The 59842-nt window shown below is 37.1% G+C and overlaps 2 protein-coding genes across 3 annotated transcripts; both read right to left on the reverse strand.

The window, feature by feature from the left end:
- Nucleotides 1-242: 242 nt before the first annotated feature.
- On the reverse strand, nt 243-2987 carry LOC117610585 (uncharacterized). Its single transcript, XM_034338161.2, has 5 exons — nt 2799-2987; nt 2619-2739; nt 2177-2328; nt 1976-2116; nt 243-1571 (listed from the first exon to the last, which is right to left on the reverse strand). Exons 1-5 carry the CDS (start codon nt 2970-2972, stop codon nt 372-374), a joined length of 1788 nt encoding a protein of 595 aa, XP_034194052.2. The 5' UTR covers nt 2973-2987; the 3' UTR covers nt 243-371.
- A 463-nt stretch (nt 2988-3450) lies between these two features.
- LOC117610572 (LON peptidase N-terminal domain and RING finger protein 3) lies at nt 3451-47667 on the reverse strand. Of its 2 annotated transcripts, none has more exons than XM_034338143.2 (9): nt 45604-47667; nt 19695-19813; nt 18580-18702; nt 12723-12941; nt 11480-11579; nt 11076-11275; nt 9109-9410; nt 8454-8661; nt 3451-8277 (listed from the first exon to the last, which is right to left on the reverse strand). In XM_034338143.2, the coding sequence occupies exons 1-9, from the start codon at nt 46169-46171 to the stop codon at nt 7915-7917; spliced, it is 2202 nt and encodes a 733-aa protein (XP_034194034.2). In that variant the 5' UTR covers nt 46172-47667; the 3' UTR covers nt 3451-7914. The 2 variants fall into 2 exon arrangements, with proteins under 2 accessions (XP_034194034.2, XP_034194038.2); XM_034338147.2 differs by having other exon boundaries at nt 3452-8277; nt 12723-12917; nt 45604-47665.
- Nucleotides 47668-59842: the final 12175 nt, after the last annotated feature.

Raw genomic sequence — 59842 nt, forward strand, 5'->3', positions numbered from 1 at the left:
ATATTTTCTGACGCTTTTATGCATTTGGAATATTATTAGTAAGAATATCCTTAATAACAATAACGTATATTTTAATAATAAAAATTATCATAATTTTTCTTTTAAGCACCAAATCAATTTGTACACCTATTTTTAGCTTAGAAGTTTTGTTATTAATTCATAATTTATTATGAAACTATAGAATTTAAGATATTAATATTTTCAGTATTATATAATAATCTCTGACAAAACACTTTGGATTACATATCAATTACACTCTCTAATAACAATCTAACGAATCAATAAAAATTTCAACGCCTTTATCGCAAAAATATCCTGCTAATTTATTTTATCAAACATATGCACATACTCTATAATCTCAAAACCGTATTTTACTTAAAAAAATTGCCTACTGCCTTTTTCAATTCATATCTATTCGCCTGAGGAACCGAGTCAACTCCAATCTTCTTAGGGTACGAATTCTTCGTACCCAAAGAACGTAACACGCTCATTTTATCCACAGTTTTCCGCAGAATAGAGCGTTTATTCTCTTCACTCTCTCGTGTATTATGTGGCACGACGTGTTTATTATAATATCTTTCAAAATAAGCATCGAATTCCATCGTACCATTGAATTCATTTTTATTCTTCGTTTTATATTTCGACGCGACAGATCTGGCTGATGCATCATTTTTAACAGAATCCACCGATTTAGCGGTGAGAGGTTCAGATTTTTCGGATAAACGATCTAGAGTCACATTTGCTCGACCATTTTTCAATAATCCCCTAGAATGTTCGGTTATTTTTTCAGCTGAATCTCCGGCACAGAATTTCGATTTGTCAAAATTGCAATCTAATATACTCCGTGGACTGCGCATATTCTTCAGACTAGCCTCTATTAAATCAGCTAAATCCAAGCAATCGTTTTTCACGGTCGATCGTAGTCCTGGATCATCCAGAAGAGCCGTGGCTGTGTTGAAAATGGTGGATTTACTTTGACCAATCTTCTTTCCCTTGCCCTTCGTTCTAGTTTTACTTTGATCCTCTTGAATCGTTCTAGACACAGCTCTTTCATTTTTAGTAGTCCTTGAATTGTTGCTTTTCGATTTTACCGAATTCCCTTCTCTTTCTTCCAACGTCTTCAGGCTGATATTACTGGCCTTTGCGTCAATTTTCCGAGCTTTGTTTTGTGTTTTATTTAATTTCGTTTCGCTCGGTTTATCTCGGAGAGAATCCTTCATTTCGTGCTTAGATTCGATCCTTGTAATAGTTGACTTTTGTTTCAGTGTCTTCGTGTTCTTTTGCGCTGACATTTGAAGAGATCGAATAGTGGAAGCTTTCTTTTCTGAGATTTCAAACTTCTCTCTTTCTTTATCCATTATGGATTCGTCGAGACGAATATCGGACGATTTTCTAGGAATTGGATTCTGAATGATCTTTTTTTGAACATTCTTTACTGGTTTCTTGGACGATTGATTTTCGAATGGAATGGGTTTTGATATGGTTCTTGAAGCGAAATTAGAAGTTTTTGTAAAGTCTTCTAGTTTTTGATTGGGTTTTGCTTGCTTCGTCACAGGACGAGCTCGAGGTACCTGGAAAAGAAATAATTCATAAGTGTAATTGGATGGGGTCCAATATGAACCTAATATACCGGGTAACCATCCTCACCACTAGCCCGGGCCCCCTTGTAAGTCTTTCATTTATTACATCAAAAAATATTGCATAAAATTTGTTTCGACTATTGCCCTTTTTCTTTACGATTAAATGTTATTTAATATTCTTTCAAATAAATTTTAATTCTTGAACCAAGGGGGCCCTCGGAGGTTTGATAGCCCCACGCCCCAGAAATTTTAATCCGATCCTGGACCTAACATCCATGCCAAAAATTATTAAAATAAATGGAAGCCTGTTTTGAAAAAATATTGAATTTAAGTAAAGTTATTTTAATTTAATTAAAACAACAGAATTTTAAATATTAAAACTTTCAGACAATTACCTTTATTAATCCCTGCATCTGTGCCTGCTGAAACAATCGCTTCCAGTCGTACGAAATGAAATCCAATCTTTCGTTCTGTCTTTTCGTCAGAGGCTTGTATTTCTTGTACAAGGTTTCCCACACGAAATTATCATCGAAGATCTAAATATATATGTTCATTAATAATTAACGATTATTGATTTTATTTTTATTTTCATTTACCTCTTTAGCGACGTGTGATAATGATGACAATTTCACGATGTCCTGCACCGCCAGGTATCTAATCAATCTTTTAATTAAGCACTTTGGCAATGCTAGTAACGTATTTCTTCGACCCGAAGCGATCTGTCTTATGTGTCTCAACAAATATTTACCTGACGCGTTGATAAAATTTCATGGTCATAATAAAGTATTTAACAATTTAATAAAAATATTTATCTTATTACTAATACATTCTCGCGATATGAAATTGATATCTTGAAATTCTATAATACTTGAGTTTCTTTTAATGCAATAAAATGAATTATATAAAAAAATGATTCACACGTTGAATGTTGTAGATGGCACCATAAATTCAATATTGAAGAAAATTTTAAGTAACGGTGATGTTCTATAAAGCTTCATTATTCAATGTGTTAAATAATTGCCATCAACATTTCACTACCAAAAATACGTCGAATTTCGTCCTGTAACGATTTGTCCTGTGTGAAATTGTCCAAACTGGTGGTTCGTACGATTGGCAGCTTATGGGGACCGTGGGAGATTCTCCAGAGATAAAGTATCACCTAGAAAATTGATGAAGTTACGAGGCAGAATCATTAGAACGCGATCTATTCGTGAGCACCTGGTCACCGAGTACTCTCAGCCCATAATAATCTCTGCTGGGCGAAGGTGCTATCGAATACTTTTCCAGATACTCGATCTTACCACTCATACTCGACGCATCCAACTCCGAAAAATCTTCACGTTCCGCCTGAAACTGCATCAAAACAGACACTTGAACCGCGTCCAACGTCATGTTTTTAATTGATACTTCAAATACAATTTGTTCAGGGGCGGACTCGCGATTGGGAATTCGGGAACTCCAAATCGTCGTAAAACTTCGTTTTGGGGGACCAAAAATTAGTGGTTCAAAAATATAAAATCTTGTAATTTTCAATTTGAAATATCCAGAAATACTCTAAGAAGAGGGCCCATTATGACAATAATCTTCCAATAAAAATTCAAGTCCTAATTAAAAGGTTCCCTGCAATAAATTCATTCCATGACAAGTTGATCAATTTCTAAATATCAGCACATAAAATTGAAGGGAGTTTAAGTCATCATTTTGCTGATTTCGAATTCGTTCAAAAAACACGAATCATTGATTCTTGCAACGTTTGCTTCTTTTCTGGGAAAAGTGTTCTACTTATGAATTTTTATCATAAAAACTATTCGTCAAATTGAGTTCGATTTCCTTTTAATTTAATGTAAACGTGACGCAGAATAATACAAAAGATCCATGGTGTTTTAGTTTCATCAATATTTTATTACAATAGTTCCATATGAAGAGATGAAGATAAATATAGAAATGTCGAAGTAAAAATGGAAAGTTGCGTGACTATACACACTATTTTGTAATGTTACGTTATAACAATATACAATAAGTAGGCTATACAAGTAATATCACAATGCATGATTCACAACTTCGTAAAAGTCTAGAGAAGAGAATATAAATCTAAAAGACGAAGGACAGATTCATTTCTGACCCGACGATTATCCGTATTGATTAGAAACTCGAGATGAAAAAAGAAAGAGAAGAAAAATTCTTTCTTTTATACTTTTCTTTCTCCGTTTACGCTACACACTCTTGAGAATCGGAAAGATATAATATTGTATACATATGTATGTGTATGTACGCTCGCGATCAAATCAAGCTTCTCTACGGAAAATGGCGATACAGGGGGAACTAGGAATACTAAAAATCTTAATTTTAGCTATAATTATATTAAAAGTAATTTAGAAAAAAAAATAACATACTTTTTAATTATTACATTTTTCACATAATTTAGTATATAATTAAAAAATTTGAATAATAACATCAATTTACATTCTCCTGCATAAACGCGATAGGGGGGTCACAGATCTATATACCTCGTCATTCTCTTTCGGACCGCAGAAGAGGCGAGAAGGGAGGCTGGGGAAGAAGAGATCTATAGGGAGGGCTAGAAACCCCGGAATTTCAGAAGCCAGAAACCCGAGGAAACCTATGAGGGAAGTCGAAAAGGCTACATGGGGAAAGAGGAAGGGCCGAGCTTAGGACATTACCATTTTCCCTACGGAAGCCTAATTTGACCACGAGTGTGTGTGTGTGTGTGTATGTCCGAATAATGTCAATTTTGCAGCAGTTTTCGTTATCCGTTTAATAATATAGAATATCGATGGTACTAAAAGCTAATAGTAGTGTAGACAGTACTGACTTCATAGTAAATAGTACTTTCCTTATTCGTAATAATAATAATAAAATAATAGTAATAGTAACAATAATAGAAGATTAATTTATCAATGACAACAGACGTAATATGAATTTGTTTTGTTTTCTTGTCGTGTATGTTTGATTGCATGGTTGATATGACGTTTCCTAGCTCTTCAAAACGATCGCTGTTTTATTTATACCTCGAACGACGTTAAAAAACCGCATGAAAATAAATTACTATACGCTACCGTATTCGAGAAGTCTTATGAGCGACGGAATAAACTTAGAGGCTCGTATTCATAACACTGTATTATCACTAAACGATACAACTTCGTTCTCGCCAATGCAGTTCTTGAATATCTTCGATATACAAAACGATTCCTCGTTCTGCTGGAACGTGAATTACGATTGGTCGATGCGAATATCATTACAAATGTAAAATCTCTAATAACGATTAGGCATCATTGGTAATTATGTGGAACAGGATACATCGCATTAACTTTAATTATCTTGATTTCATAATACATACATACAATTTTTTTTACTATCGAGTTGGGATTTTTAGACCCAGCACCTAATTCAGATTTTTGGGCCCCTGAACTATTAAACATTCGAGAATCCCCTTGGTTTAAAAATAGAAATTTATTCCAAATAAAATTAAATAATATTTAATCGTAAAGAAAAATGGCAACGGTAAACAAAATTTCATTTAATGTTATCTAATATAGTAATAATGGGATCCCCTACAAAGTGGGACACCGGGCTGTAGCCAACCTCTGACTTCCACTTAATTCGACGCTGTTTAAACACAATAATAACAAGAATTGTAGTAAAATATAGAAAATATGAATTGTACAAAGAAGCCTTTGTTATAGCTGAGTGGCAAATCTGTCGCGGCAAATTCGATGAGACTCATTGTACACGTTAAATTATTTAGATCAATTGTTTTTATAATACGTATATATGAAGATTATTGAATGAATAAAATGTAACCTATTCTACATAATTACCAAATTATTAATTTTATGATTGCTTGTATACCTGAATCAACCCAATTCAAATCGTTCAACTTTCCATTAGATTCTACTATGTGTCTGATTGCCAGTTCTGTTACTCAACATAGTGGAAGAAACAATACGAATTAACTTCGTGTTATTGTACGTAGCGAAGGAACGTAAAGAAGTATAGTTTGTTTTATTAGAGCGTTCTGAATACAGGCCAAACAGTATAAAAAATTGAGTTTCGTGCCCACGTCAAGAACGCTTTGCTACGTAAACTGATCGTTGTTGCATAATTCCTTTTTGACTATCATGGTCGATTATGAGAAAGCTGAGCGAAAATTCGAACATTCCTTCCTCTCTTAACATCTTCTAGATCTACTTCGATCGCTATATTCATCGATCTACATCGGTGATTCGTAATTTGAAACGCGTCAAGATATTATTTTATGGTTTTCAATTGTTATGGTCATAAAATTGTTATTAAATAATTCTGTAAAAGAAAAAAAACTATAAAGATTGTGAATTTAATTATTAATCTCATACTATTGGTATTAGACTAATAAACAAAGAGGACCCAATACTGAAATCACCTAAATAAAATAAAATAAAATAATAGGTATCGCACGACGTTTCAGTGCAAATGATTAATTCTTTTTCGAAATGAAAACGAATACTTATCACTGCGTATCAGAATTGCCAAATCACCGACCTCGAACGAGCTAAAACGTGTTCCCAGCACAATGGAGCTAACCATCTTCTATACATTTATATCCCATAAACCTTTTGTACTCGGCACACTCGTGACAAACGCATCGTTCCTCATGGTTGTACCATCGTTATGAGTATATTATATGTATGTATAACCGCGTGATCCGTCTCGACAGGTAAAAAGTATCGTCGGATACGATCAACATAAGCGTAACGACGACGACGACGACGACGACGACGACGTGCGTACCTCTGATTGCAACGCATAATATGCTCCTGTACGTGTATACATAAATGTGTGTGTATACATATAGATATATGTATATATAATATTATATCTGGAAGAACAGATTTGCGTATTGCAACAGCGCGAAGAAGGCCGTGACGCCTTACCGAGGCAAACGATACCTTCTTGTCTCGGATATGTGACTCTATCGCCTATTTTGGTCGTGTATAGATAATCTGTATTCTAGCCGACGACAGTCGAGATCATCAAATATGAAACGCGTGTATTTGAATACTGACAATAATCTCAATAAATCAGTAAATCAATATCAAGCCGTTCAAACCCTCAGACTGGGGGTCATTGAAATAAGCATAGTTCAAACTTAATTTTATATAAAATTAAGTTGCTTTGTCTTTATTTTTGGATAAAAATAAATAAAAAAGATAAATTTTAGATAGAATTAAGTTTGGATTAATTTAAGTTTATTCGAGAAAGTTATTTAACCCTCGAACAGAGGGGAACCAGGGCCAGTCGTGACCGAAATTACCAGGGGTATACAAGGATACTAACTTAATTTTTAAATGAAAAAGTTTCATATATTGGAAGAGTTTAGAAAATAAAAAATATGAATTCAGTTTTTCAAGATTTCACAACTGAATCAAAATTTCTTCATAATCTCATTCCTAAAACGCCGTCTCGACCTTTAGTAAATTAGAAACGTTGATTGCAAAGTTTATGAATCAGCCCACACTATCTCTCCGCTGCCACGGTATAGGAACACTGGTAGATGACCGCGAATTAGATATATACTAGTAAATGATTGCTTCTAGGATTTGATTTTGTTATATTCAGAAGAGAACAGACAGCGTGGGGCGTTATAAATTTGTAATATTACTAGAAATTATAAGAATCGTCCTGAAAGGTCAGTGGATTTTGAATAAAATGCATTATAGATGCCATGATTGTTAAAAAATCACTAAAAACAAAATAGAAAAAAAGAAGAAAAGAGGGAAGAATTACAAGCAAGGGATATAGGGAACCTTCGCGTTATGGTATACCCAAGAACAAATTAATTACATTATTACCGGTTGCTTTAGTTTTGCTGTGAAAATAAAAATTCTGAAATTTATAGATAGATGTGACTGTATGGTGAAATCAATTTTCAAATACACATCGTTCATACCGCCTAAAATTTTTCTACGAAAAAATCACATTTTTCTCTCTATCCGGTTATCCTTGCAAAGCATCATCGTTTCATCGATAAGGCGCTCGGCTGAGTAAGTTTAACGAGTACCAAATAAGAAAGAGAGAAATAGTACTCGAGTTAAAACGCAACTAACAGGATTAAGTATAAGAAAGAAATTAGGAAACCGATGCAGTTAAGAAAACCCAATCGATCGGTTTTCCTCCGCTGGTCTCCGGGTGTATATTAAATATCGAGTAAAAAGTAGTAATCTTCGATAAGCTACTCTGCAAGTACTTTGTACATCGAGTGAAAATCGAAATCCCTTTAGTTCAGCACGAGAAAAATGGTCTGAAAGGATCGTCCTCTTTTTTCGATCGTTTCCATTTAAGTCTGTTGAACCATGGAAACCGGGGTGTCGGTTATACCACCCTCGTCTCGACAAATGCTCGAGGAAGTGGTCGTTTCCTCCGAGGGTGCAGGAGCGACTGTCAGTTGCCTCTGCTCCATGTGATCGAGGGTCTTCTCGATCGCCCTCAACCTTTTCTCCAGGCTCGTTGTACCGAGAATTCCTACTTGCAACTGCGGACCCAAAGGAAGAATGGCCAGCAACCACCATGTCCACGATGGACCGTCTGGTAAACGAGGCCAATCTTCTTCTGTCTCTGGCATTCGACCGAATACCCGTTGTATTTCGGTTTGCTGCGACGATGGTACCGTGTCCCACCATTTTCTCCCTTTCGTTCTCACCTGTAAACATTCGTTTGTTTTTTCTGTAGAACATTTGGAATGTACCAAGTCCAATATAAAAAGATCGATGAAAAATGAACAATTCCAAGCATGATTAGTTTCGCTTCGAGGAGAAAGAAACAAAAGAGATATAATGAATTTATTACGATTAAGTTTGTAGATTCATAATTGTTTACCTTGTCATGCAGTTCTAAGAGGTTCAACAATTGGTCTTCGTGTACCATTGTGTCCCTGAGGAATTCAACTTGAGCCGTGTCGTAACCATCCCTCTCACCCCCAGAAAGAACTCTGAATCTTCTTCCCCCTACTGTGCTAAGGATACTGCAACCGTCTTTCAATAAGACTCTGTCCCGGATTTCAAGCATGGTGCCATACTCCGCGTATCTGAAAATAAACCAAACTTCATTTTTATTTCAAATAAATTAATTTTATTTTTATTATTATCCTAGGATTCATGAAAGGTAATAATTAATTTATAAGTCAGACCGTAAAATTCAATGTATTTGTGAAATATTTGGACAATGAATACTTCGCGTACCGCAGACTAAACAAGCTTTACGTAGCCACTAGACTTCTGTTTAACGTGTACATAATTATTTTCACGTCTGTTGAAAGTTATTTATATTTCACGCTAATTAAGAGCTACTCGATAAAAGTATTCCAACCACGTATAACAATAGTACTACATAAATCCATACATTTTCAAGATTTATTTACTGCTGAAATAGTTAAGGGTTGTTTTCACTTTCAAATAATAAATACTTTACAGAAGAAGGTCCAAGTTACGCCAATGTAATTGATTAACATTCTTCGTTAATGCAAATTAATTACCTTTTCGTCCCCGTTGCTTCTCTGTTCAGACAGGCCGCGATGCCGAATTGACGAACACCGCTTTCCACGCATCTCCTCACCATCAGCCTATATCTTGGTTCATAGACGAACAAGGGACAGGCGACACAGGGGAATGCTGTTGTGCAAACGAAAACCGCGATCTCCTCGCTTCCCAACAGCCCTAGTCCTTGGACCAATTCTAATCGGTGGCTGGTCGCCCTGGAGGCATATTCCGCGGGAGCCACGGTTTTCAAAGCCCTCTCCACGAAGTCTGTCACCGTCTTCTGGCTGCTGGCCAGATACTGCAAGCAAAGGACATTCTGTTAAATCGACTGGAAGCCGCCTCCTCCTTCTTAAGAGTTTTCGATCCCGCAGTTTGCGATTCATGAACAAATTCTCGCTTCATCTTTCATGAAAGCTTCTTCCGAAGTCAACTTTCCAGAGTGGTATATATCAATAATAAATCGGACGTTTCAGCAGCTTGTACCTGGTTACGTATTTTCATTCTTTTTGGTAACAAATTTAAAACTTCTGAGAAACTTTACACTTTTCAGATTTGTGATAATTAGAATTATAGTTAACCCTATCGCGATCTTCGTCTCTTCTTCAATTTAATTAAGGAACGTTCGCAATTATGAAAAAATTATAATGAAATTATTGTTAAAACGCCAAGTGAGAAACTTAATTGTTTATTATAAAAAATTGCAATTTTATTTCAATGTTTCATTTTATAAGTTAATATCATGCAAATATAATATAATGCGATCTAGGGAGAAGGGAGTTATTAACAATACAAGGAGCCGCAAAATTTAGTTAACGTTATTAACAACCACGTTCGTCGAGACAATTGATAATGATGCCACGAACACGGAAGCTTCTAACGGCGATCATGACGACCGCAAACAATCATTTCAATCTGCAGTATCGTTAACCGCTAGGAAGCATTATGTCTCATTTATGAGCAGGTGTTGTCTGTTCGCGTAGTTCATGTTTAATAGCTTGTGACAAACTAGACACGTTTCAAAGAATTCTTGGCCGAGAGAATAATGGGAAAATTTAATACCTGACACTTGAAGAAATTGGCACATAAAAAATGTGATATGTTAAGGTGAAACAGTTAGAATGTTAAAATTTTTATTATTTGTTTAAATTATGAGAATGCCTCATTTTTTTTGTCCTATGTCTACGTTAAATATTTTTGAAAATTTGTATCAATTTATTTTGAAAAAATTAGTAATTTGTAATTAATATAATGTAATATTGTATAAATGTACGTAAATAATCAAAGGAAGGAACTGGAAGCCCTTTTTTATTTTATTTTTACCACAAACATGATGGTGTGTATGTTTAACAAAATTACTTATTTTTTATACACAGGAACTGTATGTTTAAATAGGTGAATAGATTGAATTTCGAATCTAAAACATGCATTGCATATTTATCAGAGTTTGTGACAGAGAATACAGAAAATCAAATCAAGTTTCCTGACAGTCTTCTGTGTGCACCTGTTCTTACTGATTACACTAGAGATACTTATTTCCTTTTGAATGGTTGTTCACAGTAGATATTCAAATGCTTGTCGTTGTTATCACGAACAGAAGTCTGATAAAAGCTCGAAACATTCTTCTTCTTCGTCTTTTTCGTTTGCATTTACACGCGACAGCCAGTTCGAGCTTACATAAGCTCGCGATAAAAAGCAGAATGTAAATCGTAAATTTTACGATTGCAAACAGCTATATATCTGTTAAACAAATTCAGGAATCTATCTTGTGTAACTTGACAACTTACGACACCTTACGACAACTTTGCGAAAATCTGAGTTTGGTTTGTACATTACTTGGTAAAATTAATCACTCTGATGAAATAATCAAATTTCAAACGATTTTTTAAAAATTTTCTGTTTAATTTATATTATTATTTTTAATTGAAATTCTTTCATTTAAAAAAATCATTAAAGCATTACTTACGTCGGCGAGGGACGTGACGCATAAAGGACAAGCGGAGGAGTAATCCAAACAACGATCCAAGCACATCCAACAATACGTGTGACCACATGGTGTAGTTACGGGTTTCCATAATAGTCGACAGCATAGAATACAGTCCAATTCCCCAGCTGTGCCACCGGAAAGTGGAGGAAAAAGTATTTCTGCAGGCTTTGCTTCGAGTCCTGCAAGAATCAATGTTATAATTAATATAAAATTGAAATGCTTTTAAAATTCATATTGTTTATCCTTTATTATTTCATGTAAATGCTCGAATTAACTAAATTCTGACAACCTTATCCAAATTCCAACTACGACTCCTAGAGACTTTTTTTTTCAAAGGGAAATTCAGTGAAAATTTGTTTAAAATTATAATCAACGAATCTTACTTTTCAATTTTTCTATGTCTTGATACAGACGATCCAGACCATCCTGTAACTTCGTGTTGTTTTGTGGTACTGTGGTTGATAGAAGTCTCCTGCTAACAGTCTGCAATGAATCAACAAGCATAATTGGATTAAGCGCGAACTTTAATCTTAAATTATTAGGATTGACACGATTAGAGCTCCTTTTCTTTGAAATACAATTCATCTTTATTTACAGCAAGAACACTGAGTAATTGCGTAACGTTTAATGAATCAATTAATCAGCAACTCAGGAATCTGTTCGGAATCCAATTTCAAGATTTTTTCTTTTTCTTTTTTTTTATGTTTCTTATAGCTACTTACAATGTCATGAAATAATTATCGTATAAAAACATGTTTATATGTTTTCTTTACTTGTTGTGTCTTATTAAATATGAGAATAAATTAAATTTGCAAATTGATACTAATTTCTTAGTATAAAAATTTTTTAAATTTTAGTGAAATTTTAAAAGAAAAATTTGTATATTAAGGAACAATATAGATAGTATCATTTCCAACACAAAATACGATAAAAGAAAATGAAGAAAAATAGGATGAATCTTCGATAACAATAACAGTGAGAAAATTCAAAGCCTTGTTAATGAAGAGATTTGTAATTAAGCGGTTCGAATGATTACTTGTTATCGAACACCTGCAGCTTATCCCAACCACGAAATCAACAGTAATTGAAACATCAGGTTTATATAAGTTCTAGCTGCCCAAGCGCTTATTATCTCTACGATATCCATATTTCTTATCAATGTATAGTAATTGCAAATTAATTGTTGATTATGCGCTTTTCGCGGCAAGAACTGACGCGTCGCGTCGTTACGCTGCAACTGAAATCGAACAGCCACGCTGTTTTCATCCGAGCAAACAAAATAATTAATCGCGATACGTGAAGGATTAAAAGAGTAAAATAATTATTGAAGGTACACAGTAATCACTGCCATTGTGGTAATTACTATATGCCGAACAAAAGTATAAAATAGATTGAACATCAGTTCTTGCTTTCTTGTCTTTCAGTTATTAATTATACGATTAGAAATTATAGTCACAGAGAGTATAGTGATTTGAAGAGAAGAATCCTTCTACATTAATCCTTAAATACTATAGCAGGCGGGGCCGCATTTAGAGCTTCTATTTTAAATTAAGGCTTTTATTTATATTTTTCCTTTTTTTTTAATGATAAGTCACTCTTGAAACATTCAAAAAATTAGTTTCTTACCTGAGTGTACTCCTCTTCACCGCCGCTGCTATTGTCCTCGCAGTCTGAACCGTGCAAAGCCACTCGTCGATTCCTCTTCAGGCTCAACAACTGATGACGACTCCTCACGCGTGACACTCCTTCCGTTAAATTGTAAGGGGTGCGCGATGACAGACTGTAACAACGATGACCGGACGACAGCACTTTGTACAGCATCTGAAGATAATTAACAAAAGAATACTTTTCAAAACATATCAATACCAACCCTTTCGTTGTTATGAGCGATTATAGTCACTCGTTGTAAAACCATCATCGGCTGTGCCAGACGATTATACGTAATTAATAATTAGTAACTAAGGACGTGAGAGAAGGTTTTCGAAATTGTACTGTCCACCGATCACAAGAAGTTTCGTAAGAATAACACAATCTGATTGGTCGAAACGGTCACATTTACTAATTAAGCTGGTTTAATATCAGGGAGTCAATCGATGTTATCGTAGCACCCTTTCTTGACTCTGTGGCGCCCAGCGAGTTTTCTTGTGGTCGATGGTCAACAGATGTGCAGACCCGACCCGAGTATCCGGTACCCGAAATTTTCTCGCGAATCTACATTTTCGTATCTACATTTTGTTCCAGTGAAAATTTTCGTTTTTACCACTTACATCGTTTACCATTTTAGTTGTAATATAACCTGTCCCATTTCGTCACCAAAGATTTGCGTTAACATTGCATTAATCCAATAGAGGCACCTCTTTGTTAGCCGACGATGTTAGATGCAAATGCAGCCTGTAAATCCTTGTAAGTAGGATTTACGTTCGCCTCGGTTCGGCGAGGAAAAATCGTGACCACGGTACTCTTGTAATTACTACGTTGTTTACTGCTCGAGTGCAATAGCGCATTGTAAGGAGATTCATCGTAGGCTAGGTGGAGACATTTCGTGACATTTCGAACGTCTTGCGAGGCGACGTTTAAAGATCAACCAAGTAATCGAGCGTGATTTATTGTTATTTAGCTTGGTATTTGTGCAATACGTACTGCAATCTTGAGCTGTTTACACATCGGTAATTTGTATAGGATTATTACTGTACTGTTGATGTTGCTCGTTAATAATTCCACAGTAGTTTATTATCAACGTACTATATTTCTATGCAGGATGAGATACATAACGCTGTTAAGGTGATTCATAAATAGTTCAAAAGATTTTTTTTCTGAGCTACATTTATATTTTTATACAACATTTGAATATTTAGCTGATAAATTATGGGTTCTTGAGCTATCATAATTATTCGCTTGATATTAAGTTAAGAAATAAATTAATGCATTTTTTAAAATAAACATTGAAATAAACGATTTTAAATTAAAATCAATTTCATTTGTATTGCAATTACTTTCTTATAATAACAATGAATTATAAAAATGTATATAATTGAAAATTTATCATCTATGTTTGATTAAAATAAATAAGAAAAGAATTGCATAGATGCACACCTAAGAATCTTTTGATAAAAAAGTTCTATAAATCAATCGTCTTCCTCACGTCGCATCGACTTATCTGTCCGAAACGTGGTTTCCTAACAAAACAATCTTTCAAAACGTTCACCTTTGAATACCTCTATTTTGCGTTACAATATTCATTTATCAGACGCGGTGTATCTTCTCGCTCGACCGAGATTCTCACGTTTAAAGAAAACGGTGTTATGCGTAAAATGCTATTTCGAAACGATCCACGGTCGTTAACTTCCATTTTCCACGCCGAAAGAGAGAAACCCGAACGAAAGACCATAAACAAAAGAGAGAAAAACGGAGAAGATTCGCGAAATTTTGCGGAAACTTGTGCAACTTCCGGGGTTTCAGCTCGCATATCCGGCCACGATGAAACAATTTTCGTTGAAAGAAAGCGGAAGACGAACGCGCGAGGGCTTTTTATGTTGCGGTTCCCCTTTGGTAATGCAAAAAAGAATGATTGCTCGATCTTACATAAGTACCGGTGCAGCTTGCGTCAATGATTCCAGCAACGTCTCCGTTGCATAATCACCATTCGGAATTCGATTTGCCGTGCCTCTTCGATTCGTTATGCTTGTCGGATTCTGATCCTCGATCTTCCCTTTGCCGATTTATCGAATACTTCGATCATTAGTTTCTCTCATTTCTTTTGTAAGACGAAATTCTTATCGTATATCAGAATATAGAGTAGAAATAGTTTAACGATAATCACTGTGGATGTACAGCATCGAGCAAAGTAAGTTTCCCTAGGGAAATTAACGTTATAGAAAAAGCAGAAATTCTCAGAATCGTAGTTTTGACGATATTAAAATCGATGTTACATGGTCATATTCTCGAGGGCCACCTGCGAGGAGGAGGGCAAACCAGGACACATCGACATTTACACTAAAGAAGCCTACCATGCTCAGTACTGTACATACTTTTAAAGTAAATGATACTGCTTTCGGTGTTTAGTCCGTATATTTAAAAAATATAACAAATATTATTTGTAATATATGGTAAGAATGTAAATCAACAAGTTGACAATATATTTTAGTTATTTGTGGTCGTGTACTTGTTCTCAACCATCATATCATCATTTTGAATATTTATTAATTTAACTTGAATCAACGTTATAATAGGATTTTCCTTCTACGTGAAATAGGTAATTAGTTCTTTCATCATAAACTTTTATAATTACTCACGTTCAATGTGTATCGACGATCATTATATAATTTGCAACCGATTTTTAACAAACAAGATTTCATTTCTTGTATTTTAAGTACAATTTGATCATTTTTATTCAAAGACTTAGGAAAAAGGTATGCGAAGGTAGCAAGAAACATAATAATATTAATGAAACGATTTTACTTGCATGAGTGGACTTAGACGAGAGTTACATAAAAAACTTATATAAACGTCTGCCTAATCGAACGATCAAGGTAGTACAAAATAAAAGAAGATCCACTTCGTAGAAATGTGCCACCATTATAGTATACACCATATAATTTTGTCCAAATGAAACTGTATTATTTTTCTTTAAATTAAACATTTGTTATATTATTTAATGCATTTATGAAGATATTGAGATAAAGGTAATTGATCCTATTTCATATGTAATACTGTTTAATAGAATTACAATATTACGCTCTTATAGTAGTAAATTTCAAAGATGTTTCATAATTTTGTTCAGCAGTGTACATTTAAGAAATGGAGAAACGATAACTGCAATTTAAAGAGCCGAACGAGTGTCGAGCTGCGTGTAATTACTACTGGCCTTGCCTTCGATGCGGACTAGCCTTGGGTCACTCACCTGGAGCCTTATTCGAACGCACGATCGATTGATATCGTGTAGAGAGGTCAACAAGGAAATAAATTCATTTTTTCTCCACTTTTCCATTTTTCCGGGAGCTGTCTAACGCTCGCTCACCAGTTTATTATTAGGTTATTGCATACCAAATGGTATGGATTTCGAAACATTAAAAGTCCAACACAGTTTTATGACAGAAAAGTATTGTGAAACGAGACTTATTCTATATCAATTTGCAGCTTAAAGTTTGATGAAAATTATAACATAAATGTTTTATTAATATTCTTAATTCAAAATGACTGGTTATCGATAATAGCAAAAAGTAATCGATTTCAAAAGTTCCGAAAATTAATACTTATTCTATGTAAATTTGATTCATTAATGATTTTAATAGAAAATGGCTAGTATTACTGTTTATTAAATATTAATCGATAAGGGGATTATTTGATCACTAATCAATTTAAACTAAAAACACCAATAAATGGTGCACGTATGCAATAATTATCTGCAAATTGTAAGTTTTAAATTAATATGGTATAAGTAATATTTTACGATACTTTTATGTCGTGTAATTCCAGACCTGCAACGTTTTGAAGTCGCTTCATTGACGAATAAATGTAATATACGCGGTTTTCAACCATTCCACACTCTTAATTATTTTATAGTAATTGATAATATTCTTGGGAAAATAAAAAGAGACGATTTGTCTTGAAGTCTGCCTAAAGGGATAGTAAGCTCCGCGAGGTCTTCCGCTAATTCCACACTGTATAATCATTACGCTCGTCACGACTGTTTCTCGCAGAATCAGATTTAATCGGATTTAATTAACTCTCTGATTCCCAGTGGAACGTACGACTTTTTACAGGCAAAGGTGACTCGGTTACGAACAATCTAGTCCGTTATATTGTTAGATATAATATAGGTACTATTTGTAATTTCTTCCAGATACTAATCTCTTGCTTTTTTACCGAACTAGTAACTATTCATTTTATATAATGAATGAACAGTATCGAGCATGGTAGGCTTCCTACTGAAGCTTGCTTTGTTCGCTACTGTACATCATTAATGTTTTAAATAATTCTTAATTCAATTATTATGTAATTTAAATCAATGGTTTAGACTCATTTATCAAACAATTATATCGATGAACAAAGGAAATAGATTATCATTGTGTCCGATTAAAAACCATTTCACTAATTAAACGTTCCGCTCGGTTAAGTGAAATGATTGGAAGATATATTACAAATTGTTATACGAAGTTTCGACTTAACTCTTTCGTAACTAGTCAAACGTGTACGTACCACGCAACCTTTTTATTTGTTTTTACCCTTGAAATCCATATGGACTCCATATAGGCCATGAATTTTCTATTTCTTTGACTATTATAATTTCACTTTTAAAAAAAATGGAATAAAATAAAATAACTAGATGTATTATTTGAATACAAACACCTCCAATTATTATTGTTAATAAAATTATCGAATTAAATTCTGTGTGTTTTGAGCTTATAAATATCAAACTTTTTAAAAATAAAAGTAGTAATTTATCTGTAATTTTCAAAATACAAATATTAATCTGTAAAGGGTTTTTACCCTAACGATTTAAAAATATAGCAAAAGCAGAAAATTGTATCATACTGTTAAGATACTCTACAATTTTACAAGGTATAAACAAAAATAGGAATATTTGAGTGATCGAAGATCCTTTGGGAATATTTAGGTATCAAATTGTTTGAGTATCATCAGTATCTATCGTATCAATTCCATCACTACTGGTGAATGGTTATCATTGTCCAGGCGCGGGTCACTCACCTGACGACTATCATAGCGAGTCGTTAAGCTATACCACTAGCAGCCGTACCGGAAATGCCGTCGCGTACAGACATTCATTTCTTTTGTATATGTTCGTGACTCCGCTACGATATCTTGATCGCTCTTACGCTCGTTTGTACCGTTCGTTTACATGCACTCGACTGGTGCATCGCTCGAAACGACATTAAAATAGAAAATAAACGTTGACAGATCATTCTTCAACGATGATCCTATCCTATACCGGAAGGAAGTTACTTGCAAATGAAATAATCGATTTTATGCTTATTTTACTGCTATATTTGGAACTTTCAAATGATTTAAATTAATTATTATGACATAATTGCGATATTTTTTACGCCGAGGTTATATTATTAACCTCTCGCAATTGTTAAGTAAAATAATTATTAAAAAATGAAAAAAAATGGAAAACATCAGAAGTAATGATTTTATACTAACGTACAGTAAGAAACAAAGTAGGCTTCCCTATGAAAAATGGCTATATAAGGGCATCAAGAATTCCAAACATATTAATTTTGATGATATTAACATTAAAAGTGATTTCGAATCAAAATAATATAATTCGTAATTAATAAGTATTAAAAAATTTTGGGGGGAGGCCATAAAGATATACATATATGGTGCCCTTTCTCCTACATCATAATTCTGGAAGCCTGGCACATTGCTACTTTTCTCCCGGAGCTTCCATGTTCAATACTGTACACGTGTACGTTATACCGACTTGAGGGGTTACAATTAGATATAAAAATTAATTTACCTTGATTAAGTCGTGACGAACAGCTTGAGGATTCTTGTCAATGGCCACACTAATGCAAAGGGCAAATAACGCTTCTTCGTGTCTGCCCAACGCAGACAAAGCCATCCCTCGCCTGTAATGACCCTGTTGACGAAGAACGTGGCAATTAAAACATGAATGGTGATTAATTTCATGAAATGGTGTTAAAGGTAATAAATCGAAAGTTTAACAATTTAAAAATTAAAAAACATCGAAAAATCATGCACATTTGTAAAGATCAATATACAGAGAATTGATTGTTTAATGGAAACTATTCGTTTACATTATTCGACGTTTTAATTGTTGCGTGCAGTGTTATCATAAAATGATTCATAACGTTACCAAATCATACGTCATTAATATAAGCGACGTATCTGAACTTTTGTCAGTTAGTTTATATGTTGAGTTAAATGAAAGATGATCAAAAAAAGTAAATTCTTGCAGAATCAGAATCATATCAAAATAAAGATACTGATTCTTTTTTCTTTTATATTTATAGTTCTATAAAATTCTACTGTCAGGGAAACAGTCCCATTCGTCTCATCCTTCGACAAGGAAATCTCTTTTTGGAATAGAGATCTAATCCACCTTCCAGATCTAGGCTAGGGATAACACGTCACCGTGGTTTGGGTGGGTTTGGATCAAGATTGGGTTAAGGGTGGAGGAACAACACGTCGCCAAACATCTGATTGAACAACGTGCCAAGTAAGAGAAACATGTTATCTCATACGCCACAGTTTCCATGTAAAAAATTTTTTCTATGACGAGTTAATTCGTCATCCTCAGTTAAAAGGTTGAACATTCACTTCTACACAACATAATTTACTGTCCTCTCATTTTTACAATATTTGAGATAATGTTTACTAACAGTGATAAACCGAAAAATATCGAAGTTTAATTGAAAATTTTGTTTTTTATTACATTCTATTCAATGATTTAACTAACTGTTACTATTTCTAATAAGGAAATTTTTAAATATGCCACTTGCACACCTCAATTAAGAAGTACCATAACAATTAATATGTGACGAAATTTTTATTGATCGTGTGAAACGTTGGGTGGAAAGATATAAGTTAGAATAAAAATAAATTTCTTACCTTTCCATAATCTGGTCGTAGCCTAACAGCATGGTCAGCATCCGTAAGGGAAGCTTGAGGCCTATTCAACAGGAGCAAGACATGAGCCCTGTTGCTAAGATGGAGTGGGCTGTTTGGCGCTGAAACAGGAAAACACACGGCTGTAAAGCATCTGGGTAGAATATTGTCTTCGATGGGGAGTTTTCTTGGCAGGAACGGAGTCCCTAGGGTTTCAACGAAAACCTTCTTTCTCTCTGATTAAATTGAGGGAAAGATTTCATGTAACGGGCCAACGAATTCGAAAGTAGGACTGATACTTTGGGGATTGTCAGTTTTTCGGAAACAAATAGTACTCGATGCAGTTTCTGTGGTACAATCTACAATCGTATAACGTAAACGTGGAGGTTACATACATATTGTATGTTAGAATAACTATAATTATCCAATTGAAGGGGTCAGTGGCAAAAATTAGTATCGTAATAACATTAAATCTAATTTTCTTCATTTTTATTTATTCACGACATGTTTTGAAATTTTCAAAAATATTTCAAAGAAAGATTTTCAATTTCTTAACAGGGAGATTAATTGATTTTTCTGCCCCACTCCTCTTCCCCAGTAGTTGCACTTCTATTGTATACTGAATATGATAATTTTTTCTTTCATCAAGTACGACCTTCGATAAAATGTATACTGAATACCTCAGACATCCAGTGCAACAGAATGCACAACGATCTCAGCGAAGGAAAGCTTGCAATTAGCATGCTCGAATTAAACTGCACAAATTAATTGGCTTACATAAAAGGCCGGAGAGCAGAATTGAATGGTTCTCGTTCTCTGTGTTCAACTGACTGCACAGCATTTAGATGCTTGAGCGAATGACGGTGTTTCAATGTTGAGGATGAAAAAGGATTTGTTTTTCAAATAGAATATTAATTGATGGGTGATTTTAAAAGACACTTGTGATTCTTTAAACAGTTTCTAGTGGCTTTCAAATATCAAACTTCAGTTTATTGTATTATTTAATACTAAAGTAAATGTTAATTCAGATTTTATTTTCGGATTACTATTTTCCTTGAAAAAGTCTGACTTGATTACGAGTAAACAAAATGAATTATCATAGATTGTTGTAATATTGCTTAATAATTAACGCGAAACGTGGTGGAAAATTGACCAGGGATCGGTTTGTTAAACGTTGACAAACGGAGCGCGACGAATCGGTTCGAGTTGGCATTAGCGGTGGTGATAGCGCGTGCCGGAAATTCGTCCTCGACCAAGCAAGAGCCTCTAGCCACGGAGGCAATGACATTGCTCACAATGCCAGGATATAGTCTCGCCTGCATCGGCCGATGCAACTGTCCAAATCACGCTAGCTGCAACGCACCGTAACTTTTTTCTTTTACGATGATTCTTTGTAATAATGACCGCAGTCACGAACGTGGAAACCATGATTCAACGTACAGAGTGAATTACATGAAACGGAACACCTAAATATATCTCCACTATTCATGGAAATATTTTAAAAATTTATTTACAAAAATTATATTATTTTCAAGGGTAGTAATAATTTTTTTTATAATACTTTAATTCAATTTAATTTTAATAATTTCATTTTTTTTAAATTTATATTTAGTACTCAATTTTTCTCCTTAATGTTCATATTTATTTCTTTTAAATATCATCCAATCTTCATCAGTGATAAAAAAAAGTGTGCTAAGAAACCGTAATTCAGAAAATACCGGAAGAAATTAATGATGGAAGAGAAAAACAATGATCGATTTATCACGGGGCAATCGTGCAAGGAGAAACGTCTCTCGTAAAGCTAGAATCGAAGCGTGAAAACAGCTCCGATACTGAAAGAAACCAGTGACAGGAAGAAATAAGAAGAGCCCGGGGAATGCAGAGAATTAATGAGACGTTCGCGTATAATTGAAACGGGATGTCGAAAGAAATGCTGCTATTACAACCGGATGATTTCGTTTAAAATTGATCGAAGCATTCCGTGTCGACAAATTGACGTTCGATATCGACCTTCGATGAATGCTGCAAAAAAAAACGCAGCTTGTTGAAAAGAAGAATGCTGCTGAAAGTGCCGTTAACAGATGGTAATATTAAACTGTGAAACGAAATCAGAAGAAATTATATAACGTGAAGTAAATTACGTCCCTTTTGCAAAGCCCTGAAGAGTGGCTCTGAATAATTAAAATGGTCCTCGATCCACTCAGAACTCTTCTTCGTTTACCAAAAAATCAGTTGCCTGAAGGAAACGAAACTCATGATCGCAACGCATAGTCGTTGCAGTGTAAAGAGTGCAGTACACGAAGAGTCATCGATTCGATGCTTGAAGCGATCGCAGGAGGAGGAAATCGAAAGGAGAGAGACCGAGGAAGAACGAGGAGGAGGCGTGAGAAAGAGATAAAGGTCGAGTTCGAGAAGCGGAGTTAACGGACCGCTATACCTCAACCGGCGAGCAACAACAGCAGTAGCAGTAGCAACGACAGCACGACGATGAAGTGCGCGGCCGGGTGACCGACCTTTACGTAACGCTTGGCTGTTTGCGCCGGAACGGCTGACGTCCATTCGATCCAACGACGATGCGTCGCGTCGCGTCGCCCGAAGCAGCTGCACCACTGTGTCGAGAGACGAGTGCAAGACGTTCCTCTCATGATTCCCTATCCCTGTTCATCGTTTCATCCACTTTCTACGCAAGTACCTGCTGTATGCACGAAAAAACTAGAACTTATCCATGTTTCAATATTTTCCCGCGTTTCTGGGAATTTAAAAACTGGCGCGAAAATATAATTGGAGTTACAGTAAATTTTTAAAAATAAATTTTCAACAAAAGAAAAAGGAAAAGTACCTCTTTAATGTGAGTTCGGAGATATAGTGCGGTATAATTTGAACGTTCATTAAATATTTAATAATAAAATGATTTATGTATCATGAATATAAAATACAATAAACATCCTGCATGATCTGAGAAAAAGCCGAGACTTCAAATAGCAGGAGAGCGTGCAACGTATCAACAGCCTGCACCGTGCATACTTATATTCCCTGCTGTTCTGGCAACGATCAATAATGGTCCACGTGTCGACTGGTGGAACTAGCGCCGGGACGACAGCGTCCCTTGACGCGACGCCTGCCAAAGCGTTCTCGCGTATTTCTTCCCGTATGCGAACGTTTGCATCATCCTTGGAAATCAAGCGACGCGGTACACGCGTGTTCTGCATACGGGTAGCAATCGCACAGAGTCCGCTCGCCAAATCGTCAAGCAGTTAGGAGCGTAGAAGAGGAACGCGTCCACCGTGTCGCTTCCCAGACGCTTTTGCGGCAAACGCGGGCCAAAATAATTGCGACGCTTGTAACGGCGTCACCCCTTACGCAACGATGCTGCCGCAAACCTTGGGAAAGTTTCACCAACGATGGGCATTCGATTAAAACGCAAATTGTTGCAGATTTTTTATTCAGATATTAAATGTATCAGTAATCTTTTTCTTTGTTATGCAAATTTCAAGTAAAAGATAATAGATAATGATGCGATGGTTAAAATGTTTTACAAGTAGATTATAAAAAGTCGCCGAATAAGCAAAGAAGAATGCATTCAAATTGTGACTTTGATAATGATTCATAATCTTATTTTACAATAGCTGATGCTTACTCATTCAAATATTGATGTAACTAATATCTCGAGAACGATCTAGATTGCCAAGATTTTTAAGATTATCATCATTTGTTAGGCCTAAATGATATTTCGAATAAATGAGAATTTCCGAAATAATTAGAGCCAAAATGCACTGTTCCTAAAAAGAAGAGAAAGGTTAATTCAAATCACTAGTTAACTTTGAGGATCATAAATATCATTTTTGCTAATGAGCTGCTTCCTTATTCTTTATTGAAAGAATTTGTGGTTTTTAAATGGAATTAAAATTTTCTGGGAATTTCTAAACTTTTTTTAGATAAAATTGGAAAGTGTAGGATCATTTTATTCGAAATTATATTTTATGGCATACTCGCATGAGTACACAAGATAATTTCAGTGTATACAATTTACTACCTGCAACAGATTCTAATTCTTAACCAAATATAAACAGTTAATCTCTTTAATTTGCTTATTCGGTGTATTAAGAAGTTGCAGCACTTCAAAACTTATGACAAGAATTTGAAAAGCGCAGTAGCGTAACTAGGAAAAGGTTAATACAAAAAAAAAAATTTGTTGACCTCCTAATAAACGATTTTAGTTGCACTCCTGAAAAAACTTTTAAACTTTTTATTGCTTTCACTAATTTTGCTATTTCTGATTGCGTAAGTTAACTGCTGCAGACTACACGTCGACTTATGAAAGTATTATGAATTATAATTTTTATTTACTAAAACAATATTTAAAAATTATGTTTTATAAATAAAACCCATTAGAAAGCAAGAAAATGGATTCATTTTACGTCATTATTGACAGGTGGTTTCATGTTTTTGACCAATAGCACGTATACCATTGTTCTTTTAAAAAGAAACATTTAACTTTAAAACATAACTAAAATTTAATTTTGATGAATATTTAAATATAATTGACATAACGAAGACGCGTAGAAATGGACGATGAACGGAACGAAAAAGTAGCATGACCGTACGATTCCTCGAAGCGGAGCACGGAAATCATTGTTTATCGCCAGCTGACACGTTTCACCAGCGTGTCGGGCTCGTTGTAAACGGTAACATTATGTAACGACACTTTACAGGTATAATAAGCGATACGTTAGTCGGTTACGATTGGATGTCTTCTGATCGTTTTATAAATTGAATTCTACTTTGCGTCATTACGTTTGCCACTGAAATAACCCTGGCAGCTTGTGTAACCATAACACAATTTATTTCTACGTAAGACCGTAATATTTTCAAAAATTCATCGATAAACATCCTTCACTATTCATACTCTATTTTCCATTTCTTCATTAACGTTTTCTTCTTTTAATTAGCTTAGTCACAATAACTATGATCAAAATTGAAAATACTATAAATTATAATACATTTTTTAGTCTATCTCGCATAGAATATATTACAAAAATTGTTTTGTAATGAAGAAAATTAATTTTCTCTTCGATTGTCCTCGAATCGCCAAGGTAATTATTATTCTCACCCACATTAGGTGAAGAAACAGGGAAGGCTGCTTTCTCCGAGGTAAGAAAGCAACGCGCATGTAACCAATGGCCGGTCTCTTCGCCATTTCGCGGTGCACATACACGTACACACGAGAATTTTTCACGGTCAAGTACTGCCCCGCTGATGCTTTCGTTCGATCGAGTTTCCTGACTGTCTCTGACCTACTCTCCCGGCCTCCTTGACGGTGCCACTTCAGGTGCAGTGTTCTCCACTTCTTGGAAGCAATCGACGAGCACGATAGCCGACAGACAGGGAAATGTAAATGCAATAAGCCCGCCGTCTTCTCAAACGGGACGTGCTTTCGACCGACGACTTCAAAAATCGTCTTTCAACGCGAATATCATTGAAAGAAAAAATGAATAAAAGAGCTGATACGTTATTTTTGCAACATTGTAAATTCACCCAAAGGTCGTGTAATTTCTTTGTTGCCTGAATTACTTCCTATCGATGATGACTTCCTGAAGCGTGATCGAAGATTTGAAATCTAACATAATAGTGGGTGAGATTTTAACGAGGATATTCTTCTCCTTTGTTTTTAAAATTCATAGAAGTTGCGAGAGTCTGTGAGAGTTCTTTGTACTTTCGCGATCAAATTAGGTTATCATAAGAAATTTTTTCATATTTTTCAATTATATACTGATTCTTATGATATCTAATGAAGAACATTTGTCGCTCGAATCTCGAAACTTGCATGCGTGAAGGTGTTGACATGGTTCGAGGTATAAATCGGATGTACCAACGCGTTTCATTCGAGCTCAGTGCTTATAAAATGGAGTCTGTTCGTTCTTTCCGAATTCATTCTCTTGCGAGTCGCGCACGAGAACTCGTCAAATTTCCAACCCGTTGGAAACCGATTCGAACTCGCATGCGAGTAGCATTCGAGGGTCTCTCGTATCGTGTAGATTGGCTATAATTCGCGCGCACCCCGCGCCACGTATCCGCCGCTATAACAATAAGATCAAACTGATTAATTTCGTTTGAATGTTGCCGCGCTCAGTGACTACATTTTATGCGTAGCGGCTCGTCCTTACATAACGCTTTTTATTATGTAATTGACAGAAACGTCGACCCTGCGCGCCTGCGTATCACCGGGCGAAAGTGTCGCGCATGCAAACCGGAGCCGACGAAATCGCACACGTTTTCCAGCCGATCGATTTTTCCCGCCTTACATTCTTCCTTTGGAAAAATTCACGCGAGCCGTGTTGCCGATTCAAATATCCTACCATCGCGTCGTAACGTTCGCGATCGTAGCGACGGCAATTTTCTCGAAACGGAACAACGATGTACCGGGCGTACCTCCGAGTGCTGCTCCTCGTTAGATAATATAACTATGCCCGAGGCAGCTCGGCCGGGGCTCTAGTGTCAACGTAACCATTTATATAAATCTATCGTTACGTAATCGGCCGGCCGATCTCTACAACCAAATAGATTCGGCCCGTGCTGCTGCTGCTGCTGTTACGCGACGCACACAGCTCGGCCACGTGGTCAATGATGCTGCTGCTGTTACTGCTGTCGTTGCTGATTTTACTCACTTTTACTCTACCTTTAATCATTCTTCTTCGAGATAAGAAAAAAAACTGAAGAAACTAGAACTTCTTTTATTATAGTGACACGATGAAGTTAAGAATTTTTCATTAATGGAAAATTGGATTTTAGGAGTCACGTTGGATTAATACGTTGACACGCTATAGTTGTAATTACTTAGGATTCTATACTTTCATTTTCCAATTTAAATTTGCCCCAGGGCCGGCGTTAGCGTGTCTGTTACCATGAGCGAGATCTCAATTATTCAATAACAGCATTTGTGTATAAAAATTTTTCTGCTCAAAGAAGATGCATTTTTTATTACGCGTTGTTAAAAAGTAGATTTAAGCTACCTTAGGTGGTAGTTTAACAATTCGTCCTTCCCCAATAGCGGTACTAGTTTGCCCTTTTCTGTTTTTAAACATTTATTTAAATCTTTTTTTTACTTTTAGTTACTCGTGGTAGCCATCGCTGGTAATCGTGATTCAGTTTGTACTGCATCCACTGCATTTATCATAAAGGAGTGTTAGTGTTCTTATCGCAAGATAGGAATGTAATGATCCCGGAATTTCCAATCTTTACCCGTCATATAACTATTTGCTATCTCCTAAATCATACAGACGTGATTTCATGATTTTCGAAAAAGTACTCAAAAATATGTTTCATTTCAAAAATCCATTTAAGTTCCCATTGCGGTAGTAATTTATTTTTTGATGATTCATGAACAAATTACTATACAATTTTTATCTTTTTTTGCTTTCTTTATAATAATCTTTTTTTTAAATATTTGGAGTATGATATTTATATCTGTTATTAAACTTTCAGAAAGGATTTTGAAAGTTTGGTTAACCGCCATTTTACTAGATAAATCGATGTAGAACACTTTATGGTTATATAGCCATATGGATATGTAATATCATCTTACACTAAATATTACCTTCCACTCAATAATTTTTCTATAACGATCGGTTACAGGTGTTTACCTCAACAAATCGCAAACTTGGCAACAAGTAACGTGGAAGCTCGCTACATACGTGGAACGGTTTAATCTTGTCAACTCCGGATTTAACGTGCAAACGAATAGACTGTGATCGCGAACCAAGAAGCTTAAATTCCTTCGGAAACTTACGGATAACGTTCTTTTTCAATATCAACGCGAACATACTTATGCAACAGCTATGCCATAACTATCAATTTCTAGTAAACAGAATGTTACAGCTTGGATTTCTTCCCATAAAGGTATCTACGGAAAATACTCTTAAAACAACAAAAAATTTAAATAACATTATTACATCGACCTCGTTTCAGCAAAGTATAATCAACTTCTGCAAAAAAAAAATAAAAAATAAAAATATTGCGGCTAGTAAGCTCAGCGCAATGCGAATTTTAAATAATAGGGATATGCGGCTACTCGAAAATTCGAATCGGGAATTTCTTTTCGGGTTTGGGCGGAATCTCGAAAATTTGTCCAGCACATAAATATGTTCGGATAACCCTCGTTTCAGGACCCGAATATTAACTCGGGACACGACCTGATCATTACTCGGTCCGAAACTCGGGTAGCCGAATTTTCAAATACTCCCACAGCCCTATGAAAGAAACATTCTGTTTCGTAAAACACCCTTAAAAAAGCGAGACGATACCCGGTCTTTAGATAAAATATCAACAGCGATTAGGTTGAGAAACGAGAACATTGGATCTTTACCTATTCATCGTACGAATCCGAGCGTAAATTTTTCAAGCTGGCCAGCTTCCAGATTCTCTTCGACAGAATCTATGCGAACTTCTTTTTCTTTCGATCGTCGCCGTTCGTCATTCTAGCATGATCGCAATTATAGCGGTCGGAAAAAGGTGGAACTTCGATACCAGTTTGAATATGATGCATTCTGCTCAGAGATCGACGCTCAATGAATCTTCGAGCGCGTAAATCGTTGGTGAACGCAGCAACGCGATAAATAACGTTCGCAAATATATCCGACGGATTGCAAATTAATCCCGACGACCTCATAACGTGGAAATAGAATCCTCGCGTACGGAAATTTACGAGGGTAAGTGCTAACGAGCGGATCCGGGAGCGTTCAGTTGGCAAGATTCGCGGACAAGCCGAATTCGTACCGAAATGCCCCAAACCGCGGCTAAAACGTTCGTAATTACGCTTGAACGGAAGTTGAATTAACGAGATGATTTTACAACCATTGAACATGAGGTATCTCGTATTTGATATAACTTCGAATCTCCTTCGGTACTGATAATAAAAACCTCTTATCTATTCAAAATCGTTAAAAATGTATTATTCTACTTGGATTTTATCATTACATATTTACTATTTATGGACGAGATTTTAGTTTTGGGAAATATTAAAAATTATACATAAAATATTTTTAGTATGTTTATCATCAGCCGCGAGGTATTACAAAAGCGGGAAAGAGCTGTTTATCAGTTAACTAGAGGACGATCAGCAACGCGGTTCCGCTTTCGACGCTCGAGCTCGATGATATGTAAACGCTGTGACCGAGATATTCTTTTCCGCTTCGCGTAGTGATAATGAAGGAAAACTTTATCCACGTTTGATGCAGGAATATTTGTATACGTTTTCGAAAACATAACAAAAGATTTTTCCGTTTGCAATCATAGTTAGGTACCTTCTACAGAAATATCGATTTGTATTTGTTTAAATCAAAAAAAGATATTTATAAAAAATTTTCCTACTTCCGTTACAAATAGGGAACGTGTTAAATATTCGTACGAGTAATTACGACCTACGACAAGCATTAAATTTTCATTTCTTTGCTTGGAAGCTTCATTAGTTGCAGCATTTGTTAGCGTAAGTACTCGTTCACCGAGTTATTTGCGTCGCTTTATGTTACTGCAAGAATTTCACAATTGAGACTTCAGAGAAAATAATTAGAAAATGTGTGAAATTTAATAAAAGCAAGTAATTTGCGCTAAACTGATTTTTATAGAATTTTTAATAAGTAGAAGCTAATTGGTTTTAATTCTAAGTTTTAATTAGACAGCATCTAATCAAATTTTGATGATTCTAGCGGCAGGATAATAATAATCTATGTTGGAATATGATTTTTAGCAAATAAAGGGTTGTTATCGCGAGCTAACGAATATTTTCAGGTTCTCGCACACCTGTTAAAATTACCTTCGTCCCTTACGATTATTGCGCGACAACGAAAGAAGGAGTGAACGAAATTAAACAAGATGAAAGGAATGATATGATTAGAGGTATCGTGTCGGTAGGAAATGGTTTCCTTCATCCCGGATGCAACGGCAATAAGAGGAAAGGAGCAGTGGTATCCGGTGCGCGTGCAAGCGTTGCTGAAAATAAATCAGAGTGTTCGATCCCGCGGAACCACGGACGCCGATAAATGGCAAATCGCCAAGAAAGCGCGAAGTTTACATAACAGAAGAGTTTGACAGCACGACGAGCACGTGACCACGACCAGCCTCGTATCTTATCTCAGCAAATATGCCTCCTCTTATATATTATTCCCTTTTACGTAACTGGCCCGCGCGTATCGACCGGTCACCGTGCATCCCAGATGCTCTGGCCACGTTTCGCGTTTCCCGCCAACTATATCATCCTATGCAACTTATAGGCTTGTTTTTTATTCAAAGCGGAAGAGAAGAAATAGTTCACCACATGGCTTATTTGTTTATATTCTATGCATGGAAGTAGAAGAGATTGTAGATTAGGCTTTTCCTAGGCCAGCAGCTATTTAGCCTCGAAATTATTAAAATTAAGGCCCACATTTTACTAAATGGCCCGTCATGTCACTGATCTCTCAGTAAAAAAGTAAGTCTCAATTATCTCCCCTCCTAATCTCTCCCTAAATCGAAGGCAAGAACGAAGGTGGAAAGCTCCTCTGTATATCCTCCCTTAGAACTAATCCGAGTGTACTACCGTTCATCTTCCTGAAAACCATTCTGGTTTCCTGATTGAATCCAAGTGGACGAAACTAACAAGACGCATGACTATGAACTTGACTAAGTTCAAGAACTCGGTCGCGAAATTTTGGCAAATGTTTCGGGTCGCTATGAGGTGACTCGAAACTGTTGAGTGCTTTTTTTAATCTATTCAGGTATCTTATCATTAGGTTGTAAATTAGACATCATATCTGGAATATCCTGGATACAGTTAAAATATTTTGTTTGTTGTGTAAGAAGTAAAAATTTGGAAAACTGTGAAAGAATTTTATCAGTTGCTTTAGAAATTTCTTTCATACAAGAATCTTGGGATCGTGGTTAATATCGTTTCTATAAAGCTTTCGTGTTATTTTATTATTGTGAGTTTTGTTGTAATTTTCATTGTTACAGGCTTTTATCTCTCTGTTAGTTTTCTAAGTATTCGCTGATAATAGCAATTTCTTTGCTGAGGTTGCATTGAATAAATAGTTAAGGACGCGAACACTGAGTCATCAGTCTCGAATGTGTGTTAATTACATAAGTGCGATGACTGTGATCACTCTATTCAGAATCTGCACGTATTCGTAGTAGCGTTTATCGATAGAGGATGTAATAAAATGATCATGAGGAAGTTCAGATAAGGTGTGAAATGGATTGAAAGATTTCATGGAAGCTTTGGTAATTGTTAACAGAATTATTATTTAACCTTCCTAAAATAAGGAATCGAATCGAAATTTGTTTTATTTTCTTTTGAAAACTTGTCTCATCGATTCTGATACGAACACCGCAATATTTGATCAGGTAAAAATGTTTCATATGAATCATTTTTAATTGCTATCAATATACGTATTCCACAAAATTATATACTGATGAAATAATCACTAACTTTTTAAAATTTAATAAAAAAAAAATAAGGAGGGCACAAAGAAAATGACAATACCAATTTTTTTAAGAGCAGTTCTATACGTTAATGGCAAATAAAACATACAACACTTCTCATTATTTGTTACCGCATGTTTTTAGGAACACGTCAAAATCTCTGTCATCGTACAAGTTTTTCTGGATTTTAGGTAAACAACGAATAGTTCGAGAATAAGGAGCGAGGCGTTTACGTAATGCTCGTTTCGGCACTCTGGGCGTTTCCCGCCAAGTTTCATAATTGACTTCTCGTTCAGACTGTTTGAATTTTTTCGGAATTTTAAGCGATTGCATAAACAACGTTCGTAACCTAATATAAATAAGAAAAATCTTGTTATTCCTGTTCAATATACAGCGACTGATCAACTTATTATGGTGAAATGAAGATATCACGTCTTCGGTAATACGAAAACTATATTCCATTAGACAATTTTACTGTCAATTATACTGAATTATATTTCAATTATACTGAATTACGGACATGGTGGGTTCAGCAACTAGGACAACGAAAGCGTTTCCCCTAAAAATAGTAAGAGCATGAAAGTTGTGTCGTGCGAAAATAACGAACGGATGCCCTCTAGATATTGATTTGTCACCATATCCTCCATACGCGACAATAAACTTAAAGGCAATCGATATTTCACCTGCTAAACTCGACGAACCATCTACTTACACGATTCAATAGCGCTAAGGTTTTCTTTTAGAAATGTGCAATTGGCAATAGTGATAGGGAATTCAGTAACCAATTACAGTTTGAGCAACTATCTAGTTACTAACTAATTAGAATGGTCTAAATACTTGTAATTCGAGTTGGAACGAGACGTTACGTAATGAAACGTCTTTATAAGCCATGTTAATAATCGGGCGACACGTGAAATATAGAATCGCGGCCCGCTGTAATGCTGACGTTCCATTTGGAGCGAGATTACGAAGAAAAATCATGAGTAACAGTTACGTATCGGTCTATCCAAGAGTGGAGAGGTCGTCGAAAATCCCTAATGGTTCTCGACTCGCCGCGGCAATGGGTGTCAGTTCGAGATATCGATTGCGGTCGTATTTATTACCGATTACGTAAAGCCAACTCGGCTTTTCTGAGCGCTTAGGGTCGCGCAAATGAATATCGTGTAAAACCCTTTCGTTCCTTCTTTTGTTTAAAATATAATATTTTCACAAAAAAATGAACAGAGTTTCATATTACGTTAAATAAAAATCAAGATAATAATTGCTTGCAATTATTATTTTAGAGAAGAGCAAGTTGTTCACAAAATAACTTTTTTCAATTAATGGCACTAATGAAAAAACGAGAATTTATATATATATATATATATATATATGTGGCATGCGCTTGTTTTTTTATTTATTTTCTTAATTGTGCAATTTCTTTTTTCAAAAATTTGCAAGGTTGCAATTGAAAATCATACCTATTAAAAAATAAGATAGTTATTAATATCAAAACGATAACAGAGTTCTATTTAACGAATTGTCAAGCTGCTTCCAGCGTTAAAATAGAAAGCCTTATCTCGAGGTAATTAATCATAATGATATCATACTGCATTCTAAAACAATAATTCCTCTATGATGATCCTTGTATATTATACTCCATTAAAAAACTGTATACGATCAAGAAAAACAAATTTTAATATCGAAAGCAAAATATTTTTCTATTTAAAAATACTAGCTACTTATTTGTTACTCTGATTAATAGACTGCGAATGGTTATGTATAATTTCATAACAAAATTAACAAAAAATTTATAAACATCCTCTAACATAGAATATTAATCAGATATAGAAAAGCATCCGTATGATCAGTTTAATTAAAGAACGAAAAGTAAATAAATGTTGGTGCTACAAAAATAATCGAGTCTGTTTAATCGTCGCACGTACGTTTTTATTTTTCTACGAATTAGCTCCTTATTCTTTGCTTCCTACACTCTTTCGCGCGCCCACAAGAAGACAGAGTGAAAAATTCCTAGTTCTCCGTGCATTCCGATTGCGTAACGTGGAACACGTGTTCCACTTCGAAGTTGACCGCACGAAACACCGTTAATTACGATTCGTCCAAGACGAACGAGTAATCCTTCGCCCACAACCGTTTCGAAAGCTTCCTCCGTGTGTTCCGTCGTCCAAACATCCGCGTCCGTTCCACTCGACCATCACGTTCTCCAGCGATCGCACGTCCACGCAATTCCATACGATTGCGACACGTTGCACCATCGCGTCGCCAAAACGCGCGAAAACTGGGTTAGCCGGCAGCACGTGCACGTGAACGGGTTAAACTGGTGCTCGTACATGGGAAAACCACGTTAATGGCCATTTATAGCGACGTCCCGATGGAATGCTTTTTAATTCTAGCAATGTTGTATGGAATCGCAAACAAAAAAGGAGAAACAAAAAATGTAAGAAATTGAAGTGGAGACAAAACACCCTCTGTGACCTGAATTTTCCATAGCTGCGAAAATAAATAACCCTATATATCAATTTTAATGAGAATTCATTGATTATATCAATTAGCGGTTCTCAAATAGCGGTGCACGTTTCACTAATGGTAGATACTCGAATTATACAGCATAACAATTTTAATATTGCTTGATAATCGTACAGCATCGAGCATGGTAGGCTTCCTCAGGGAAAGTGGGAATGTCCTATAAGTTTCCCGCGGTTCATACTACTTGCATCGAAACGTTTAGCCGGGAGAATTTGAACTGCTATTTACGTTATTATTCATATTTTTTAATTAGGTACTATTTAATAATTAAAATTATATTATTGTTTTTTTTTTAATCACTTTTAATATCAATATCGTCAAAATTAAAATTTTTAGAATTCCCGCTTTGCCCTGGAAAAATCTACTTTACTCGCTATTGTACATGTTAATTCACTTTTTTACCTGCAATTATTCTATTAGAAACAAAAACGAAACGTGTGACAGCAATATAATTAAGTGTAATAATCTCTCTTAAATTCTTATGCATTTATGGAAAGGTTCGTGGTGGCCAGAATCTAATCTGAACTAAAATTGAAAATTCTTAGAAGAATTAATTATCAATCACGGAAATGAGATCATTTCGCATGGAAACGATCGAAGCCGAGGCAAGACGTTCTATTTACGGATGCAAATCAGGACAAGAAGGAGAGCATGTTCTGCTTCGTACGCGCTTCTTCCTTTTTCGTCGTCGGTGATGATCACGAAATCGTTACAAAGATTAGAAGGATCAAGCGCGTTCGAAAATAACTCGATTAGTGTTATTCACCGTGAAGAAGTTGGCCGCTGGATTAAATGATGAATCACGTATCAACGAGCGCGTTTCGCGACCCGACGAATGAGTAAGAACTTCGACAGATCTGTTATGTAATTCGGTGGAAACGAGTGGGCGACATACGTTCGAATTCAAATCTATTTGATGCTTTCCGCACGAGCAGTTTTTCGATTTTTTTTAGTGTATTTTTATTTCATTTATTTCCATTTACACGACATACTATCTGACACGTGTCGATAGTGATTACAACAGTAGAGGTGGACTAAAAATTCTGCTATTGATTATCAATGAAGAGGGTGGTATATAACCGAAAAAATGAAAACAAGAAGGAGAAAAGTTTATTTTATAGTAGGGGCGGGCGGGTACCCGAGCCCCGGGTCAGGTCGGATAATAATCGGATCGCGTCGGGCGATACGGGTACCCGTAAGTTTGAATTTTTAAGTTTGAAAATGTTTCTATATATTATCATGTATAATAAGATGTTTCGAGTCCCAAAATTACCAAAATTTTGGTACCCGAATAAATTTGTATGCTATTTATATGCTTTTGGGAATTTTTGAGTACTAAAAGGTACTTGCACACTAAATTATATTATATTCCATAATGGAATGATTGCAATATAATTCGTGTTCAGAAATTGATGATTGCAAAATCGTTTCGTATCCAGACCACAAATTCGCTGGCACGAAGTATGCGTTTGTTTTCACGTGCCACCTACAAGAATCGTATTTACGACAAATGGTAACCCGAATTGCATCGGCATGCATACACATTCCTCCCTGAACATTGCAATCCGAGCAGAATTCGAACGAGCATCGGCTAACAAACGGCCTCTTCTCGGACATTTGAGTACATACAAACCGTACGTTCCTATTTGACGCATAGCAATGAATCTTTCGTGTAACTAAGACCTTTGACCGCAAGCTTCAACCGAGATACTATCGATCCACCGGCAACAATGTCTTCGATAATCACGAAACTCAACATTTCCAATGCATCTTTCTATTGCAAAAAGAAAGTACCATTAACGCGTTAACCGGCATGGGTTACCATTTAAGTGAGTCTGTATGACTCACTAAAGATTTCCCCTAGCGCTTCAAGGTGAAAAATTCGTGCTTCGATGACTAATTACTAGTAACGTTTATTGCGCCTCGAAGAAAATTTTCAAAAACTCAAAGAACCTAAATCTATAGAAAGAAGGGAATGACCCAGGGAACACGAATGTTAATTTTAGAATTACAGAGCTTCTTTGATAAATATTAAAAAGGTTTCCTCGTTGATCAGCAGGCTGGTTTTTCAGATCATTGTGCAAGTGAATCTTCTGGGGCTAAAAGCCCGCTCTGCCGTTCCTAAGTTTTCACTTATACCGGTGGTGTTAAAGGGCGCAATTGCGCTAAAAGCCCACCCCCCAGCAGCCACCATCCAACCAAGTGGCGCGGGGTTGGATAAATTCGCTCTTGGGCTGACCAATCATCGCACGGGTACGGAAAAAACCCAACACTTAACTCATTGTCGGCGTGTAAGGAATTTTTGTCTAGGGACAAACAAGCTAACCCGAGTGGTTTCAACCATAAGCTGGTTTTTCAAATGGAAAACACCGCAGGCCCGTAGGCAGCCACGCGGTCTGGCATTCGGTCGGCTCAGAAATATCCCCGAGAGGCCGTCGCCATCGATTAGAAAATGCGCAAATTTGTCCGACAAGCGAGCAACGAGAATTTACCAAAGGTTACGTACGTCGTGATCGATGGATGGTAGCATTCACCGAGGATATCAGCCGGTTAGTATACATTTCTTAACATTTCTCGAAGCTTTCGCGAATGAACCACGCGTCAGCTCGGCAGTCAGCGAGAAAGCATCGCGGCTACTCTCGCCTTGACACGAATCGCGTGCGCCACGACGGATTAATTTCGTTCGGAGTAATTATGTAATCGAAACGCGTTCTCGTGGATTTACAATACCGCGATTCCGACTGAACGTGACACGTTTATCGCAGCGGTTACCTCTCCGCTGCTTTGCCCAGGTGGGCAAAACCCGTGGCAGATACCTCTACCAACTAATTCTGGCAACTGGGCCAAACTTCCGTTCTAAGAATGGAAACAAAAAAAGAAAGAAAATTATCCAAAATGGAGAGTATTAATATACACTCCTCTGTATAAGTTATGGGACATTTCCTAATTTCAGCGTTAAGTCTTTTCTTCAGATTATGGGGACGCCAGCAGCCAAATACAGTAAGCGCTCGATAATTCTCCGCATTTGGGGCTCCAGAAACGGGGAATTATCAAGCATCAGTGGTATGCGTATCTATTTTGCGATTTTGGAGTCAAAATGTTGAAAACGTATCTAAATTACAAGGAATTAAAAGAACAAGGAATTAGGCAAAAGGAACAAACAATAGTTTATCGAGAACGACACGAAATGAGGGAGACAAGCCGAGTTTCGATTGACGGATGGGTACCATCGGAACGGAATCGAGGTCACGACCCACTTTCGATGACGGAACCTCGACGGAACACGAGTGTTTCGAATCTTTTTCCTACGATTCTTCCTTCTCCGAACAAGTCTATTAAAGCGAAAATAAACCGTGTTCGCAATCGTAACCGACGTTGGAACACGCTGAGCTCGAATCATCCGTTTACTGCTTCGCTAAAAGTTCTAAAAAAAAAAGGAAGATATGTGCCAGGCGAACCGAAATCATCGAACAATACCACTTTTCCGTCAACTGAAAGCTGCTCGACGATTGTACGCGCACATGATTCAAAAATTGGACGACAGGAATAATGCATAAGATACATATCCACGCGCTGAAACATCGCCGCGGCTTTATATAACGCTATTTGTAGAGACATGACGAATTTATCGAGAAAATAAATTGACACAGAGCAGTGGTCGCCACCGTTTCAACATGCAGCTGGTGAAATGCAACCTACCTGAAGCATCAACAATGATGTGTTATTTGATTTCCTACTCTTAACTCTCTGTGGATGAAACAACTTTAAGCAATTGAATGCTAGTGGACGGGTTAATCGTCACCCAGACCTACAAACTATGAGTGAGGAATCGTTATTAACGATGTATAGACGAAAAATTATCACAGTCAATTATCCGAACGAAAGACTTTCGTGTGTGTATGAGGGTATTAGGAAAATACGAATAGAAAAAGGAATTTAATTTCAATTAAGCTAAATTAAATCTTTCAATGGTAAATACTAGAGGTGTGTAACAACCCGAAAATATCGTGTCGGATCGAGTCGGGTCAAGTCGGTTTCTCAAAAGTATAGATGTGGGAGAATTAAAAAACTTGGGGTACTCAATACTCGGATCGAGTAGAAATTGTTCGAATTGTATCACATAGGGTCGGGTCGGATGGACTCGAGTCGGGTACTCGAAGTTGTCGAGTCCTCGCACATCTATACTTTTGAGAACCTAACCCGTCCGAATCTGACAATTTCTACCAGACCCGAGTATCCAAAATTTTCGGATTTTCAATCATCTCTGCTAAATCCATTTAACGAATAGAGTGTTAAGAGATTTTTGTCCACGAATTAAGCTCTAAAGATGAAATACCAGTGTAACAATTAGGAGATCTAATTGAATAATTACATCAACATGTTTACTAGATCTGTTGCAATTCTTAAACGATTAAACGCGTTCATAGCATAAAGAGTTAAATAAGATTTTGTGATTTTTCAATACATATATTGCATATTTATTATTTTTCTTTGGACCTATATTTAAAATATTGAAAGTCATCCTAATTTGTTTTGCATATATGCATTTGTAATTTCCACGTCGTATACGAAATCGTTTTCGCAAGTAAAGAATTTATGAGCGAGCAAAAGGACGCGGTGGGAAAGTTATATAAGTTGTCGTATCGTGAAAATCTCATTAGGAAAAGCAAATGAGTCAGACTGTATTTTCATGCTCGAATATGAGACGGCATGTACCACTAAAATACGATCCGTGAAGAAACTGCTCACTCTTTTCATATATTCGCGCACGGTATTTTCGTGCGATTGCGAATCGACGCATTGTACATACGTCAGCTATTTTTCACGGATGATTTGTGACGATTTTGTTGGAAAATTTCTGTTTTCACGTGGTTCCCGGAAATCGCGTTAAAATGAAAAGTCGAAGATATCATTAGACTGTTTTGCCATTCGAAAGAGCACTCTCGAAGATTAAAGTAATCAACGCGGTTTCCAGTTATTTCAACTAGAGAAGTATGTTGAAAGAGGTAAGAGGACGGATCGACGGATCGGCACAAAGGATTACCATTTATAGAGGAGAAGAGGTTCGCGAAATTCGCGAGGTCCCGTTTCCATTGGTGGTTGTTCGGCCTCCGGCTGATCGTGGCCCTGACACGGTGTCGTTCTCGTTTCTCTCTTTGCGAATCACTTGAACACCACGGATGCGTCCTTGGTCCGTGGCGCTCTTTAGAATTCGCGGCCACGTCCTCCCGTCGCCGCGTTTCCGACCGAGATAAAGGTAAGAAGGAGTAAAGCGTGCCGAATTTGGCAGCAGTCCATATACGTGGACGACGAACTCTCGAGGCCGTGATGTACCACGCGAGAAACTCACTCGATTCCTTTCCACTTTTCACCAACAAAATCAGAGAAGATCAGTTTCCGGAGAAGGAAATTACATTATCATTGCGGAGACACTTGTTTTGAAATCTCGACAACCGTGACAGCGCCTCCCTGACCTAGCTCCCGCTTCAATTGAAACTCACACCGCTTTTCAAAGCTTTTGAAACAGAATACTCATCGTTGCACACTGGCATCGAGTTTACCGAGTGATTTTCCGGTTTCTTAGAAAGTGCCTTGAGAACTGGAGCGAAGAAACCCCATGAAACTGACGCTAAACCAAGTATGTATAGATGATTCTTGTTCTATGAGAAACCTGTTGGTTATCTATGAAAGTTTATCAATAGAGCCTGGGTCAATCATCACCCAAACTTACAAAATCTGTACAATGTAAAATGATGGTTCTCTCCATGGTCCGCCATACGAGCGGCGGAAATAATTTATTATTTTTCAACATAAACTAATTTATAAATGATTTGATATCAATGGTCTTTAAGATGTTATTCTAAGGTGTTTAATTTAGAGGCCTCTCCCATCATTAGGACACTAGCCATTGACCAAAGTGTCCATGGAATAGGGTAGAATAGAAATAATTTTCTATGTGTAATGTAATTCCACATGTAATGTAATCGGAAATTGAGAGATGAAATTTGAAAATGAACTATTTCTAACCCTTTTACATAAGAAACTCTATTTTTCTTTCGGTCAGAAAGAATCGAACAAATCATCCCTGCAATTGTTTACCGGCCCCATTCTTGAAAATTCTATCAATGACCGAGAAAAGACTTCGATAAAAATAGATTCCGGCTGGACGCGATATTTCCGATACGGATCCGAACAATGAATGTGATTTACGCGGATCAAAACTCGCCTCTCGTCGAGATACAAAGCGCTCGAACGGACTGTTTCGCGAACAATGGCCATCAGAAGCGTGCTCGTATTTACTTTGCGCGTAACAAAGTCCGTGGGAGCGGCGCAATAATCCTGTAACGCTTATCATGCACGATAACAGAGGGGAAACGGAGGGAACGAGAAGGAGAGTGAACGCACGATAAACCAAGTGGAAATAGTTCGATATTATTATTACCTAATACGATTCTGATCAACCAGACTACCTTTATGGTATAATCTAGTTTTCTTTGTCGTTCAAGAAAAGAAAAAACCGAAAAGATAAAAATTTTGATCACTGTACGTTAAGAATAAATTATTGATTATTGATAATTAATTAAATTGATTGACTTGATTTTTTGATTTATATTATGCACTTTATATAATGATGGCTTGATGCACGAATATTTGTTTCAAAAATTAGAAAAAATTATTGTTATTTAACGCAATTAAAATTGATACTTCAGAGATTAATAACCTACTTGTCCTAAATATTTTCTACAATCTTTAATTACAAATTTCGAATGAAAATTACGTACTTCTCCTCCTTTCTAACTTCTGTCATCGAACTTGCCGCGCGACGAGCACATTCTATATAAAGTACAGCTGGCACTCAAATGATAATTATAGCAAACTTTGCAGAAACGGAATACCGTGATTCGAAAATACTCGGAAGACAATGATCACGTATGAGAAATCGTTTTCGTTACTAATGTCCCTTGAAATTCAATGTAGCATTCCTTTCGTCCCGCTACAAAGTAGATAAAGGCAAATATCGTCTTTGATAAAAAACGAGATTGACAGGAGATGCTAATTTTCAATAATCAAGAATGCTATTTGAATTTCTACATTCAGCAGTAAAAAAAGTATATTTTGAAATCTATTCTGCATAATAATAAAAACGAAATATATTATTAAATTATTATTTGTCATCATTTTGTCTTTATTATTTCGGTGCAATTGCTTTCTTCTGGGTTTCGCTCCGGTCCGAAAGCATCCAAGCAAGATTGAACAGGCTACTTAATGCTGGAGAAGAGTTTAGTCGGGGTACGAGCATGTCGGGGAAATTAAAGTCGCTGTAACTGGCTTAAAGGCCAGGTGGACGGTGCAGGTGCAACCGAGCAAATAAGCGATCGGGCTACGTGTTTGCAGATGGCTCATGCTCCAACTACGCGATTCGTTTTTGCTTCTTTAAATTTAGTTTCTGCGTCGCCCGGCGCTTACGTAATTTTGATATTCCCGACTGCATCGCCGATACGGAGAATCCAGCATGGCGATACCATGTATGTTCCAAAGGTAATTAAACCGTATCAAGAAAATTTTTTTTTTAATTGTATAGAACTAATACAATCGTTTTAATACGGCCCTTCATTTTAATTAATTGGGCCCCAAAATCTCTACCGGATTACCGGAAATCTTTTCAAACTCCCCGCGGTCAGTCCTCCCCTGGCTCATACCAAAATACAAATAAATTGAAATTTTTTATTTCTCTCTTGTTTTATTCTCTGTGATTGTTTTCGAAATCCATTGAATCGTAGAGTAGGAAATTAACAGAGGTGTGCAATGCGCAAGAGTATGAATGGAGCTCATTAAGAATGAATATGAAATTTACAATTAACCAAAGTGTGAGTAAATTGAATGACTGAAAAGAAACGTACGAGTGTGTAGTTAGAGGCAAGAAAAATAAAGATTCATGAATGAGATTCAAGAATGGGAAGACGTGTGTTTAAATAGATATACTGTTCCAGTGAAATGACGACGTAACTGAACATTTACAAATTTTTATATAATTGTACTATTAGTCTTCGACATATCTAATCTTTCCACTATAGAAGTTGACATCATTTTTTTTAATATTCCTGGCCAATATTATAAAACACATCCTACATTATTTAATTACAAGTTCTATTAAATGAAATTGGTTTTCTTTGTTTCCTGAAAAATTATTTTTTGCAATTGTATCATTCAGTGTCGGATTAAGAGGAGGTCTTGAACAAAATTTTTTTTACTGTTGCTCTTTTTCTTTGTGATTAAATGTTAATTAATTTTGTTATTCGAGAGCAAAAAATCCCTCGAATGTTTGATAGCGCTGGGTCCGAGAAATCGTAATTTGGCTCTGACATCATTGTTACGATTTGCAATTGGATCGGTGGATGATATAATTCTAGTTTAGATAATGAATCCTTGAACAGCGGAGCCGCTTGGGTCAATCGTGACCCAAACTTACAAAACATATACAAAGATATTAACTTAAAGTTGAATGTATAATTCAAATGAATGGATCCATTTTCTTTTTTCTTTAAAATTCCATTTAATGATACATTTTTTTAAATCTTTCTTCTCAATATTTTCTACACAATTATAGTAAAAGAAAGTCATTTTCGTTCTCGAGTACTGACAGATGGTTTTCTCACGGTGATACCTGACATACATGAAACATCTCTTTTCGATATGGTTGGTAAATGATTACCAAGAACAATGACGCGGAGCCGCGATAACACGTAATCCATGCTTCATGACTAATCGTCCTTGCCTAGATCGTCCTCGTTATCTCCGTCATCGTAGATTACGTTTTACAGAGAAGGTCCCGCGTCTAATCTCAACGCATAAAAATCAAACGCGAGTGACTAAACCACGCATTCTGCTGCAGTGAATAATAAACCAAAACTCTTTTATTTTTAAATTAATCATTCAACTATTTTGTAAGTTTGGGTCACAATTGACCCAAGAGACTCCGCTGTTCAAGGGTTCATTACCTAAACTAGAATTATATAATCCACGATAAATGCATTTAATTTTAATTTATTAAACAATCTTGATGTCCAGACAATCTAATGCCTTTGAACAATCATCAGAATTGAATTAAGATTTTTGGAGTGCAGGTCTATGAAATTTTTAAAGGCCGTCTTGATTGATAAACTTGCTTGAAAAATTGAAACTTATTCTAAATAAAATAACATTCGATCATAGGCAATCAAAGGTAAGAGTAAAAAAAAATTTCGTTCAATATTTTTTAACGTTGTAAATGGGAGGCTTAGAAGGGGACCCGGCGTTGGTAATCAGCATAGTTCTCTCTAGCTTTTTTCCTGACAGACAATGAAATAACATTCGTATCGCGCCTCGTGGCACATGCCGCTTCAATTCCACGCGTATAAGACGCGTTGAATTTTCCGCGGCGAAAACAAGATTCGACAGAACGCGGATCTTCGTGTTCACGGTACATGCAGCACCGTGTCCCTCCGAATGGCTCGGTGTTAGGAATAATCTGGCCTCTCGGCACTCCCGACAGTCTATCCTTTTCTCTCCCTTCTCTCTTTCTCTCTCTTTCGAAGCGTTATATAAGAACAACCTCAGACTGGCCGTGAACTTAGCGACGTCGTCGTCGTCTTCGCGTTCGAACGCAGCCGCCTCCCTTTCCACGCGAGAGCCCGTTCGCTGCACTCGGCATGCAACAACGTAGAGGGAGAAGGAATGCGATCGATTCAGTTATTCTTTCCAGTAGGATCGAGAGAATCGTTTTACCTGCCGGCTGCAGGTACGGTTTATCTACCACGAGCAGCCGGTTTCTGCGTTCTTCGAATCTTTCTATGATACATTGCGCCAACCAGAATGGAGAAGTGTCTTTTTTTAGCTTTCTATGGGACAAACGTTACCGTGAACAAAGCGTTTGCTCTTTCTTAATTAACACGTTTAGTACCATGGAATTCATTGGTAACTGTTATCTTGAACTTTGTATAATTGAATAATTAACAACAAAAAGGTGACTTGTAAGATTAACAGGTTGAGTGCCGCATAGACTATCGGTAGCCCACGATATTCAACAGAGACACATCTGATATTATTAAAATTTAATTTTTTCATCTGCTTTCATACTTCATTCAATGTATTAACCCTTGAACAGCGGATCATTTTCCAAATTTTACACTGCTTCTTTAACAATTATTGCTTCAATATATGAAACTTTTTAGTTTAAAAGTTTTGTAACTTCGGGTCACGACTGATCCAGACACTGAAGTTCAAGGGTTAAAATATTAATAATCATAATAGAGCTTGCAAGAAATATGTAAATCTATCACTTAAAACAATACTGTGTGTCATCTGAAGAGAGAAAATAAAGAAATATCCTATTTGCATAAATATCCACACTCGAATGATGTAAGGAAACGAATAACACGTCTGACCACCGATGTCCATTTTCACTGCACCAGTCAGCGTAATTAATCTTCATAAAACGATACATTTATTAATGATAAAATTTCTAAGATGGAATTCTGTTTACCAGAAGACGATCGCATCGATAGCGTCACGGATTAAAAAATAGAAATGGAGCCAGACGTTTCGACGTTTAGGAATCTGAACAAAGAAGTCTGTGCTGCGACTGCAACGGGGTCGTCAACCAGGGCTTGCTTAAACCGGAGCGATTAAAACCCACCTATGGTGGTCAGAGGAACAGGAATTGCGTTCATGCTCGAAAATCCCCTCGTTAATTCGCTTTTTAAATAAAAATTTCATAATATTCAAATTTGCAATAGTCGTATGATCTTTTTTAACAGATTCCTATCAAATTGAAGAATCCAAAACATATTAATTTTTAGTGCGTTTCGAATAAAAATTTCTTTCACCAATTAAATATTATAAAATTTAGTATTTAACTGAAAAGTATGAGTAACAAAATAAATATTAATATAAATTTTCCCACGTAAACATTTATACAACAGTTTATACACGCGAGACCCGCTTAGCTATATTGTCATTTTCCTCGGGAATGCCTCGAGCGAAGAGCGGGAACCATTTTCCGCGGGGAAACTTGATTTGGTCGCGAGTGTACTTGTTGTAAGTTTTAGTTATTGCAAGCGAGAATGCTTCAGAGTTATTTGAATTTTCGAAACGTTAAGATAAAAAAAAAAAAAAAGAAATGATTTATACCAGAGAAATTCAAACAAAGAGAAGATAGAAGTGGAATGCTTACTTTTTGCACGCCAAACAAAGAGGACCAAAAGTGCATATGATTTACGGCGTTGTTTATAAAATCGTGAAACATGTTTTCTGTCGCAAAAAAAATCTCTTTGACCGACAGATAACGCGGATGACATTGTCCGTAAAATGAGCACGTAGTAAATACGCGCATTTGAACGGAATATCATTCATGAAACGTAGCTTGTTTACGCTCGAAGTGTTCACGCTACTCTTTTAGTTCCTTGACAGCCGATATATATCGAGCTCGATAACTTTTTTTCATATAATCATAGAGAACCTAATCGTTCGTATTTCAAGCTTCGTTTCGTTATCTTTGAAATCGGTACGTGCAAATTAATTCAATCTTCTGCGGTTCGTAACGTTATCCGGATTCGCTGTTTCGTAATGATCTTTATGTAACCACTTTGTAATCCGTAGTGAAAATTTAGTAGCTCGAATAAACTTTTCTGCGCGTAAGACAGACGTTTCCAAATGTTAATGCATAAAGAGGAAGACAAAGGACAAATCCTGTCGTGTCCTTAACACGCGCGATTACGAGAATCACTTTACAAATGTTACAATCTCGAAGACATCTCTACAATTTGATAAATCTTCATTTTCGATCAGCTGTCTATAATGTGACACTCGGTGGAACTCGTTAATATCAGACGTACCACAGGAAACTGTCTCGAAAATTCCCGTTAAAGAGGAAAAAATAGGTAAGGCGTCAACTCACCAAGATGGACCGCGAGATTGTACCTCTCCAAAGCTTGAGCCAAGTGGCCCTCCTTCATCAGAATATCACCCTCGTGTCTCGCCCTACTAGCTTCCGCCTCGCGTGGCCACCACTTTTCCACGAGTCTCTGCACGAGCACATTCGTCTCACCCACCAAGCCGATTTTCTGCCCGCACACGCGACAATTCTTTCCCGGTTCCACGCAATTCTTGCAGTAAATATGACCGCAGTTCGTGGTCACCGGTTGGCACAAGGTTCCCTCGCAAACAGGGCACGCGAACGATGTTTCGATTTTCCTTCTGGAGCTAGCGGTGGTAGCTGCGCCGGATAACTCGTCCAGAAGAGCATTGGCCAGGTGTTTCAGTCTCTCCGGTGGAATGGAGCCGACGGCTAAACATCTTGCATAAACACCGATCGATTCCCTGATACGACCGCACTTTGCCAGGGAATCTCCGTATCCAACGAGCATCTCGAACGTCGGTGTTTGGTGTTTCAGGTTGCGCTCGTACATCTCAACAGCGAGACGATAATTGCGCGAAGCGAAAGCTTCTTTCGCCAATTCCGTCATTTTTACCTGTGCCAACGGATCAGCTGTTCGTACAACTTATCCTTCGAGCTTGTTCCCTTGTTCGGGGGGAAAAGGGCGCGTGCACGATAGCAAAGGGTTTACGTGTACGCGTCGTTCGCGGTGTAAAGTACGCGATACGATCCGCTGCTCGCTATCCTCGAAGCTTTAAAAACAATGCACATCTTACTTCATCGAAGCACTTTTTACGTTACGAAAACAAGCGTCGATATTTTTTTCCTTGCTAGTAAATCAGATCCGGATGCAAGGAACACTTGTGACAAGGAGGCGAGGTTATCGGAGAGGTTTACCGTTTATCGGGTGTAACCGATAAGTCGATTCTTTGGTCAGGTTTGACAGTTGGCCGACCACGCGGTAAGAGGATCTCGGAGGAACGGCACGCAGACACGATACGCACAGTACGACGGCGCACTGGGAACTGCCGCCTCGGCTGTCACCGCTCGTTCGGGCCACTGTCAGAAACGTAAACGAACCGGGCGGCAAGCGGTAGCGAGAGGGGCGACGGTGGGCCGTGGCGGTGGAGGTGGTGGCGTCGGTGCAACCGCGGTGGCAAGCCAAACGACGACGACAGCGCCGCGCGGCGGCACGCACACCTTCGACTCCTCTCTGCGCTCTGTCTTCCACCTCGCTATTTCACGATAGCGTGCAACATGCTATATCACCAACGGTTGTTCTTCCTTCTCCGTAGGCGTTCGCGTCGGTGTCGAGCCACACCCTTCCCGCGGAGCACAGTCATCGTCCTGTCGGGACGAGGAGGATCCCTCTCCTTCCTCTGTCCACGGATTTAACCCCTGCTTCTATCCCTTCGATTACCAACTCGCTCGACTAGATGTCACGCTTGGTCATCCGACTTGACTAGATTTTCCACTTAACGCTCCTATTATCCTGACCAAGGATTAACCTTCTCCTTCCTCCGAGCTGACGACCGAACGATCTTCTTAACATAATTTCTTCTTCTCCTGCGATAATTTGAAACCAGCCCCATTCATCTTGCATGCTACATAGCCTTCGAGTATCAACAGGCTCCACCGAGCGTATCGAGCGGCGTCGCCTGACGATGCGTCCTGTCGCGGACTACCCGCGCTATCTTTCAGAGACCAACTGTTTTACCGCCCTTGGAATAAAAACTACGCCACCCCTGAGGAAAAGTGAACGCGTGAGCTCGCACGGAGTTATGGTAAACAGGTTGGTTGGTGCCAAGCGGGGATCGTTTATCCGGGACACTTGTTGGTGGTCGCTATCTTCGGCCGATCGAAGATGCCTGCTGTTCGCGGAATGGATTCGTCGCGTAGGAACTCGATACAGAACGCACTCCTGGTCGGGAATTCGCGGACGGTGCAGCGGGACGCGCGACCGCGGTCAGCTTACATAAAGAGCGTCGCGTCGCGTCAGTGCACAAAACGTGGCGGGAGCGAGACGAGTTTCGATTGGATCAATTATTCCACGGGCGAGCCTTGTCTCTCCGGGCTCTAGGAATCTTACTGAGCATGAGCAGTGACGACGACGGTACTTGCTCCGCACGTCGTGGTATTCAGCTTTACCCGGCACCGAGACCAGACCTACGTACGCTGCCCCCTCGGATACGCGTCGGTGTGCACCAGCCACTTGCTGTCGACGCAGACGCACTGTACACGCACTTCTCCATCGTCCACGTTTGCGCGATGCACTCGATTATTCACCCGTTCCTACCACCGAGATGGTGTACCATGCGTGTTTCTTATGCACGCTGCTATTCGTCTTGTTTTGTGATTCAGTAACACAGGGAGACGGGTTAGTCGAGTACACGATACAACGGGATACTTATGCTAGAACAAACGTAACCGGCTGTACAACCCCGTTCCTTGTAACATATGTGTATTAAAATTTATGTGCATGCATTTTGGGGATAATTTGTTTCAGACTCGTAAGCTAGGGGTTGGATACGAGGGGCGGACTGGAACTTGAATTCTTATCGGAAGATTAGTGACATACCGGAGCCTCTTGTAGAATACGAGCCCTAATTTTAAATTAATCATACCCACCGAAAATTTTCCCAAACTTCCAAGTTTGGCGGAAAATTTATCAACTTCAAAATTCTAAGATCTATGGTTCGAAAATTTCTGAAATTTTGAAATTCTAAAATTCTACAATTCTTTTGCTCGACGTTGTTAACGAAGCTAAGGGAGCTTGGTCCACCCCTCAAAAAATCCTAGTTGGTTTCGCTAATGTTCGATCATGGTTACGATTAGAAGTATGCAGATAGCCACGAAGAATTCAACTTGACTCTCAGTTGCATTCTTCCAACGATGCAGCTTCTAATCGCTTGTAATACATGAAACTGCTGTTTGTAACGATAAAACACGCGTTGCGTACGCCTACCTAGTTATCGAATGATTAATTTCTTTATTAATTTCTACACCATGCTATTACATGTTCTATACGTCGCATAACGTGATTATCCTCTTCTTCTACTATCTTCCTTTATTTATTCTCCGCCACAGGTTCGTTCGTTGAACGCAAAATATTTCATTGTTAGTTATTGCTCATTGCGCAATGTTTCTATTAATCAACGTCATTTGTTCAGCACCTAGTCGACGTTGTGTTGTAACAACAATCCCAAACATAAAATCTATAATTGCATAGCCATAAAAATGAATTGTACAGTAAACTGTGGGAATGAAAATTCCTTAATGGTTGGAATAAATATCTTTATTTTATGCAACCATGTTCAAGAAGAAAATGTGAAGATAATAATAATGTGTTTCACCATTCGAGAAAACAATCACGTAATTTATGCTGTAAACACATACGTGCTCATTGACGTAGTTTTACATTTTTTTCAACAGTTTGCTTTTAATATCTACAAAACCATTGAATGTTTTAACAAATCACATGCGTGAGAAACGGTATGCTGGAAGGAAACAGACCTCTACGAAAAGTTATCGAGCGGAAAATTATCAAGAGCCTGCTGTAGTCACGAGGAACCGCGGTTTTCACCTATCATCCAAAGAAACGAATTTAATCTCACCTTTGATCAGTCTGCGACCAAAAAACACGATTATTTATCGTTCCTGTTCAGTCACCTTGCAACAAAATATCGATAAACATTGATCATCAATTTAAGAAAAGATATTATAAGAATCCGTCAATTTTGATGAACTTTACTAAAAAATCGCTTTTAACCCCGATTTTTTACTTTGTTACTAATAGCGAGATGTCACGTCTATTCTGATCAAGTGGAAAACAAAGAAAGTTCTTTGTCTCGGTTTATCAAAGGTATCGTTGCAACAAGGAAAGCTTTAAGCTCTTCTATGTAGGCTCGTAACTCGGTGGCGTAATTATGCTTAACGAACCCAGAGCCTCCCACGTTGACCACTTTTTCTTAAGCTCGTAAACATCGCAACGCGAACATGCTAAAACGGAGAAACCCTCAATTTTCAGCTGTAAAAGTTCGCAAGCGTAGCTGGCTAACTCTAATTGACTTCATTTCCTCGAGCCACAGCGTTTTTCACCGAAGCGACGCGACGCGTGGATGCGTCACCAACCACTTTCGTCGTATTTGCAGATTAACGCCAATCACTCAGCTATCGATTGTAATCGTGAATCAGGAATCATTGATTCTCTTACCATCGTAAAATTTTGACAATGATGTAAAGTACTGCGTTAACTAATAACGATTGTACGATCTTATCTTTCGAATAATTTGTTTAAATTAACACAAATAACTGTGTAAGTGTAGATAAGGTTATCAGTTTAGTATGTTCGGTTAAATTTGATTTCAATCTTTTTCATTTGTACAAATTGCATAGCAGATAATTCCAACTTCTAGAGGAGTTCGAGAACCGAAAATTTCGGGTACTCGACACCCGGCTGAAGTCTACATGGTTCGGATTCTTGATAGTATAGATGTGAGAAAATTCAAAGATTTCGGATACCCGATACTCGGGTCGGGTCTGAAATGATTTCGGTCGGTTCGCGATACCCGAAATTTGGAGAACTTGGTTTTACAAAAACTGTAGCTAATTTACTTCGAACCAATCAAAACAATTTCTGACTCGATCCAAGTATCGGGTACCCGATATTTTCGAGTTCTACCACATTTATATTTTTGTAAACCCAATCCCCAACCCGACCCGATTTGGCCCAAGCAATGCAGACACCACTGACCCGACCCGATATTTTTAGGTTCTCACACATCTTTACCTGCTGCATATTCTCTGTACAATGCATAAAGAAGAATAGTCTTCAGCCGGCGCTCGCCTAAGCCTTCGTTAGATTTTCTCGACTACGGTTCGGTATCGAGAAGCCGGCGACCGGCTATGGTAACGGCGACGCAGAAATTCGAAAAACGGAATACTTAATCTCTGCTTGCATATACGCATTTATCTGGCGGCTTACGTAAGGTATTTGTGTCGTACAAAGAGTCACCTTTGCTGATCGCAAAACAAATTGTTAATCATCGAAATACGGCGTATCTTGGCGTTACGTAAATGGTTTACGCACGGCAGACACCCGCACACATGTAGAGGGTCCGTCCGCGTGGCCGTTTCTTCTGCCGGCATTCCAGAAGAACAAAGAATCTTATTATGCGCCACACACCGTTGACCGAATTATGCACTTTTCTTGCCAGAAATCCTGGCCCATGTTTGGAGACGTTCGCCACGCGTCACCACCATCTATGATCACGTTGATCGATCTTCTTCACACGCTTTCACACAAAAACTGATCGTATTATGAAACCAGATGGTGAAGAAATGCAACGATACCTTGTAGATCAAGCTCTGATTAAAAAAAATGTCCCAAATATTCAAGTCCATTTTAATAAAATTGCAATGTAATAAATTATAAAATGAGGGTCATTTTTCTTTTTTAATTTGCAAGGAAAATTAGTATCAATTTGACAAGGGTAAACCGTGCCAAAGAAAATTTAAATGATACGAAAATTCACCAAATAATTACTGCTCTCGACCCTTTAATTACTCGCCTACTTATTTACACTCTTTCATCAGCCAACATCGGAGCTCTCGTTTCTCCTCCTTTCTCTCGAACGAAGAGCTTAATCACGAGACAAGTAAAAATAACGCGCTCCACGATTGCCGTATCAATATTTGTTTAATTAACGTTGACTATCCCTCAGGCAAGCATTTCCCTGCTTTTTTTCCCCCCCAACGAGTCGAACCGTCTGACATAACTCGCGCGAAACTCGCCGCGCGCGTTTCACGACCCATCAGACTTTCGCAATTATACCGAACACGCGCGATTTATGGAATACACGGGACGGTAACTAGAGCCGTCGGTGTTTCGCGCGGCATGCGGGATGAGAGAGTGTCCCTGTGGGGACGGTAACACTTTCGGGACACGGTTGCGACACTTGGCAAAAATGTGGCTAGAGCCGTTCCGCTGGAGTACTATGTTTGGAAGCGTTACGTAAAGTCTCCTCCGCCTGGCGATCTATTACGAGGGGGACCTTATTAGATCAACGATGGAAAGCCATCCGCTTATAAAATCGTTGCCAACTATCATAGGTACCACGCACACACGGACAAAACGAACCGATACCGATCAAAAATCAATTTTTCTAATTTTCTACATCAACAAATGTTTATACTGAAGATGATTGCCTTTAGGTACTTTATTTTAAATTGCAGAATTTATTAACTCTGCAGTGTAGATGTCAATTAAAATTACACTCTTCCAATTGTTGTGCCTCATAGGCCCCCAATCTCCAAATCTAGGATATGCATGGATATTTTGAAAAAAAATAATATATATATATATATTTTCAGACTGTACATAATTTATCGCGTATCTGTATCTTTCTTTATTAAAAAAAATATTTATAACAAAGTAAAGCACAGTACTGAAAAAATAATGACATTATGAGATAATATTATGAGACCAGGCTGAACAAGAATAAAGAGAATGTTATAAACAAATACACTTGCTGCACTTTTCACAAAAATAATAATATTTCCTTCTTCTGCTACGAAAACAGTTTCCCCTTGTGTTATTCATATTATATTCAATTTCTTTCGGATTTTTTTTTCCAAATATATTCAATTTTCTAATTTTTTCTGCAGTTACACGTTTTATTTTGTTTCTAAATCACTTTTGATATTAATATCATCGTAATTAAGATTTCGAGAATTCCTCCTTCCCTGGGGAAGACTACATTGCACGATACTGTATATGATCGTGTTTCGAAATAACTTTGATTATATTCTGAATGATCAATGACCACTACTAATGATGACTGACGTTTTGGAAGACGACCAAAGCTTCCTGCATACAATATCATTTCCTCGTTCGAAGGATGACAGAAGAGTAGCAAAGATTCTTCTTCGAGGAAGTCCCAAGTTCAACGACGGCATAATACGGTTTATCGTCGTGTGACGTATCACCCTCGTTAACGTGGCGTCTCGAAGGAAAAATCGTGAGAACCGTGCGACAGATGATTAGGGGAGGGCATCGATGATCGAATCGCGCAGAACCGTCGCAGATTAAAAATAAAATGTAGCTGCTTCTCGGTAAACACCGAGAACCTTTATGTAATGAATGAACGCGAATTAACAGAGCGTCAACGGGTAGGGAGATCGAGTGTAGCAACACTGATACGAGAACTCGCACGAACCCGTTTAACGTTTCGCGTGTATGCCGTATGTATTTACAGTGAGTAACGAAAGTATTCGAATGGTGATATGAATAAACGGTTTATCGGTATTATATAGTATAAATACTATTTTACAAAAAAAAAAATGTATAAAAAAACGTAAGATCAAATGATTAGCATATTATGTATACACGATCAATTGTTTATCATCGTACCATTCGAATACGTTCATTACTCACATAGATATATGCGAGCTTTAAGTCGCGATCGAGTCGAGTCGATGCCACCGAGTTTTATTCTCGGCGTGGTAAACAATTCGTTTTGCTGAGAAGTACCGATCGGTCAGATTGGCCCGTAGAATCAGCATTATGTAATATATTTTAGATAGAATTCGCACCTTACATAATTGCGTCGCGCTCGATTGGAGCTCGCGATACTGGCCAATCTGGGAGCAATGTCGTGCCGAGTTAAAAGTTTCCCCCCTCGCAGTGGATATTGCATCGATGCCTTTTCTTCGCAAGCAAATAAAAATTTTCTACAGTGGTTTTATATAAATTGTTGATATTTTTTATGGTCCTTATTTATTATTCGTAAATTTCGAATAATTCGAAAAATTTGTAATGACACGATCCATCACCATGCAACATTTAACCATCGTTACCATCGTCTTACTCGATGACTTACTCGATTACTTCGGTCAAACGAAGAAAACGAATGAGAGATGACGTTGAAACATTATCAAAATCGGCAAACAATAAGTAGGTACACGTAACAATCAGCACGCTTTGGATCGCTTAATTCTGAGAAAAGCTTATTTTCCATGAATGTAACGATAGTGATGTAACGATAGTTACGTAGACGAAACGTTTTGGTCGACGACGTGACGTTTCTCGAAGCTATTGTTCGTTTAAGAGTTTCGACCGAATTCCTGTACAAAAGCACTGCGAGACGGAGATAAAACAATGCCGAACGAGATCGACGTAAACACAAAACAGTATCGTTCATTATGAAAATATTATATGAAACGAAAGACTGAAAACAACGAGTAAGTGAGTCTTACATCTGAAATAATGTCGCAAGCTGAATCACGATTGACACGGGTTCAAAAAAGCTGAAAAACTACGCGATTCGAGGCCAGAAACGTGTGTAACTTTCGCTCGCCAAGTAATTAATTATCAAGGATGCGATGCCTGTTTACGAAACAGCCAACTCGTCTAATTATAAGCTTGCTCTCGGATGATATTTATGTAGGAACTTGCGCGCCTCTAGAATTTCGGCTAACGCTAAATCAATCTCTCGAGTCATTAGATAAATACGAAATCAACGTTAACAATAGAAGAATCAATGAAAATAGAACCGCTTCAATTGAACATTAGGTGCATTGTCGCTCCTAAGTATTCGCTAATCGTTAAGCAAACAAGCGTTTAACACGTTGAACGCAGTGGAAGTCATCGATGACTGGCACCACATAGTTGATATAGATAATTTAATAATTAAAAAAAAGAAAAATTCAAGGTACCAAAGGGGAAGTTGGAAATTTGAAAACCGAACGAACGTAATTTAAGCGATTACAATTATAGCCACTATTAACATGTTAATGATTGCGAATAATGACATATATCATTAAAATACACTCGCAGTCAAATTAGGCTTCTCTAGAGAAAATGGCGCTATAGGGGAAGCAGAAATTTTCAAAATTAGTATTTATAGGCTCACATAAAAAAAGTTGAAAAATTGCCTTTTACTATTTTTCTCGCGATTTCGGCAAATTGTAATTTTTTAAAACAACAGAAGTACATATCTTGGTAAATTATTTTGTATAGCTTCTCAAAAAACCTCAAGTCATTTGGTCCAATTTTAAATGAAGTATTTTGTTTTAAACGGTGTCCGAATACTTTCGTGGGCTACTGTACATATTATAACCCGTTATCGACATAGATCATCATTCTCCCTATGGTTACTTATGCGGAGAGGTGGGAGCCTGAAAAAGCCTATGGGGAGACATCGCCATTTTCCTTGGGGATGCTACCATGCTCGATACTGTACGATTAATCAAATAATATTAAAACTGTTATACAGTATATTGCACAAATAATCCACTCAACAGAATTTCAAACTCCATTTCACAGAATATTAATAGTCGATGAAAGGTATACAAACATTCAATTATGAAGTTCATACACAGCGCATTCCGTTCGAATCATTTCCCTGTTATCTACAGGACAAATTATCAAGCATCAATGACGGTTTCATGAATAATTTCTTACATAAGAGAATCAGTTTTTGTCGACGGTGCATGATCTCACGTTGCATTCCAGTTATTCCCATTTACAATGAAATCACGCCTTTTCTAAACAAACATTGCTCGCATTAATATTAATGCAATACTCGTGTATGTAGGTAAACAAGAATCATCATCCTCGTAGCAGAATTTCTAAGAACGATAATTACGTATTCATGTTGAAAAACGTACGTATTTTAAAACGCGTGCACTCGGGGTTGTGTAAAATAGATAAAATAGTTGTAAACTGTAAATATTCCGCGACGATGTTGGTGTAATTATCTGTGTTAATTGATTCATCATTATATAATCGTCGGTTACTGTTTATACAGATTTGTCTCTTGTCGAGTGGGAACCGAGATACGCGTCGCGACGCGTACTTATCGCTCCGAAAATGTTTTTATACCAATTTAAATCATTCCTTTATCAAAATGCACGGTTGCAGTGATAAATGGAATTCAAAAATACACTCCGTGCCGAATGTATTTTATATCGCGTGAAATTCAATTTACGACGAACTTTCTTGAAATTGAATAATAATAGAAAATTGTGGCTATGCTATGATTATTGCGATTTCGTTTCGCTTTTCCTTCGCTCTGCTTCAGGCTGGAATTAAAACGAGGAATTTTCCTCGCTTCATTAATCTATTAACTGGAAAGAATGACTTAACTTGTCATCGAATAATAATACAATTATTCCAAAGAAAATTCATGTTATTAGTACCTGGTACCAAGAAGATAAACTAATACTTTTATGTTTATTTTATTTAAATTACATTTTGTGAAAGATTTATATTTTCGTTGGAACGCGTGTTAAATTATTATTAATATGATAGGTATCTCAATATTTATTTGATTGACTAACTCGAAATTGCGTGAGCAGCTTCACTGATGTTGACGCAAGTAGCAGAATTAAATGGAAATAATTGTTAGCAATCACATGGTGAGGAAACATGTTCATCCAACAATGAATACTTATAAACAGTTTCAAACAAACAATTCTGATTCAAACGTTTGAAATCGTCATCGTTTCTGACTTGACTTCGTCTTTAGCAACATGAATCACACACGAATGACCACGTTGATCCATCGAAAACGATCAATCTAGCGGAAAGACGGTCTAAGAATCGTGACAGGAAGAAGGAAGAAATTCCGAGGGATGAGCGTGTATTAGCAGTGACCGGTGTCGTGGATGACTTGACGGCATAAATGTTAGAAAATTTACACTTCGGGCCAGGTTAAACACGTGCTCGAGTCGCACGCCGATTGCCGCATCTTAGGCCGACCACGTGCGCGTAGCTATGCTCGACGTTGGCTTGAACTTTACATAACACAAGTTAGTCGCACGCGTGCGCCCCACGCACGTGAGTGAGCCACGTATGTATTTACAGGTAAGTGAGTAGAGAGGCGATACGTTAGTTAGAAGTCGCCAGTTTCTGCTTCTGCTCAACGATTTATGTAACCAAAGATCGTGTTAAACGGACTACTTTTTCTCATTTTCCTCATCATCCTTTTCTTACCTACGTCCCTTTTTGAAAATGTACTTTCAATTTAGATTATATCAGTTCCAGAATCCTGATCGTCTCAGGACTCGGACAAAGTGCATTTTACTTAGGACACTTCTCTTTGCGACGTATCCAAAAATCATAAAAATTGGTATTGAATCCCTTTTTCCATAGTTTTACTAATTATTGTTAATCACAGCAATCCGTCATCTGATGGTTAATTATTAGAAATTTTTTCAAAGTCCATGTATGAATTAATTTATTTTCAAAATTCTCTTTCATCCTAAAACTTTCTTAAACCATCTCCACATCCTAAAGGTCATCATCCTTTCTTTGAAATTCGAGTTATCCAGGATCGAGTGTAAATTATAAAATGCTCTCGCTCCAGGATAGAGAGTGTAGGAGAGAATGGACAAGACACGGTGAATCAGTTTGGAAATGGAGACTGTTCGAGGGAACGGGTTGTATGTACGGTTTTTGCGTAACGGTGTCTCTTTGTGGGGGAGCGAGCGGGAGTATGATGAAACTGAATGAGTAAACGTTGCTTAGGATTAGTCACAGTCTCTGACGATGATTTAGATCGCTGTTTCACTGGTAGTCTGTTGTTTGTCTTGGAGCACATAAAAAATGAAATTAATGTTGTACTTTTTGAAATTTATATATGTGACATCGGGAATATTTATTGATAACAAAACCTAGAATTTGTAGCGGATATATCAAATAATAAGAGGCAATAAAATTATCAATTAATTTAGGAGGAAATAAGAAATTAAATGACCATTTGCAGCTGTTCCAAATGTTAAACAGTACGAATAATACGAGTAATGGTGTGAGTAATTTAAAAAATGTTCATAACCGTAATAAGAACAATAGCGAGCTATATAACTGTTTAATCGCCTGTCGACATTGAACAACGGTATCCAAAGAAACAGATTGCGTAACGCGGAGCTGTTATTCAGCGAGGAGATGAAAAATCTATAAATTCAGCACGTACATGGTATCTGGCAGGCCAAGTTTCTAAGAATAGATGAAAAGAAGCCGCGTCGTCGACTAAATATTTCACTAGCATAAACAGTTACATTAATTATAATTGCATTGTAAATATTGATTTCAATATTTAAACATTGATTGCTCTTATCGGAATGTATTTACCATGATCTTTAATAGAATATTCTACCCTTTAAACCAGCGATTCTCAAACTTTTCATAAATGTCATACCATCGAAACAAAAATTCAAGAATTTCAGTACCGTCAAGAAAAGTATGTCCTGTATAGTATCGAGGAAAGTTGACTTTCCCAGGGAAGATTGCGATATAGGGGAAGCAGCAATTCTCAAAATCTTAAACGTAGTTTAGGAAAAGATAATTGAATTTTTAACTATTAAATATTATAAAATTTAGTCATCAAAATATAAATAATGAAATTAATAGATCTACATCTATGGGGGTTAACATACTGTATACTGCACAAATTGTCTTCGTACCACGTTGTATCTACTTTGTATTATCGTTTCTCTATCTCTCTCTTAATACTCGTATTTCTACATTATATATACAGAGTAATTGTAATAGAAATCATTGTACGGCAATTAAAAAAACGCGCGACGGATCGCCTAGAAAGCGTAGCGTTATTACAATTAGAAAATTAAAGAGAAAAATTCTTATTTATTCTCTCGACCCTTATATACGACTCTCTCTAGACTGGTCTCATTACCAACTATACACCCATAAATTTGTTTATTTGCAACCATTCTATTCTACTCACTGCTTAGTTATATACATATGTAGTTTCCACTGGTTATTAATGGAATTAGTGTTGCACATTTCACACCTCCGCACACTTTACCACTTACATATGTACAGTACCGGAAATATTTATTGCATCACTCTCGAATTTACATATGTAATAAATACAATTTTCTTATTATGACCCAGTTAGTGAACTACACGTTTCTACAATAAATATCTGTTTTAACGCGTTGGCTGTCGCAGTGAAAACAGCCATGTGTAGTCAGACATGTAGAAGAACTGTGGACCGAACTTTGCTCCAAGTAATTAATTTGTGTCGTGACACCCGTATCCACTGATGTTTTCAATTTGATATCCTGGTTTATGTTTCATCCTTTATTTATTCATTTCTTCGTTTTATTTTCACATTAAAAATTAGTGCTCATCGAACGCCGGTACTTCTAGTGTTAATGCTAATAAAATATTTCTCTAACATAATAGAGTAATGAAAATTTAATTGTTTCTTTTTTTTAAGAAAATAAACCCAAAATAATAAAAAATGTAATTATTTCTTCTAGAATGAGTTATTGAAAAATTAGTATTTCCTCCTTCTTTATCACTTTTTTTTCATAATTTTTTCTCGTATCTCTTTTGTATCAATCTGACCTATCCATTGTTCACGAGAAGCATCTACAGATGTGACGGTGTTCCATCGTCCTCGCCTTTTGTTCAACAGATTCTTTCATAGGTCGCTTGTAACAATAAGAATATTCGTGTTCGACAGCGTCCCGTCGTAGCCGGTGTCTGTTTCAATGTTAAGATACGATATCTGTGACGTGCCCGCGAAAATTCTCCAAATGTTCCTGAAATCCTCCGAATTCTTCGCGCATGTCGCATCATAACTTAGACACATTATTTATATAACACCATAGATCGTATTGAAGGTATTATGTAACGAATGTTATGTAACGTGTTTTCCAAAAGTGAAGAAACAAACTTAGATCCCACCAAGCGATTTCAGCAAGAGGACGCCTGAACGCTTTGATCTTCGCCTCTTTCCTTCTTGCTTGCTTTCCTATTCGCTGCTCGATTCTAAAAGCTGGGAGTTTTCGTCTCGTGCAGAAAATACCGATTCTTCAAAACAACCCATTCGTTCGTTGGGAAAGAAACCCCAATAAAAGAGGTGCGATACGTGATCGTTAACTGATCTAACACAGCTGATCGCTTTCTAGGAAGATGAAAAGTTTTAGTCGAAAACGTTATAAAACATTGAGATCACTTTTCTAAAATATCCTAGACCAGCGATTCTCAACTAGTGGTACGCGTACCACTAATAGTACACGAAAACCAGCTGAGCGATACGTATTGCTCGATACTGTACAGGATATACTTTCCATTTTATTATTATCCATATTTCTTAATCATATACTAAATTTTATAATATCTAATAATTAAAAATTATTAGTTTTGAGAATTTCTGCTTCCTTTGTTTCGCTGTTTTCTCCGAGCAAACCTACTTTGCTCGATACTTTCCTTGAAGGATCATCAAAA

This window comes from Osmia lignaria, chromosome 10 (genome assembly GCF_051020975.1).
Source record: "Osmia lignaria lignaria isolate PbOS001 chromosome 10, iyOsmLign1, whole genome shotgun sequence".
Taxonomy (NCBI): domain Eukaryota; kingdom Metazoa; phylum Arthropoda; class Insecta; order Hymenoptera; family Megachilidae; genus Osmia; species Osmia lignaria.

Excerpts from the sequence above, each read along its gene's own strand:
- LOC117610572 (XM_034338143.2), bottom strand. The coding sequence starts at position 46,171 with ATGACGGAATTGGCGAAAGAAGCTTTCGCTTCGCGCAATTATCGTCTC. Across the intron at positions 18,703-19,694 it reads TACGACCAGATTATGGAAAG|GGTCATTACAGGCGAGGGAT; the intron begins GTAAGAAATTTA and ends CTTCGTCAACAG. Across the intron at positions 11,276-11,479 it reads AGACATAGAAAAATTGAAAA|GACTCGAAGCAAAGCCTGCA; the intron begins GTAAGATTCGTT and ends TGATTCTTGCAG.
- LOC117610585 (XM_034338161.2), bottom strand. The coding sequence starts at position 2,972 with ATGACGTTGGACGCGGTTCAAGTGTCTGTTTTGATGCAGTTTCAGGCG. Across the intron at positions 2,740-2,798 it reads TGAGAGTACTCGGTGACCAG|GTGATACTTTATCTCTGGAG; the intron begins GTGCTCACGAAT and ends TCAATTTTCTAG. Across the intron at positions 2,117-2,176 it reads TATCACACGTCGCTAAAGAG|ATCTTCGATGATAATTTCGT; the intron begins GTAAATGAAAAT and ends ATATATATTTAG.